Source organism: Coptis chinensis, chromosome 4, assembly GCF_015680905.1.
Source record: "Coptis chinensis isolate HL-2020 chromosome 4, ASM1568090v1, whole genome shotgun sequence".
In the NCBI taxonomy this organism is placed as follows: Eukaryota; Viridiplantae; Streptophyta; class Magnoliopsida; order Ranunculales; family Ranunculaceae; genus Coptis; species Coptis chinensis.
In genome coordinates, this window is record NC_141459.1 from 96706394 (window position 1) to 96778482 (window position 72089).

The 72089-nt window shown below is 37.0% G+C and overlaps 2 protein-coding genes and 1 pseudogene across 3 annotated transcripts; 1 reads left to right on the top strand and 2 right to left on the bottom strand.

Moving 5' to 3' along the window:
* Nucleotides 1–37863: 37863 nt before the first annotated feature.
* LOC147505959 (uncharacterized) lies at nucleotides 37864–39789 on the top strand. Its single transcript, XM_086604198.1, has 3 exons — nucleotides 37864–37974; nucleotides 38088–38184; nucleotides 38322–39789. Exons 1-3 carry the CDS (start codon nucleotides 37888–37890, stop codon nucleotides 39776–39778), a joined length of 1641 nt encoding a protein of 546 aa, XP_086460324.1. The 5' UTR covers nucleotides 37864–37887; the 3' UTR covers nucleotides 39779–39789.
* A 1131-nt stretch (nucleotides 39790–40920) lies between these two features.
* Nucleotides 40921–42479, bottom strand: LOC147505960 (uncharacterized). Its single transcript, XM_086604199.1, has one exon. The coding sequence runs from the start codon at nucleotides 42451–42453 to the stop codon at nucleotides 41071–41073; it is 1383 nt and encodes a 460-aa protein (XP_086460325.1). The 5' UTR covers nucleotides 42454–42479; the 3' UTR covers nucleotides 40921–41070.
* A 5402-nt stretch (nucleotides 42480–47881) lies between these two features.
* On the bottom strand, nucleotides 47882–52195 carry LOC147505961 (disease resistance protein At4g27190-like; annotated as a pseudogene). Its single transcript, XR_015221107.1, has 3 exons — nucleotides 51886–52195; nucleotides 50964–51096; nucleotides 47882–50863 (listed from the first exon to the last, which is right to left on the bottom strand). The product of XR_015221107.1 is annotated as a disease resistance protein At4g27190-like (transcript).
* Between the last annotated feature and the right edge of the window lie 19894 nt (nucleotides 52196–72089).

The following is a 72089-nucleotide window of genomic DNA, read 5'->3' on the forward strand; positions in this document are numbered from 1 at the left end:
TTCCGAGCCGGTCGTTTTGACATAAGGTAGGCCCAATTCCAAGGTCTGGGTCCAAAGATACGGTATTCGAAAGTTCTACTGACTTTGTGCACTGTTTCTGCCCGCGTGGACTTTGACTTTCAGCTTTTAACCGGGCTTTACAAAGGCTTTTTCTCCTTGAATCTCAGTCTTTAATCATAGAACTTCTTAGCAACCAACCCTTGCTCCTTTATCTCGCCAAAGTGGCACAGCTTTTAAATACATAATTGACTTTCTCACCTGAAATCTGACGAAAAAATACGTGAATCGATTAACTCTTATTTATTACTCACATAATTGGTCTAAAAGTATGATTGTTAAGGGGTTAAAATTACAATTTTGGGCTCTTATCAAACCACCCCCAAACAGCATTTTTGCTTGTACTCAAGCAAATATGAGAAATTAGAATAAGTGACCAAAAATGGAGTTCTAACTACTCTCGTTTCGCCGAGTGCGATTGCATTGACCATATGCAACAAGGCCTTAAACCACTAGAAATTCTCTAGTGGACGAGTTATAGCCTCGTGAGAGTTTTTCAGTGAAGGTACTCACAAACTTCATTTATACTACAACGACTAAGAAATAAAGCTATTGTTTCCTTATTTATGCCTCAATTATCTATACATCTCACTAGCAATGAATAAAGAATAATCAAGTCGAAACTTAAACTAATATATGCATAATAATCAATCATCTATGAATAAACATATATACAATGAGTAATACTATGAAATGCAAGAATGTGTTAAGTTTCTGAAAACTTGGAATAGCGTCCTTAAGTAGGTTCTCACATATAAGTGAAGATACAAACACTCTGATTTTTCCGCTCAAGTTTCGCTACTCCAGTGTGCAGTGGGCACACTTTACCTTACAATCTCAATGACACACAAGGAAGTCAGAGTCGATCAAACACATCTGCCACTTACTATCACACTAACCTATTCCTAATTGAACTAGAGGTCTTTATTAGGTGTTGCGGGGATTAGGAGATGGTTTAAAAAGGAAGGAAATGGATATTCAAAAAGGACAAGTATGAGATAATAGAGTCTTTATATTATGTAACTAGAGAAAACCTTGTTATTTACTTTTGCTTCAACACTTTGGTCCCTCCTTAGCCATATTTTTATTTTTCTTTGGCTTTTGACTCCCTTTTATTCTATTTTTGGAGTTTTTATTTATTTCTATTTTTATTTTTATTTTATTTTATTTTTTCCTTTTCTTTGGATGGAAACTTCTTTTCTTTTTCTTTTCTGAAGCAGCTACTAATTTTTGTTTACACAGGTTTTTCTCTTCTTCTTCCTTCACTCATTCTATTCTCAGACTTATTCTAAATTGGGTAGGTTAATTTTTTTTATTTTGTTTTGTTTTGTAATAGGGTAAAGGATTTGTGGTTTAGGAAAGGCTAAAGAAAGGCTCAGAGGGGCGACTAGCGGAAAATAATTTATAGGTTTGAATTTCTGGCTATATCGATCCAAAGAGGGCCTAAATTCTCGCTTTTTAGGATATGGTTTAGTGATCAAGCAAGTGGGCGTGTGATTTCTCTATCCGGATTTTACTTCTCCCTTGTGCCATTTCTCAAATGTTTCACTCATATAAGGCTTTAGACTATATTCTCACAGGGTTTGTAGAATAAATACTCTAGCCTAGATTTCAGAAACTTACTGTCAAACAATCATAGATACTCATGTAATATATTTATAGATAGATGCAAAGATTATTACCTACATATTAACCTAAGTTTCTAAAAACTATTCAAATGCAAAAGCGACGTGCGACTTCTAGATTATTAAGAGCATAGAGAAAGAAAACAATACCAATATTCCTAAGTGTATAGCATAAACTTTTTTATTTATATTTTTGAATTTTTGAAATTTTATTAGAAAACAAGTGCATATTATACATATCTATATCCTAACAGATGTCTTAATTACACGTGTTTCTATGCCCACCCCCAAACAAGAAATATGCTTTGTTCTCAAAGTATTTAAATAGATAGGGTAGGAAAAATACCATGGAAACGCGTGAAATTCTGGAACATCTATAAAACTAGGTTATAACATACTAATATAGAAAAGAAAACTGACGCCACTCTGTAAGAGTTCCACCCATTATGGGGTTAACAAGAATTAAATTGCTTGGGACATAAGGCATTACTAAACCTGTAACTAAAACTTACCTTATCTCCCCGCTTTTATTTATCATTCTCCTCATCCTCTCCTTCTATAAAGAAGTGAGGTTCCTTCGCGTCCTGCCATGCCATGATAACTTGCCAGGCTTCCCGCCATTTATCATCTATTATTGCTAACCTATTAAGCGATACTTGGTCTGACTGGGTGTAGGGTGCAACCTAATGAGATTGTATCCTCCACCCTTGCCAAGTCATTGCACGGAAAGATCGAATAATACTATTTGTGGGTCGCACAGTGTCCACCATAATCCAATCCGTGAAACGTGTACAAAAAATAGGGAAGAAACATAGCATAATACGGGAAATTAGAACAGGCATAAGAAGGTACTTATGCCTCATGCTATGGGATCGTGCTAAACTAGACATCAAGGTTCTGGGAAGGTCATAGAACATACGTCTCGTGGCTAAAGCAAGTTAAGGAAGACGCTGCAAGTGGCATCATTCACAGAAGAAAAATGTCATTCCCCTAAAATGTTTAGCATGATCCAAAACATAACAGTTCCTATGTTCATGGACAGGCTACCAAAGGCGACGTTATATTCCCCTTGGTACTCGATACGGAAAATGTCTGCCCCATAAGCCTCATGCAAAAACTCGTATGTGTAGACATACATATTATCTACCCAATAGCACCATGGGTCTTATATTTCAGCTGGCATATATAGCAAGTCCAAGAACAAATGCTAGCAAAAACCTGGTAATTTCCATTGGTTCATTGTCAATGTTGATGGAGAACACTTGTTCTCCATCCGGTCTCTCAAAGAACATGCAATTATCATAGAAATAATATGCAAGTGTTGGAGAATAAAGTTCATCAGGTCTTACCATTGGCGGTTCCCAGCCTACGTGTGTGATCACCTCGCGAAACCAATCACCATAAGTAGTGCTTTGGAACAAATCTTCGAAAGACTGTTCCGGTATTATCATTGGAGATGTCATCTCCAAACTACGCTCTAGAACAGCTGCAAATGATCCGGGAACAACCCGCAGAAAACTGGAAATTTTTGTGTCTACGGAGGTCGTATGAGTCGCGGCTTCGCTTGAAGTATTGGTTCGGCTGATTTTCGAAGTTACAAGATTCTGCCGCCTCTGGCGCTCTGACTAGAATTTCTGACATTGCTTAAGGCGCAGGTGCGCTCCTCTGGGGGGCAGGTGCGCTCCAAGCTGTTGAGTTGTGAAAATGGTGAAGAACAAATGGGAAACGAGGGAGTGAAAGGTGAGAGATGGATGTGAGTTGTAGTGTGGGTTGTGAGTGTAGAATGAATGAAGTTTTTATAGGTTTTAAATTGTTAAAACGAATTGGGAAGTTGCCAAAAAGCGTTAAGGCAATTTTCCGAAAATAATATAATTTCCAAATTCGAAAACGGAAACAAATCATATTCTTGATTCTAAAACAACCCTAATATCTTTTAGGTTGAATTTAGGATAGAAACTGCCTAACTTCTCTAGATTTCATCCTATCCAATATCTATTCATAGATATGCCCATATCGGCAATATTTTCAACCCCTACTCCAAAACAACTTCTAAACTTGATTATCATATACAAATCATGGTAGAATAAATAATAACCACCCCCAAACAATTTGGAAGGTGGGATCCATAATAACAACCACGCACAATTTGAAAAGAACCATATTATATTAATATTGGCATTCAAACAACTTTTCACTACAAAATTCAAATTTAACTACGGAATTCATAAACTTTACATCAAAAGGAAATAAAAACCATTAAAACTACAAATAAAATATCATCAACCTATACAATCCCTAAACACGTCTGCTGCTTGTAGCGGATGGCTGCACTTCGGAGATGGCTCCCCGAGCTCTCGATGGGTCATTGCCCTTCGCCTTTTCGGCGACGACGCCTGCCTCACCAGTTGTATCCTCGGAAGAACTCCCCGGGGAAGCGCAAGCATATCGGCGAGAATCAAGGCCGAGATTCCAAATCGACCTCGCCTCGTTCTCCCACCGCTCATCCTCGACTGGGTACGACTCTCGAAGTTATGATGCATAGTAGGCTGTCACCCCGAATTTCGGCTGCAATCTGAAAAACATTATTTGTTCCCCGACTCTTCGATCTCCTCGAGGTGTGACGCACTCTCAACTCTCAAAAACCCATAAACAGTTTAAATATGCGGATAATAAAAAAACCAATAAAAATTTTAACTTAAACCAAAGTCCTCTTCATTACAAAAATTTACAATTAAGATTAGGTTACAACTCTCCTTTCAATAACTCTTTAATAAAATTCACAAATGAAAATACAAAAATATTGTCTAGACTGAAATTCTATATCACCTTAAGGGAAAACAAAACAAATCCTGAGATGCAACGCTAACGCAAACCACAAGCAGCAACCACTCTTCTTCAACACTAAACCTGTCAAAACTTATCAACTATGTTCATTGAATGAACACACCCGATAAGCAAACATGCAAATCGGGTCAGCATTATAAACAATGCTTGTGTGAGTAGCCCTAAAATACAAATATACTTATACATATATATACACAATCCACAAGGCAGTTAGTTCCTCCACCGAGGCGCCTTAACTTTCAACGACAAATACAACATCCTTAAGAATAATAATTAAGGTAGGTAGTTCCTCCACTGAGGCGCCTTAACTTCCCACTAACCACATAACAAACTATACACATAATAAATAAGGCATGTAGTTCCTCCATCGAGGCGCCTTAGGTTCAACTAAACAAATAACCAAACAAACGTATTATATATATGCATTCATTTCATGCTCAATCACAGAGAGTGGTCGCCTCGCTTGCCAAGTAATTAGTTTGACCCACCCTTACGCAAAACCATATATAATCATCTATCTACGATACATCATTAACAAACATATTTCCATAATTATATTAATTAAGGCTTTCTTTGTGTGTCCCTAAAATCACGTCAGTATCTATGTCTTACCTAGTTTCCCGGCTACCCTGAATCGCTTGACTCAACGCCAACATGTACATCCACATGCCTCCCTTACATAATGAGCCACTCCGTGAACCACCACTGGCGGGATGCCGCACACCGTAAATCCTCACGGAAGCCAAATCTATGTAAAGACTTTGCCACTATTCGCATAAAATATTGTGCATCATCGTTCTATTTTCGCGAACGGAATAATCAAGCCACTATTCGGCTCGCCAGAGGGCCGCCGAAGGCCATTCAGATTAACCGAAGCGCCGGAAGAAGGGCCGCGAAGGGCCGCCGGCCCATTCGGATTAACTGAAACTCCGAAGGGCCAATCACATGAGTTGTGGTAGTCGTTCTAGGATTTTCGTTATGTAATTTATTCGGTGTCAAATGCGTTAATGACTCATAAACATTCCACTATATCAATGCGGGTCAATTACCTTATTGCACTAAGCCATAATATTTAGAAACATCTCAATTATATCTCATAACCACTTTCATTCTTTCACATGCCAATATATTATTGCACTACACCACACTCGGGGCAAATATTCACCAATACTATATTAGCATCTCACATATAAAATAATGGAGTGTATATACATTTCTCCAAGATATTGCATTAATATAACTATCCCAGCATATTATATCATGTCACAATGCTTCCACGTATCGCATACATCTTTATTATAGCGTATTAGGAATATAATGTCTGCTAACATCTCAATATCGTCACGTGTCAAAAATACACAACCTCAAGGTCAAATCTTTCTTAGATAATGACAACCAAATATATACAAGCTTCCACAGCATTTTATTACTACATATGTCCATATAATATACAACATAAAACGTAGCACAATTAAATAGTCCACAGTCCACAATCAAAGCCCAATATGTATATGCTTTACACACTATTCACGTCAAATCTAAATTAGATAATGACCAACCAAGTTATACAATATCGATAATATTTTATTACTATATATATCCATATAAACAAACATATGAAAAACTGGAAAAGTCAACATTCACAGTCAACGGTCAACAGTCACAGTCAAAGTCAAACTGTCATGGTCAAAGTCAAAGTCAACATATCATAGTCATAGTCAAAGTCAACATGTCATGGTCAAAGGTCAAAGTCAACCGCCATGGTCAAAGTCAAACTGTCGTTTCCGTGTTCTACAGGTTCAGGGTCATAGCCATAGTTCATGGCTAAGGTCAAAGGTGCATGGTTCATGGGCTCATGGCTAAGGTCATGGTTCGGACCCAACTGGCCAAGCCCAAACCTTAGAACCCGAAAGTCTAAACATTGGAAAACCCAAACAGATCTGTTTTAAGTCCAATGGACTGGTCCCAAGCAATATTAGAAACGGCCCAAAACAGTTAAGTGGTTCGGTCCAAAAATTAAACTGAAACCAACCCAATCAAAACAAAACAAACCGGCCCAACCAAACAAAATAGAATCGGGCCCAACAACAAATGAAATCGGCCCATAGACTAACACTAAAACTGGTCCCAAAACTTACTTAAAATCGGGCCCAAACAAAACTAAAAGATTTCGGCCCAATCAAACCAACCAAAATCGGGCCCAACCAAACAAAAATAGAACTGGCCCAAATAACTTAACCCACACTCGGGCCCAACCTAAACAGCTAAGGCCCAAGCCCAATTCGGCTACACCAGGTCGTCTTCTCCAAATTTCTCTCCCTCCAGCCACTTCCAGCCACCAGCCACCACTCACCGGCGCTCCAAACCAAACCGAACTAACTCAGTTTTGTAACCCCCGAAAAACCCCATCTTTTGCTACCCTCAAAACTCGAGTTCTCCTCACCTCCATTGCCAGCAGCCTCTTCCACCACCAACCACCACCGGATTCTCCTCCTCCTCCAATTTAATCACACCGATTTTACTCCTACTGAAAAACCCGACACCTTTCATTAAAACAACAACCAAATTCACTGATCACCAACCCTTCCCCAAAATTGTATCAACATCTCGTCCGCCATTAACAGAGCTTCAACAGCTCCCATCTCGCGACATCCAACACCCCATCAATCAACCAAAAACAGTTCCAAATCACAACTACTAGTCCAGTTCACCAAAAAACAATATAAACATAACGATTTATTGATTTCACTTAAGCCGCCATTAACACTCTGTCGAGCTTTCGACAGATTAAGTTCAGAGTATCACAGTTCAACAGTTTCAAATACAAATCCGAATTTTAACAAAATTTAATAAAACAAATGGCACAAAGTCCAACACAACGGATAATGAACAGTATCAATACACAGAAAACCATAAGTTCGGTGAAATAGCAAAATAGCTACTCACCTGTATGAACAGCTCCTACGAATTTCTCCGAGTCCGAGCCGTCGCGCTCCACCCTCCAGAAATCCAGCTTTCATCTCTGCCTCCATTTTCATTATTCTATTATTTTTAAAACCCTATTTTCTAGAAAAATGTGTTTATATACTTGGGTCCGAAACCCAAGCCCAACACCGACTCGGGCCCAAAAACCAGGCCCACATGTCCCGATCCAATCCGACGAATTTTGAAAATAAATAAATAATTAATTAATTAAATAGATAAAAACGTATTTTAAAAATATGGGCGTTACAGTAGCCTGCCGAGTCCGGAGGTCTTCGCAAATAGTATTGAGAAAACGCATGCCACGATGAATCACAGCCATGCGTTCTGCATCTGACCTACACCTCTCCAAGGCATCGGCATCAAAACATGCCATGTCATCCTCATTCTCCGAGTCATTCTCATTCTCCAAGTCAATCCCTTCGACTACCCTATCCTCAGACAACCTCCAAACTCGTTGGATACATTCCGTATAAATACGTGGATTTCGGTGTTGGTTCAGGCAAATCCTATCAGACATCGGAGTCGCATTGAAGGTCATCATGATCTTTGTTACCAAAATAGGGAGAGGTGCAATACTCTTTCCAACTCCTCTAATCATGTTACCCAAAAACTCCAAAATACATAACTCATAATTCTGCTTCTGGAGTATCCATAGAACGTGGAGGCAGTTCAGACCGATGTCGCTGACTTTCTCCTTCCCTATGACATTCCTACTAATCCATCGAAAGACCGGCCTAAACCGGGTTGGTTCTCGAGGGACGATCGGCGAACACAATGCGAGCTCGCATTGTAGTTCCTTCAAAATAGTCGCGTTCATCAACGGCTCGACCCCATGAAATGGGACTCCCAATGTGGCATCGAGATGGCGTCTAGGCGGAATGCCCAAAATCTCGGCCAACAACTCCGTAGATACTTCTCGCCTCCTCCCATCCACCTGAACAAAAATTCTCCTCCCATTCAACTCTCTCGTGTTGTAAAACTGTCGGACCAATCTTTATGGTAAAAATCATCAGTCGAGTACCACAAACTACTCCAGTCTCTACTAACCATCTCGTCACCGTAAAACGGTGCGAAGTGGTCGGCAGTAAATGTGTGCTCCGGCAAAATTCGACGTCGTTGAGCCATTGGAGTTTTAATCTGATTTGAGGTTTGATAGAAGGTGTAGGAAGCAAAGAGAAACAACCTCACTAGAAAAAACGATGGTGGTGGTGCGGTGGAGGCGCGGCAGCTCCAAATTTTTGAATTTTTAGTGGTTTTCGGTTGTTTAAATTAGTGGGGGTAGGTAGGAGAAGATTTGGGGTGGGTTTGAACTTTGGGCGGTGGGTGAATTTAGGTTTTCTCTTTATTTTTAGTTTTATGTTAGGGTTTAAAGCTTTGTTTTTGTTAATGGAGGTTTGAAGGTGAAGATCGCTAACTGATGGTTTGAAGGTAAGGCGCAGGTGCGCTTTGAGTGCGCGCGAGTTTGGGCCCAAGCCCAATATGATTTTTCAATTTTTGTCGAGTTTTAGCCCAACTTCAAACTAAATTTGCCGCTTCGTTACCGGTCCGATTTTTGCGAATAAAATATGGAAATGATCAGGAGAGAATTTGCAATCCAATGATCCATAAAACACTCTATTCCGACCATGGGTGACATATAAGAAAATAGAAAATACATCGAAGTGCGTGTATGACGTAAGTTATGTGAACTAATGAAATCTAAATTCATAGATTATGTCAACCCAAATCGGAATACAATTAAATGGCCTAAGCAACATAAATGGAAAGTTAAACATTCCAGGATTCTTAAACATTTAACACCCCACCCCCAAACAAATTTTTTACAACAGTTTTAGAAAATTTGTTTTACAGTGGGTCTTTTAACGTCAGATTCCCGAGACTTTCTAGATTATTATGTTTATGATTTAATATATTTTTTTCTCCTTTTATACATACGGATTAATATAAGAAAAAACAATAAGCAATAAAGACATAATTCACACCATAGAGAAACATGACTCAAAAACTGAGAAAACATGTGCGAGCGGAAACCGTGAATTATGTTAAACGTGGACTTAGGATCCGGTAGTTATAGTCACACACTCCATAGGGAGGGCCCGGTTACCTGAATGGTGCACTTACCAATATATGGAAGTGAAAGGAAGTACCCCAAACAATAAAATGAGTCGCTTATAGTCGATTCTCGACTTTATCGAGAACATATGTATGAACATGCAGTTTATCATATATCAACAACCGAAATAGTTGTGGATCATTCCATAAATAAATATCACAGAAAATATATCCAAACATAATGAAGCACTAAGATTTCCTACGACGCAACTTAGTGAAATGAAAGCGAAGTCGAATAGACCTATAACGTAATCGAGCATGCACCTTCTTCTTAATCTTTGAACGAGAGGTTGTCCTAGTGAATGAGTGTGAAAAATTGAATGGTTGTGGAAGATATGGTGGATATAAATAAGTTTTAGAAGGAAAGAGTGGAAAAAATGAGAATGTGGGTTTAGCACAAGACTCATTCATGGTGTAGGTAGGAACTGTCTCAATTCTGAAAATGAAAGTGTCAAGTGCCTTTCCATTGGGGATTATTTCCATTTTAGGAGAATTTAGAAATTCATGAAACACAGGAGAAACAAGAGGGTCCAGTGCAAACTCTAGGTTCCTTTGAAAAGGTAGAGGGTGGGGAATATTGGTGATAGAAGGTGAATGATATGATGTGGGTGAATGGTTCTCGGCTAGAGCTCTCAAGTCCATATCATCAGAAGTCTTGATATATGCAAGACATTCCTCAATAGGTGGGTCAAAAGGATCACTAGGGTAGAGATTAAAAAATTCATCTTCCATCATAGCGTCAAGGGATGAATGGTTGTTGACAGGGGGGGGACTCGCGAAGTGGTAAAGAAGAGGTGCAGAAGAGTTGAAGGAAATCTTCCTCTATTTCCTCTACTACTAGGGAGTCATTGTTAAAGTCAGAATTTCCGAAGGAAAGAATTTTGTGCATTGGATCTTCAGGAAACATGTTTTTGAAATAATCTTGAGCTAAACTCTCGATCATGCTAATCTCTCCATCGACAGTCGTATCTGGAAACTGCTCCGTCGGTTTAAAAACATTTACGTCAACAGAAAGATGGCCAAAAGACATGGACATCGAACCATCGCGGCAGTTTATGAGCCGCCATTGGCGAAGAAGGAAGGGGCGCCCTAAAATGATAGGTACAAAGTCGTTAGTGACTTCTGTGTTGAGGATAACGAAGTCGGCTAGGTAGTAAAAATTTTGGACTTTAACCAGCACGTTTTCAACCACACCCTTAGGATACTTAATAGACCGATCAGCTAATTACAACATCATTTTAGTGGGTTGCATCTCTTGTAGACCTATTTGTTAGTATAGATAATATGGGAGTAATTTAACACTCGCCCCCAGGTCTAATAATGTGGTCGTCGTGTGGGAATCTCCTAAGGTGCATTGTACAGTAGGACGACCAGGGTCCTTGTACTTAACAATTCCATTATGTTCAGATAGAGTTGGGAATTGTTCAGTTAAAAAGGCGTATCTTGGTATATTGGTCTTACGCCTAGTAGTACACAACTCCTTAAGAAACTTAGCATGGTGTGGTAGCTTTTTAATAGCTTCGAGAAAAGGAAGGTTTATCGTCAAATTTTTAAAAACATCCCTAATCTCTTCATAATTTGTATCCTTGGTCAACATAGCTAATCTCTGGGGAAACGGTGGTTTCTCTCTATATTTTGCATATGGATCAACAGGGTGGTTCACCTTGGCTTTCTGTTTCTTTGGTTGTGGTTTAACTGGTACCTCTACCGGGGTAGGATCTTCAGTTACTACTTCGGTATTTAGTAAAATATCTTGTGTAGGGACTACTAGTGGGGTAACTACAGGCATAGTTACTTTGTTATCAACCACTCTACCTGAACGGAGAGTGGTGATGGCATTTAGCTCACCAACGTTTTCATTTTTATTACTAGTATTACCGTTTACCTCAAAGGCTGTGTTTGTTGTTTTAAGATTAGGTATCGCTTGACCTGGAAACACACCTTTGGGTTGGGTTTTATCTTAGGCTAATTGTTAGCTTAAATTAGTAATGGATTGTAAAAGCTGTTCGTTAGATTGAGCCATGGTTTGGAAAAGTTGTTGGCTCACTTGTATGAAGGTGTCAAGACGATCCGGTTGTGTGGGTGTAGTGGTCACGGGTGGTGTGTCTAGAACTATCACACGTTGATTATTAACAGGTGGGTTATGATAGTTATTATTTACCAGAACGATGCCTCTATTAACATTATAATTATTATTGTTATAATTATTATAATAACCTTGTCCTTGTCCTTGTCCTATCTCTGGGGAGCTTGGTTGTAATTAGGCGCTGGCCTAACATTTTGATTATTATACCCTAGAGGTGTGACTTGTTGATTATTTCTCCAACCAAAGTTGGGATTTTGCCTCCAAGGGGCTTTAGGTTCGCTATTAATGGAACAAGCATGTTCATAGGCTAGAGAACAATACGAGTCGGGATGCTCAGAACTCAAACAGAAATTACATGGATTGGAATTGACATTCATGATGGGGGTAGGCTTTTGTTGAACATAAATAGCCTCTACCTTTTTAGTGAGAGATTCGATTAAAGTTTTTAACTCAGGATCGGGTTTCATCTCAAACATACCGGCAGCTTTAACTGTGGAAGACGAACTAGCTGAGCGGGGGATATCATCACTACCCCCAGTTGTTGTTACGCTTTAGTTTGGTCTTCTAAAATTTATAAGCCTCCTCGGGCTCCTTTACTTAGAAAACTACCCCATTCATTATGTCTAGGACTTCTTTATGGTGATGTAAAGTCCTTTGAAAAAGGCACGAACTAACGTGTTTTTCGCAAGATTGTGGTGTGGACACTCTATAAGCAGATCGGTGAAACGATTCCAAGCCTCAGAAAATGATTAATGAGGATTCTGTTGAAAGAAATGAATCTTGGAAAGCATTTCATCTGTCTTCAGGGGTGGGTAAAAATGTTCCATAAATAGTTGAACAAGTTTAGCCCACGAGTCCACAGAATTAGGCGCTTGGGCAGTTAACCAAGACGCTACCTTATCGGCTAAAGTGAAGGGAAATACCCTCAGTTTAATTTGTTCAACGCCCACCGTAGGATGGTGGAATGTTGTAAGGACTTGTTCAATCCTACGCATGTACCATGAAAAACAGACAACAAATTAAATATATTTGGGGGGATTCGGAAATCCCCCACTGGGTCTGCAAGAACGATGCAAGATTTAGGGCTATCGCTCAAGGCTTTATAAAAGTCAGAGAGAGAAGTCTCTCCTTCTTCGCCCATTATTTCAGGTGTTGTGTGTGGTATGCTAGTTAGAGGTGTAGTGAGTGGTATACTAGAGAGGCGTGTCTGTTGACGTTGCCGTTTAATTACGTTAGGCATTTTTCTTCGGCCTGACCGTAATCTCATACAAGGCTAAGACCAATCTTAACGAAACACAACAACACTCCAAACAATCCTAATATGCTAGTATAAACCTCTAACAGAATATACGAGGAATGGAAGAAAAGAGTACCTGAATGCCTCCTTGCTTCGCTTATAAATAGCGTCTTGTTTACGCGTGTTCAGTGTATATAACAAGTTAGAACACTAAAAAACTTGAAGAAATGGAAAGTTTGAAACAAACATGAGGAAATTGGGTAATTTCAGCAGAGGGCGAGTCGCCGGTTTGAACATGTGCGCGCCCGGACAAACTCGAGTTCCAAGCCTTTGGGCGGTGGGCGCTTCGTTTTGAAGCGCGCAATTACTGCGACTCGGCAGATGTCCAAGTTTTGAGTGCAGGTCGCTCTGTTTGGGCGCAAGTGCCCGTGTATTTTCGCGAGGAAAATTTAAGTGCTGAAACGGACAACCACAGTATGAATCAAACAAGGGTGGGTGGGTTTAATGGGACTTAGAAAAGATTAATTATACTACGAAACAATGCTAAAAGGGAACTAAGATGGCAGTGGCACCATTTGATAATGCTCTATAAAACGCTAGTTTTACCAAAGAATAAAGCTCGCGAAAACTCTAAACGCTAGTAAAACTAAAATAAAACTATTTGCTATTTAAGCTTTATCAAAGATTCTACTCTCAATCCTATTGAGATATAGTGGAGTAGATGATTCGTTCCACTCCTAGTCCTTTAGCATGAGATGTTTCATAACCTAATCAATCTTATCTAAAGTCTATGAGAGTGAGAGATTTACGACTTATACTAGGATGCAAATACGCATAACAAGATACTAACTATAATTGATTCAAACTACGGAAATACTACGTTGATTCTATAATAATGAATTAGGGGGGATTGATTCTACCTTAATTCAACTTAATTTACTAACGACGAATCATCGTAATCCGAATTGAACTACTTCGCAGAACAATTAGTTCATCCTAATCCCTAATTATACATGCATTTCTACCAATTCATAACTAGCATGTGAACGATCAAACCCATTCTCATGGTGAACTAACCGTTTCTAGAGTGGAAAGGAATTACGACTACTTTACGTTAATCGAGAATCAAGCTTTCATCAAGGCTTCTCAACCCCCTCTAATGGAGGTTTAGCCGAGAATCATTACGCTATCCTTTCCGTATAAAATTGAATACGACATAATAGAAAAATTCTAACTTTATTCAATTTAACTAAACAATAATCCAACCCAAAATCAATAACTACGAAATGAATAACAAACAATAAATGAAATTAGATCTAACAAATTTAACTGACAAAATCGAATTTGATCAATAATAAACTATTTTATTTATCTAATCAAGCAATAACAATATTCAATACTCTAATTAAAACAAGAAGAACAACTAAGAGTAAATTTAACTTCGATATTGATGCTAAGGGTAAAACTTCGAAATGGCTACTCTAATTAAAACTAGATCCAGAAACTATCCTAATGGCTACTTTTTATCCTAAGCTACCCTATCTCCTCTAAGTTCAGTCCTCTTTGTTGGTATGGAGGAAATCAGATCCAAAATCGTGCATGGACTTGGAGCCATGTTTTGGGCTGGAAAATTGGGCCCAAAACCCAATTTCTTCAATCCAAAAAGGGTTCTTCAGCTGGATTCGGCTTCAAAAGACTTTTAGTCTACTTCTGCTCCTCTGATTGGGCCAAATCTTGGACCATTGGAAAGCTCTTTCCGAGCCGGTCGTTTTGACATAAGGTAGGCCCAATTCCAAGGTCTAAGTCCAAAGATACGGTCTTCGGAAGTTGTATTGACTTTGTGCACTATTTCGGCCCGCGTGGACTTTGACTTTCAGCTTTTGACCAGGCTTTACAAAGGTTTTTTCTCCTGAATCTTGGTCTTTAATCGTAGAACTTCTTAGCAACCAACCCTTGCTCCTTTATCTCGCCAAAGTGGCACAGTTCTGCACATAATTGACTTTACTGCCTGCAATACATAAAAACATGTAATCAGCATTAACTCTTATTTATTACTCACATAATTGGTCTAAAAGTATGATTGTTAATGGGTTAAAACTACAGTTTTGGACTCTTATCAGACACAGAAAGAGTGATATCCAACGGTCACGTCGTTGGTGCTTTTGCGTATATAGTAGTGAGAAATTATGTTGCGGAGGACTATTTGGGGCTCCTGGTGGAGGTTGTAATGGTTTGCGGCATACATGATACGCCAAAAATTTCCTATACCCTGGCAGGGGGGAATGTTGAAGTGGTTACATACTTCGACATCTAGTAGAGACAGCGGTAGCCGCAAGCCAGAGACAATTTAACCAACCGTGGCCACGAGACATCCAGGTCTGGGGGGAACCAAATGGGGGAAGTGAGTCACGTCAGGCACGTGCTCAAGGAGGATGTCGTCAGGTATACCATAGCCAACCCTAATCGCTTCTAGGTTAGGTCAACGGGAGCGTGGGGGAGGCGGTGGAAGTTTGAAAGGCCGCCCAGTGGTGGAGGGGGCCGCAATGGGATCAGATGGAGGAGAAGACGCCTCCGCATATGACCGCGAGGAAGTCGAACCCTCTGATTGGTAATCCGACATGGGGAAAGAGCTAAGGAAGATGAACAGTTCACGAAAAAAAATGCAAAAGAGAAAAGGAAAGATTACCAACCTGATGCGTCAACCCAATAGCAAGAGCAAGCACTTGAGCAAGCAAGGTATATAGAGAGGAAGGGTGAGAAGAAAACTAGAAAGGGGAAAGGGTTGAATGTAAAGAGGAGAGAGAGTAGTGTAGGAAGAAAGTAGGAAGTTCAAAAATGACGTCTGGTGAGAAAGAAGAAGAAGAGTGAGGAATAAATGAGAAGGAGAGAGGGAGCGAGTGGAAGTTGAAGTGTGAAGGGGGTAAAAGGGTAAAAGAAGGGGAGCGGAAACCAAGGAGTCTTCAGTTGAACCAGAGGATGCGTGACATGTGGAGGAGCGGGAAACGAGGCGATCCGAACCAAGCACGCGTGGGACACGTGTGCCAATTATAAGAAAGCGTGAAACAGAAGCCAAGAGAAAAAGCAGGAAAAATGAGTTCTCGAGCCCACCTAACATTCGAGGTTCGCAGACTTCGAGAGGGGGCATTGTAGCGAACCCAATTTATGATGGTCGACGGTCCGGCGGGTGATGGATCCAGAAAGAGGACATCCAGTGGGGTGAGAAGCATTCTATTAGGGCCGCAGACATAGGAGTCAAGTATGAAGGCTGAGAACCGAGGACTGACAGTGTAGAGCCGCGACTTGAAGGGATAGCTGACCTGGAATTGTACCATCAGGACACGTGCCCAGCAGGAGCACGGGAAAAACCCTAGGGTCGTACGGGAACCCTCCACGCGGTAATCAATGGACCGAGAGATGGAGGGACAGGTGGATGGCCCAAGAGAGAGATGAGGGATTATAAATAGAACAGGAGAGGAGGAGAGGAAGATAGGTAACAACATATAGTACCTACCATTCTATGATGTGAGCTTCACTTCTCTAAACAAAATTAGAAAAGAGTATACCGAAGCCTTAATGTGGTTTGAATGCTCTACTCTATGAGGAAATTTATTTGTTTTTATTTTTATTTATTTTAATTCCCTAACCCCCTTGAATATCACCTCATTGCAAATACAAATTAAAATACTTAACTAACATATGCTACCACTGCTTATCTATTAATATACGGGGTTAAACCATTTGTCCAAGTGCAAGTAAGTTTCAGTCAACAACGATGGTCAACTATAGCTTAGTTGGCAATGGCTGTTCTCTACCAAAAAATTTCATCATATGTTTGTTTCGTTCAACATTTTCTTTGAAATTCTAAACAATCAACATTGTGTAGCGAGCTATGAACTCAGTAGGTTGTTATAAACTTAAAATATTATAGTTGTTATACTGTGTTACTAAAATGCTCAATATCGTTGCATGCCCTATCTGGATTCTGAAGAGTTACGTAGGAATATTATTTATTATTGTATTGTATCATAATCACAATCTATTATTTATATTGTGGTTTTTCGTAGCTTCTCTGTTTGAGACCAGGAGAGCCTACTTTATAAGTTCTTATCAGCAGATGTATAGTACATGGGACCTTGAGATTGGGTGTGTTAGAGAAATATATATTAAGTTGGGACTCGAGCCTCCTTATGACAACCATAAGAGATATAGTGGAGCTTCTTGATGATGAAGAACATCGACGCATTCTCAACATCATAATTGCAGGTGGTCCTAGGCCCCAGTAAGACTCATTCCCCATTAATTGTTCTTTTAGTTCCGTTTTGCAAGTGGTTATAGTGAAGAACACTATTTTTGTGATGGCAAAATATTCCTAATATCAGATAAGTATGGGTCTTTCTTATTTTTTCATTGTGTTGCTAATAATACTGTGTAAGATTTACAAGTTTGTGCATGTGTATTGCATTGCATTGGATGTGAGTTTTACTCCAACTTCTTCTTCTTTCTTCAATATGTCCACAGACTTGCATCTTCATCAACTTTGTACTTCTCTATAAGTCTCTCAAATCAGATAAGAGTACTTATAATAAAGCAATGAAAGTTGGTCGTTGCATCTCTTTCAACTCTAATAGTTTAGGCTCTTCTTCATCGAATCAATTGAGGTACGATTACCGTTTCGACTTACTTAAAGTTGGGTTATTTTATTGCATTAGAGTGAGGTCAGAGTGTCAAAGTAGCATCTCTGTTGGGTTATTATATTTATTATCATGTTATAATTTTTCATAATTGTTTTATTTGGAGGTGGCCTTACTTGATGCCCCAATATCAATCAGAACAACTGATTTTTCTTATTATTTATTTATTGATTTATTTTATTTTTTTCCAATAGAAAAAAACTGAATTTATTTAGAACAGCTGAATTTGTAGTTGCGAACAAGTCCACACTATAAACTTAGCTATCACCCCGCCTTTAATACTATATATATGCAAGATTATCGAAACAATTAAGTTTGGGTAAAAGTTATTCAATTCGGATTTTGAAAAATAACAGACAAGAAACATGTAGAAGGCAGAATGTTTCTTTTTCATGTAGAAGGCAGATTTACAAGTTTTCCCCAATTTATTCTACTTCACTAGATGTGCTTTGCAAATTAGGTTCCTATATAGTTATTTACTATGCTAGGTTACATATTGTTGTATGCAGATAAAAGAAAACAATAGAAGACAAGGACGAAATAAATGTAATAAAAGTAGGCGCTGGATTAGGCGTCCCTAAGGAAAGATTTCGCCCCTTCCAATGGTGCGTAAATATAACAATAGCGTCTTCCTCACAGATTCAATGGTTAGCAAAGCACCTGACTTTGCACTAGAAATGTACTACTCTCTATAACAAAGAATATAACTCTCTCTCAAGGCCGGAAGAAGAAAAAATAATAGGGCATGTAATGGTTTTTTTTTTCCTGAGATGTGTTTCTAATCAACTGTATCTTATGGACGACGTACCCCAGATTTATAGAGGTAAGGTGGTCGGTTCCAGATAGGATAAGGACTCACACTTCCACTCTAAGTCGGTTTCAAACTCTAAGAGATAAAAAGTCATCCTCAAACTCTAAAGAGATAAAGACTCATCATCCTCATCCTCAAACTCTAAAGAGATAAAGACTCATCATCCTCATCCTCAAACTCTATTGGTGAAACCGACTAGACACTGAAACTAGTATTTAGAAATACTCCTAGAGATTCCAACAATCCCCCACTATTTCAAAATACTAATAGTCCCCCACTATTTTGGAATAGGATATTACAAAAGAAAATGGTTAACAAAATGCCAGAGAGAATCGAAAAACCAATGCATAAGATACTGGTGCTTTTCGGGCTTGAACCAGTCATAGGGTAACATGTTTTATATACGTGAAAGTGGTAGATTAAAAAATCTTTGAACCAACATTCCCTTGTAGTAAAATAGAGCACATGCACCCACATTGTTCTTTCATTATATGTCTGTTCTGCGGTGTTGCGCTTTTTGGCCCTTGCGCTGCCTATGTTCCATGAATGCTCTAGAGTACTTGCCTGAATACTCATAAGAACTGACCCAGTTCTACATTCATGTAGGTGGATATCCATCAAGTGTACAGAGCAGTTAGAATACACTATCTCATAAAAATAATGGACTATGGATTCCATTAAGAGTGAAATAACTCATCCTTTCTCATTGCAATTCAAGTTATACAAAGTATACAATAATGCTATCTAGTCATAGGGTGGGACGTCTCAAAGAAAGACAATAGCATACCAGAGCGACGAGGTGACTTGTTTTTCCCTTTGAACCTACTTCATGGGATCTCCAATCACATAGGTGGGGTTGCCGTCAGTGTCGCCCTCTATCTAAGGCAAAAGTCCCATCCCCCTCGACGTTTCAACCACTTGTCTCCTGTTAAGCGATTTTGTCAGAGGATCGGCCAAATTTAACTCTGACCTCACATAATCTAGAGCCACAACTCCAGATTCCAGCAGCTACTTTATAGACTGTAGTCTCGCATTTAATATGCCTCGCTTCCCATTATACAATTTTCTCTTTGCCTTTGCTATTGCGCCCCGATCCGCAATGCATAGGTACAAACTGGAGGCGGTTTTGTACCAATAGGAAGATCTGCCAAGAGGTTTCTAAGCCACTCAAATTTCTGTGACTTTATCTAAAGCAATAAGCTCGACTCCATGGTTGAACGAGCTATCAAGGTCTGCTTAGAAGATTTCCTGCGACTGCACCTCCACCTAGGGTGAAAATATAACCACTAGTGGACTTGATATCATGAGAATTAGATATCCAGTTTGCATCACAATAACCCTCTATCACAGGTGGAGTTTGTCTAAACCGTATGCCGTAATTCATTGTTCCTCTCAAGTACTTGGCTAGTCTCTCTAACGCACTCCAATGTTCCTGGCTAGGACAATGAGTGTATATGCTTAACCTGCTAACTGCATAAGCAATGTGAGGTCTAGTGCAATTCATCAAGTACATGAGACTACCAATAATTTGGGCATATCTAGACTGAAGGACACCATGTTGAGCATTTTTCTGAAGTTCACTATTTGCCTCATAAGGTGTCGACACAGGCTTACTATCATAAAAGTTAAACTTCTTCAAAAACTTCTCAACATAATGCTCTTGTGAAAGCGAGATAGCCATCATCAAGCTTTCGATGATTTTGATTCCAAGAATCACATCAACTTCTCCCAAATCCTTCATTTCAAATTGGGAGGATAAAAACATCTTGGTGTTTCTCACAACATCAAGGCTAGGACTCATGATTAACATGTCATCCACATATAGACAGATAATCACATATGTATTCACATCAAAAGATTTAAAGTAAATACATTTATCAGCATCGTTTATGTGATATCCATTAGACATCATGACACTGTCAAACTTTTCATGCCATTGTTTTGGTGCTTGTTTCAACCCATATAAAGACTTAACTAACTTGCATACCTTTTGCTCATTCCCTAGTACTATAGTACTCTCCGGCTGCATCATATATATTTCTTCATTAAGATCACCATTCAAAATTACAGTTTTTACATCCATTTGATGAATAAATAAATTATGAATAGCAGCTAGACCCATTAGAACTCTTATAGACGAAATCCTAGTTACAGGAGCATAAGTATCAAAATAGTCAATGCCTTTTTTTTGGGAGAATCCCTTGACTACTAATCTAGCCTTGTATTTCTCAATGGAACCATCTAGCTTCAGTTTCTTTTTGAAGATCCACTTGTAACGTATAGGTTTTGCCCCAGGAGGTAGATCAACTATCCCCCATGTGTAATTAGCTATAATCGAATCTAGTTCTGAGTTTATAGCATCCTTCCAGAAAGGTGCATCTCGAAAATTGATTGCCTCATTATACGTCACAGGATCATCATCAAGAAGAAACGTGTAAAAGTCATCACCAAAATTGGTGGATTTTCTGTCTCTTTTACTCTTCCAAATTTCTTGTTCAGAAATTTCAGGATCTGTTGATTGTTGTTCACTAGGAGCAACCAACCTCTCAATGCCAATTTTCAAAGGAAACAAATTCTCAAAGAAATCAGCATTTTTACTCTCTATAATAGTGTTAGCATCGACAAGGTTATTATCAGATTTTACTACTAAAAATCTATATGCAGCACTATTATGAGCATAACTAATGAACATACAATCAACAGTTCTAGGTCCCAATTTTCTCTTTTTAGGTTCATTCACAAGAACCTTTGCAAGACACCCCCACATTTTGAAGTATTTCAGGTTAGGTACATGACCTTTCCATAACTCATATGGTGTCTTATTCCCTGTTTTCTTGTTGGGTATCATATTCTGTATATGGCAAGCAGATAGGATTACTTCCCCCCCACAAGTTTAGGGAAGCTCCAGAACTTACAAGCATAGCATTCATCATCTCTTTTAGAGTTCTGTTTTTCCGTTCGGCTATTCCATTAGACTCAGGAGAGTATGGTGGAGTAGTCTCATGAATAATGCCATTCTTGTCACAAAAGTCCTGGAAGGGGTTAGACTCATATTCTCCACCCCTATCAGACCGAAGTCTTTTGATCTTACAGTCAAGCTGGTTTTCAACTTCAGCTTTGTACTTGAGAAACATCTCACCTACCTCATGCTTGTTTCTAAGTAAATATACCATGGTGTACCTAGAGAAGTCATCTATGAATGTAATATAATAAAACTTCCCCCCTCTAGACATGGTACTTCTGAATTCACCCAAATCCGTATGAATAAGAGTTAATAATCCAGTTTTCTCTAGAAATAGTTCTGCATGGTTTCTTTGTGGCTTTAGTCTCAGCACATATCTCACATTTATCATTAGAAAGATCAGAAATATCATACAATAAACCACATGCTTTCATTCTTTTCATATACTGAACATTCACATGTCCTAGTCTACCATGCCATATATTAAAAGAGTCAAGCAAGTAAGCAGAAGCAGATTCATTCTTATTAATAATAATGTTGTCAAGTACATTCGACATGAAAAGACCACTGTTATTACAATAACCTTTACCAACAAAACCCTCATTCTTTGTCAGAACGAACTTGTCACTCTCAAAAGTCACCTTGATGCCAGCTTTTCCCAGTAAGGACACAGAAATCAGATTCTGACGAATCTCAGGAACATGAAGAACATTACTAAGTGAAAGGGGTTTTCCCTGAAGTTAACTTCAGAAGAATCTTGCATGTTCCCTCAAAAAGAACAGACCTAGAGTCACCCATATAGACCTTTTCATCTTTCACTAGTATGTAGTCTGAGAATGCTTCAAAATCACCACAGACGTGGCGGGTGGCACCAGAATCTAGTACCCAGTTCTTCTTCCCAGTGGCCATGAACACTTGTGACACCACAGCAGCAATAATATCATCTCCCTCAACTATATTAGCATTGGGAGGATCATCAGTGTCTTTCTTGTATCTGCACTGAAAAGCCCTATGTCCAGGTTTACCCTGAAACATAACAATTTCCATTGCCGCATACCACTCCTTTTAAAAAAGAAGTGCCTTTGACCTTGAAATTCTTATTTTGTTGTATTCTCGCTTTTAGAGTTTTTGTTGGATTTATCGAGATTACCTTCAACGATATTGGCTTTGGAATGGAATTCCTTAGACAACACGCCATCCCGAAGTCTTGTTCTTTTCCTCTATGTGAATGTGAATGATCACATCCTCAAGAGTCATCTGTTTACGCTTATGCTTCATAATCTTGCTTTTATAGTGTTTCCAAGACTTCGGGGAGTTTCTCAATCAAACATCCAAAGAACAAAGGTTTGAATAAATCAATACCCTCAATTTTCAAATCATTAATCGACATGAAAATCATGGATTTGAGACGTTATATCTCTATCCTCTCTCATCTGGAACTTTAGAAAAGTCACAATTGCATATTTCTGAGTACCAGCATCCTCTATTACGTATTTTTTGTTCAAACTCTCCCATATGTCATGTGCATTCTTATTTGAACAATAAATATCAAATATTTCATTGGACAAGGTACTCAAACTAGCATGACGACATACCTTATTCCCATTGAGCCAAGCAGCGTGATTTCTTTCGAAATCATTAGAACCCTCCACGGGTGTTGTATCAGTGAGATACTTTGCATAGTTGAGTACATCTAGAGCTGTGAACACCCTTTATCTCCATCGCTTGAAGTGTGAACCGTTGAAGGATTCAATCTTTGACACATTGGGTAAGTTGCCGATTCATTCGGAGAGGTGCAAAGATCTCTCATAGTCGAAGTAACTTCCATGACTCCAGAATTGGTTTCTTTGATCGGCGTGGTGTCAATAGGTGTAGACATTTTGTTCTTTCCTTAAGATTGTTGTATGCAAATAAAAGAAAACAATAGAAGACAAGGACAGAATAACATGTAATAACCAAGGCACGGATTAGGCTGTCCTTAAGGAAAGATTTAAGCCCTTCAATGGTGCGAAAGGCAACAAAGATGCGTCTTCTTCATAGGATTCAATGGTTAACAAAGACATTTAACTTTGCACTAGAACAGACTACCCTCTAGAACAGCAATATAACTCTCTCTGGCGGCTGACAGGAAGAAGAGAAGAATAATAGGGCATGTAATTGTTTCTTTTTTTTTCTGAGATGTGTTTCTAATCAATCATGGTTGCATTATGGACGACTTACACCCCGTATTTATAGAGGTAAGGTGGTCGGTTCCAGATAGGATAAGGACTCACACTTCCACTCTAAGTCGGTTTCAAACTCTAAGAGATAAAGACTCATCCTCAAACTCTAAAGAGATAAAGACTCATCATCCTCATCCTCAAACTCTAAAGAGATAAAGACTCATCATCCTCATCCTCAAACTCTATTGGTGAAACCGACTAGACACCGAAACTAGTATTTATAAATACTCCTAGAGATTCCAACACATATTGTGAAATGTGTGAGCCAGATACGTCTTCTCCCGTCCATGGTTGCAGTTCAATCTCATATAGAATTTGATTTCAGGGATCAGTTTTAGTAAAAGAAAAGGGCTTCCCAAGAGACATTCTTTTATTAGCAATGTGTTCTAAGTAACAAGGGATCGTGTTATAATTTATAAATTACTTTCTTTTGATTTTGATTTAAGGGATTTGTTCTAAATGTTGTTTGTAAGTGAAAAATTGCTTATATATAAAGTAGCTACAATAACTATTGTGTTAATATATTTATGACTTTGTTCAAGTTGGATACGCTAGCTTTTGGTAACAATTACCTCATATAGAAATTGTTATATTGAGACAATATTGAGTTTGCACGTACTATTTGTGTTAAATGATAAACCTGTGCTTGGTATGCCACATAGGGATATAATTTGAATTACAAGCCGAATGCATTTTTATGAGTTGTGTCAAGTTTAAGCAGCTTAAGAAATTAGGATGAGGAGAAAACTCAAAGGATAGTGGTCACATTATTAAATAAATTAAGTAGATTATAAACTATTGGAACAAATTGCTTTTAGAGTCAATGGAAAGAGGAGTGTGTGTATACGAGAGTAGACTCAGGAGGAGAATTTTGATGACTTGAACATAGCGGAAAATGTTGACAATTTCCCACCTCTTCCAATTGATCAGAAAGGTATTTAACATCAACGAACTTGGGATCGGGTAATTTGAAAGAATCATCTTGAATAAGTTTTATTATCTGCCAATTAAAAATTAAAAGAGGTTTTAGGAGCAACTTGAAATATATATTAGAAACTTAACTATATAAGCTTCGGCGATCGAAATATGTTTTGAGTAAGCATTAGGCCTAAACCACATTTCCTTTTATACATTTTGTCTCATTCATGATGTTCATAGTTTTGGTTGCAGACTGCTGTTGGGTTCTTAAGGTTGAGACCGTGATCAGGGGACTGCAGGACGAGCACAAATGGAGGTAGAGTATCAAAGTTAGTCGTATATGCGTTTCTTTTACGCAACTTTGATTAATTGTAGTTATGTTATGTGTTACATTTATATTTGTTTGTGAATCCTCTTATGTTTGTTATCTCTATGCACCAAGAAGTTTAGAGGCCTTGGTTGTTAAATTATTGTCAATAGGATTTGTAGCTAATCAAATAGATGCAAATCAAGGTGCCTTGATAAATGCATGCAACACCAAGTATTTGTGTTTTCATCAAAACTTGAACCATTACAATATTCTATAGTTAAAACTTTTTAGTACATAATAATTCAAAAAATATTAAAAAAAAATCAAATCAATTATATGAAAACGGTCCCTATTCGCTAATCCAGCTCTAGGTAAATGTTACTTTTTTGTACGCTCTCAATGTCAGATTTCCGATATCGAGATTCTATTTTTTAGATATATGCTTATTTATTGGTGTCTTATCTAGCTTATTATAATTTTGTTAAGCTACCATTGTATCATGTAGAAAAATGCCAAACGACAATAGAATTTTTTTCATTAGGGTGAGTAATTACTTGAAGCAGGAAGCTTGAGTCATTGTAGTTATGGCATTGGAAAAAATAAGAAAAAGGGTAGATTGCAGACCAATATTTAGAGCAGTGAAGACACCAACATAACCTCTTTTTTTTTATAATTTAGAAACACCTCCATGCATGTGTCTTTACCATTATTATTAGAACCACCATACCTCTTTTTGTTAATTTCGCCTAATTTCTTCTCTTAATTTTGCCAATTTCTTCTCCTTTTTTTTTTTTTTTTTTTTTGGTTGATTTCTAGGGTTTTACAAAATTTCCTTACACGTTTCTTATACTTCTAATTCCAATGAGGATATATTATGGAAATAGGGTGAGAGTCACTGAAAATAATCTAGCTGAATGAGAGGGGATTTCATTGAGTTCTCTCAACACCTTCTTCGGGGGAGTTATAAGGGTTGAGGATTAATAAAGGTTTGCTAAATTTGATTAAGAATTTATTCAGAGATAAGTATATTAAGAACATGATACAACTGTATGTGAGATTAACAAATAACAAATCATATTAAATTGTGACCATATGTGGGTCAACTCAGTACTTTCGGTGGAGGTAGACAAAAACATAAGTTGGGGAAGACAATAAGGATAGAGATGATGGACGGGGGTCAAGATTGCAATGAAGAAACTCAAATGTGTACTAATAGACCATAACTTCCAGAGGGGGGCATGTGGAAGTGGTGACATGGACACATGGTGACCTAACCCATCTAAAGCTAAACTTGGATATGAAGTTTTAGTGGCGAAACAAAACCTTTTCTTTTCAATATGTTGTTTATTTTATTCAGTATTTCTATCTGTTTTTGCTGCTGATATCAAGTTTGTATTGGCAAGAACATCTAGAGGACTATTTAACGCTAGGTGTCTTATAGTCCTGACTCTTGTATCAACTATTTGTTTGAAAAAAATCTTAAGAGATGTCTAAAGATGGGTTTCAATTTTGACTTCGTGACTGTAAAAAGACAAAGTTATTGGGTGAGATTTTCTTTTTCTTTTTAGAAATTCCAGCACCACTTTGTGTAGACAATTAGGTTCTTTAATTGCACAACCAAGTGCTAGCATTCATTTTCTCTTTAATAGATCTTTGAAGAGGAGCCTAGTGGTGGAAGTTTGAGCACAACTGATTTATGCTATAGATTTTAATGTGTCCAGTTCCCCACATACATTTAGTAAGAAAAAATTTCATTCTTCTTAGGATGATCCATAGATAAGATAAAAGAATAGTAAAGTAAAATAAGAACCCATTGGTTGCGTGGAAATCCAGTGTTAGAACCATCACTAATGAGGTTGATGGTCTGTACTTCATAACCAATATCAGACACTCATCATAATGTTGGATGGATATCATTTATAGCCGTCAAGGATACCCACCAGTTTGTTAGAAGCTTAATTTACTGTAGTCTTTGTGTGACCAATATTTCTCAAAAAATAGGATGTATAGTTGGTTGTATGAGGTTTAATAGCTTGAACTAAACTATATATGGAGAGAGACCGAAGTGGAGGAAGTGTGGCTAAAGATGGTTAGTCCAAGTTCTATCACGTTCAACATTCATTTTGTAGTTCAACATTCATTTTGTAGGAGTGTAAATTTACTCAAGTATTTTACGCTAACCTATGTTTTATGTTTCACATTTGGTTTTTAAAATAGTTTGTTGTTTCCTAATATTTCAATGTGTAGCTCAACTTCATTCACTTTCGCAACACTTCAACCTATCTACAAGAAGACTAACCAACCTAGCAAAAAAAAGATACAAGAAGACTAAACCAAAGTATCGTGGACAGCGTATAGTAGCACATCAGACATGATGAAGACACATATACTACGACTAATTAAAGGTTGGCATCCAATTCTTAATAAGTTGTTAGTTTCTCTTCATTCCTTTGGCTTTACTTAATTTCTCTCAAAAGGCATACATGAAATAACAAAGGTTGTAAAAGTAGTCTCGGGAGAGTATTGGGTGTTATATTTATTTAGATTTGGAAGAGATTTATTAATAGAAGAGTTATGTAGAGAAGTTTTTTGATATTGATCTTGACTTATGTGTATGTAGATGTAAGCTTTCTTCATAGTTGTAATGACATTTTGAAGGACAGTCTTTGCCTGAATTGTATTCGTTTGTGCAAGTTCATTGTAGTCGCTAAGGTTGTGGTATCATTAAAGCAACGTTCTGCCTTTATTTGTATTTTAACTTGGTGTATCGGTTTTAGGATTAATAACCTCACAATATCTCAAATCTATTTTCAGGTACAAGCGATTGTTTGTTAAATTAAATCCAACTATTTTCAAAATGTAACACATGATGACTACCTCATACTGAGTTTGGGACAACCTGTTGATTGGGATGGACTGCCAAGTTGATGAATATGAAGGTAGGCGAGGCAGCAACATAGCACATCAGGTACAATTGTTTAATTTTAAATTCATACCAACTTTGGTTTAGGTAGGAGTTGTGAGAATAAATCTTAATGCATTAGTTTGTTTGGTTAAGGTAGGAGTATAAGTTTAAAATTTTAGACTCTACTAAGCTTTCCTTGATGGATGATTACTATTGCTGCATTTCTTCAATTTTGATGATTACCATTGTAAGCACTAGATGAACTTTGTGAGAATGGCCACATGCATTGGCATAAACATATCTCTTATACTCCTTCACTGTTCTCCACTCATTCAAATGAAACAACTCTAATGGAATACTTATATGACTGGCTCAAAAAATAAACAGACTGGTTGTCATTTGTTCTTCATTTTTCTTGCAATTGTTTGTCAGAGTTCGGGTTTTTGTTTCCTACTCCAGGTATGTCTATATCTTAAGTTTCTTATTCAAGAAAAATGACACCTAAGTTGCTTTCACGTGTCTTTGTTTTTATGGAATTCGTTTGTTAATGGATGGTGGGAAGAATATTAATTTGTTATTTACGACTCTGCATTCGCTTTTAGGTTTTCTGTGAAATTATCAAAAAATGGCTAATATCAATGACTTTGTTACCATAGATTATTTGTCAGACTTCATTTCTCCTATGCTCTCATGATAAATAGACTAAACAGTGGTAGAAACACAGCAAGCTCATTTGTTCCATCAGTTTTGACCAAATGTGGCAACATCAACAAACTTAGGACACTAAATAGATTTCAAGGGCGCTCCCACTTATGTATTTATTTAGTTTTATTTAAATTTTGTTTTTTTAACATGTATCTTTTCCCATTTCAGTTGACTGGGCATTGTGTATTTGTACTTTTCAATTGTTGTTTTCAATGATTTAGCATGGCAGGGATTTTGTTGAACTCATTATTATTTCTTGGTCATTTTCATGGTGATTTCCCCTCATTGATAATATGATTATTTGATGCGATTACCATCTGAATCAGCAACGAGGCACACACAAGTAGTAGCAATTAGCAACATAGTAGACTTGAGTCACAAACCACTGATAAACACATCGGGGTCCAAGTGCACTAGGGCAAAAAAGGTTCAGTTTCCCTATGTAAATCAATACATCATATTTATATGCATGATAAAAGCAGTTCCAAGGCTGCTTTGATTTCCTTCTCCAGTTGTTTGATACAATTCACTGTCTAACAATGCTTTGGGGGTTTTGAATTTAGGCCTTCACATTGGCTTGGAAATCAACGTGTGAGTCTACTGGTGATGTGTCTCTTTTGATACCTAAAGGCACATATTCAATCGGACCAATCCAATTTTTGGGGCCCTGCAAGAGTTTGAATTCCCTAACTATTCAAATGCAGGCAAGCTTTAACTCTCACATACAACCCTGCAATATCTTGATTCGTATAAAATGGATGATCTCATCCAATTCCGGTTTGACTAATTTGTTAGGAATCTGTAGGGTTTACTGAAGGCACCAAATGGCTTGAGGAGTTTTGGATCTTTGTCTGATTGGATTGAGTTTGGATGGGTGGAAGGCTTGACCTTGATAGGAGGTGGGACATTTGATGGTCAAGATGGGTCATCTTGGCCCCTCAACAATTGATCAACCAACAAAAATTGCAAACTTATTCCAAGCGTAAGTATGTTGTAAATAAGAATTGATTCTTAAGTTTTTACCTAGAGAGAATTGGGAGAATACCTACTAAGCTACACATGACTATCAGGTAAAATGAGATGTAGTTTGAACATGGTTTTTTATGTGAACAGCCAAGAATCTACTCATAGCTTAAACTTACTGTTAAGCTGGTGGGCTAAAGTAAGAATCAAGCAGACATTAGACTGCTGGCAGCTTGGGTTTAGCTACATATATAATAACTTGGTAGTTGTTCATTTTCAGTTATGAGTTGCCAGTTAGTTAGTCCTCCAGTCTTGGTACTAGCTATAATTTGAAAATTATGTTTTCATCTAGCTATAGATTAGTTTTTGAAATACTTTGTCATGGTTCTAGAATGTGAAGTTTGCATCAATAACAAAAACGAGATTGAGAGGGATAACGTCTATGAACAGCAAGTTCTTCCACATTGTGCTACTAGATTGTAAAGACTTCCATGGAACAGGGATCGAAATCAGTGCTCCAGCCAACAGTCCTAACACATATGGGATTCACATTGAGAGGTCGACAAGTGTTTTAATTTTGAACTCAGTCATCGGCACAGGTGATGACTTTATTTCCATTGGACAAGGCAATTCTCATGTTACCATAAATCTTATTTTGATTGCAAGGTGCAGAAGACTGGGAGAACCGATAATGAAATTAAGAACTTTTGGAACACCCACTTAAAAAAGCGTCTCCTTGGCATGGGCCTTGACCCACACACACTCCATCATCGCCTTGGGTACAAATGTTGTCTCATCTGCATTTCCTTCAACATGTCATATATGGGAGGGTGTCAGGCTTGAGGCAGAGGCCAAGTAATTAAAGGATTCTTTACTATTTGGATATTCTCAATCCAACCTTCTGAAGTTAAGAAACCTGATTGTGACTATTTTTTCTGCATAGGGAACTCAAAAGTTGGAAAATCATTTTGAAGACAAGCTGCACAAGAAACAAGTCATAGCCCCAACTATCAGGCATCATCCTCAACAGAATACGGAGTTGGTTCAGGGGTTAGCGCAGATGTGGAACAAGTCCATGCAGGAGTGTCCACCGAAGTTAGCAATCAACACGAGGACATGGAGTATAAGAGCTGCAACTCAGATAGATACAAGGATGGTACGTGTAGTGGCTTGATCTGATTCCTCAAGCGCCAATTACCTTAATGATTCTACTGATATGTCTTTGTAGTTGTTGCTAGACTTCCCAGGTGGCGATGAGATGAGCTTTTTCCAATTGCATATTAACAATTACTCATCATTGTTTCTAAGCAGCTTGATGATGGAAAGCTATTTAAATTTTTTTTTCTGTATCATACTAAATTTTGGGCGTGGGAAATGTGATTTGTTAAGCTCATTGTTGTCGCTGGGAGTTCCTTACCCTTTTTGTTGGGAATCAAGGATCTTTTGTTCACTCGGGCCTTTTAAAGTGGGATTATGTTTGGGCTAACAAACCAAAATGGAATAAAAAATAGAGAATAATTTATAGTATCAGCATTACTTTATTTGCATTATAAGAAATACATCTGCCATCTCTATCTTAGGTTTCATTTCTTTATCCAGTAACACAGACAGCTCAAACAAAACCACAAGAAAAAGAAATCGAAAAATTAAAAAGATAAATAATAGCCAAATAAATAAATGGACACATTGAATATTTCTATAAATTTGTGTTTTTATCAACATTTGAATCATTACAATATTCTATAGTTAAAACTTTTTGGTACATAATAATTCAAAATTTAAATTTATAAAATATTGAAAAAAAAATCAAATCAATTATATGAAAATGGTCATGCGAAACAGGGGGAGTTTCTTTTAATTTTAAATGCTCGCTTTGATACAACCCTTATATACCCATGCAATAGCCCTATATTCCATGTGGCACTTCTGTTTTGGATCATATATTATAATTGTTTTAGTTTGTCTAAGTTGTTAATAAGATAGATAGTGGTAATCATTGCGATGCAGGTCATGCAGGTCATTAAGTGGAATCACTATATATCTCCTTCTAGAAAAGTTGTCACATATATGATCCATAATTTCTTTTGTATAATTATATGAGTTATGAAAGGATTGGGGTTTTAATCATGATTGATAGTGATTTATGAACGAGTAATCAAGGTTTTGTTTTCTAGGATTTGAACTCTCTTTTGTTACAATTAGGGGTAGTTGCACTTTTCAAATTGTTTTTTAACAAACATTAATTGTTTTTTGTAATTATTAATATTTTTCTACTTTATTTAAATTTTGTGGCATTCATAGTTGCTATGAAGATAAGTGAATAGTGGATTGTGTATGGTGAACAAAGGACGACTGCAGTTATTATATTTCCCAAAAGGTGCGCTTCTTTCTTCCGTACCATATTTCTTTATTGCTTCTCCTGTAGATGCATGGTTTAATTCATAAATTTGTATCTACGAAATTCATGTTAGAATCTAATGGATGGAAAATTATATAAAAATGGGTGTGCGTACCTTCTATAATAAAATCGGATTGAAGTTCAAATGATCAGCATAACTTCCAATTGAACTTCTCAGGCTAATTGGGTGTTGCATGACAAACATCAAAAGCTTTTCATTCACCTCTACATGTCCAATGGTAGCATTACTTCTCGTATTAAAGGTAAAGAGCCATACAAAATTATGTCTCTATTGTATATAATATCCTGAAGTTATTGGTAGATCAATAAGAACACTAAGCTTAATTATTTAGTAGTTACTGCTATATTGCTTATCATTAGCAACTGTTGTAGTGTAGACTCAAGAGCTTCCTCTCTTAAAGCATAAATGTCTTGTATAATTCTTTATTGCTTATCATTTTTTTTTATTGTTTGAAGTCTAGAATGAAATCAAGCAAATAATTGGCACTGAAAACTTTGATCAATTAATTTACTATATGAATTTAAATATAGTTTTGAAGTAAGATTTTTTATACATAATAATAAAATAAAAAATGTATATATTAAAACGGTCCCGTTTGTTGAACGGATCCAATCCAAAAATCTAGTGTCATATATAATACAGTGTATGCAAAGTCATGCCAATTTGTCAATAATCAATTCCTTCACCTAAACTTGTTTCTGAGGTCATATTTTACAAAGCCTCTGTAACCAAACTAACAAACCTAACTTGGAGTTTGGAAATAAACCATGGAAATCTATTATCTAATGCTCTAATTAAGCAGCCCATTCTCCCAGGTACACTCTGCTCAACTTTAATGTGTTAACCCATTTTTTCTATCGATAATCTTTACAGTTTACACAACCCATTGCCCACGCTCATAACTTCATATATTTGTTAGGAAAAAAAGGCACCTCTCCTTTAAGCTGCCTATTGTTTTGGAATTTTGATACTAATAATAGTCTTACAAGTTAATGTCTACCACGAATTGTACAACCTTCTCGATTAAAAAAAAAAGGGTCCTATTATTTGACGACCCCATATTGTGTTGGGCAGACTCTAAAAAAAAACAATTATTACAAGTGTGTCATTGGTCCTAAAAAGTCCAAAAAAAACAAATATTACAAGTGTTGTTGGTCTCAAAAAATTGAATTCGAAAACCCCAAGCTTCAACGACCCTGCTAGGTCGTTCATTATGCAAACCCAACGATGTAGTCACACCGTTTGATCGAAGTCCCTTAACGATGTGGCCACACCGCTTGAGACTTAGTCTCAAACGGTGTGGCCACATTGCCGGACTCAAATTAAACGGTTAACATCGTTTGAGACTCAAATCAAATGGTGTGGCCACATCGGTCAAGAGGCCAAAAACATAACTTTATATTTTTCAAAGTTAAAATCCCAAACAATGTGGCCACACCGTTTAGATTAAGTCTCCAACGATATGGCTACACCGTTTGGACTAAGTCTCAAACGGTGTGGCCACATCGTTGGGGACTTAGTCCAAACGGTGTGGCCATATCGTTGGAGACTTAGTTCAAACGGTGTAGCCATATCGTTGGAGACTTAGTTCAAACGGTGTGGCCACATTGTTTGGGATTTTAACTTTGAAAAAATATAAAGTTATGTTTTTTTGCCTCTTGACCGGTGTAGCCACACCATTTGGACTAAGTCTCAAACGCCAAAAAACAGAACTTTATATTTTTTTCAAAGTTCAAATCTCAAACGGTGTGGCCACATCGTTGGGTTTGCACAATGAACGGCTTTGCCGGGTCATTTAAGCTTGGGGTTTTCGAATTCAATTTTTTGGGACCAATGACACACTTGTAATATTTGTTTTTTTTTTTGGATTTTTTGGGACCAATGGCACACTTGTAATAATTGTTTTTTTTTGTTGGAGTCTGCCCAACACAATATGGGGTCTGTCAATAACAAATACCAAAAAAAATTGTAAAATTTTTTGGAGTCTGCTCTACTCATTGCAAAAAACTAAATTTCGGTTTCGATCAATGTTTTGAGAACCACCGGAAAAGAAAATTTTAAAACACTTTAGTAAAATTTTCAAAAAATATTGAAAAATAAAACAAAACAATTAAATAAATGTTCACTTAAACAAAAAGAGTCATTCTAACGTAACACAACCTAACCTGTTACACTTACAAGTAACACAAGCAAAAGAAAAGGTATTTGTTATTGACAGACCCCATATTGTGTTGGGCAGACTCCAACAAAAAAAACAATTATTACAAGTGTGCCATTGGTCCTAAAAAATCCAAAAATAAATAAATATTACAAGTGTACTATTGGTCCCAAAAAATTGAATTCGAAAACCCCAAGCTTAAACGACACGGCTAAGTCGTTCATTGTGCAAACCCAACGATGTGGCCAAACCGTTTGGACTGCGTCCCCAACGATGTGGCCACACCGTTTGGACTAAGTCTCAAACAGTGTGGCCACATCGTTGGGGACTCAGTCCAAACAGTGTGGCCACATCATTTGGACTAAGTCCCAAACAATTTGGTCACACCGTTTGAGACTTAGTCTAAACGGTGTGGCCACACCGTTTGAGATTTGAACTTTGAAAAAATATAAAGTTCTGTTTTTTTGGCGTTTGAGACTTAGTCCAAACGGTGTGGCCACACCGCCAAGAGACCAAAAACATAACTTTATATTTTTCAAAGTTAAAATCCCAAACGGTGTGCCACACCGTTTGGACTAAGTCTCCAACGATAAGGGCCACACCGTTTGGGATTTGAACTTTGAAAAATATAAAAGTTCTGCTTTTGGCCTTCGACCGTGGCCACACCGCTTGGACTAAGTCTCAATGATGTGGCCAAAACCGTTTGATTTGAGTCCCCAACGATGTGGCCACACCGTTTGGACTAAGGTGTGGCCACATCGTTGGGGACTCAGTCCAAACGGTGTGACCATATCGTTGGGTTTGCACAATAAACAACCTAGCCGGGTCGTTTAAGCTTGGGGTTTTCGAATTCAATTTTTTGAGACCAATAGCACACTTGTAATATTTGTTTTTTTTTTTTTGGACTTTTTAGGACCAATGGCACACTTGTAATAATTGTTTCTTTTTTAGTCTGCCCAAAACAATATGGGGTCCGTCAGTAATAGGACTCAAAGAAAAATATCACCACGTGGATGTGACAACTTGATACCACCCAAACCGGTTTCCAAAGAAAAAAATAATAAATAAATGAACAAAAAATAATAATAATAATATGAGGAGAAGGACCACCGACCACCGCCATGAATGAACTAATGGCCACCATCTCTTTGTCTTGCACCGCCTCCCCAAATTGAATAATTGCGCTAAGAATACAACACCCAAATAAATGAAAATTGTAACAAATGTACTCTACAACCACAGATTTGTTAGAAAAATGGATGTGTAATTGAAAGTTCAAAACATGGAACTTAGATTTGTACAAATCCATTGAGAAATGAATTAGTAATATGTCTCCCAAGTTACCCACTTAAGATGAAATGGGTTTTACTTCAAACAGTACGTAAAGAGATAAATACCTTTCCAAAATAGTGCAACGGTTTGAAATGTTGCATTATTATGAAAAGGTGCGACGAAACAGTGTTTTATGCCTAAATGGTGTGTCCTTTCGAAACATTGACTTTTCAAAGAGGTGCCTAACTTTTTCAAAGAGTCACTGTGCTGTTTCGAAAAGGCAATTCTCACCTATAAATAGTTTATGAATTTGGAGAGAAAAACACACCATATCACACATTTCAGATCTTTCTCTTCTCCCTCTGTTCTTAGTCAAATACTATATTGTGTTTGCTGATTCTGTAAAATTGAAGTGCTAGCTTTTTATAGAAGGAAATCCATTCTATCTTGGGAGACAGTTTCCCATCAACCTTCAAGCACCGTGAGGGGGAAAATTTGTCTTAAGGACATAGTATTTCTATACTAGGCTCGGATTTAACAAAGAAGTATAAGACACTTACAAGACAAAATGTTTGTACTATTTAGTGATTGGTAAAAAGTAAGTACATTTAAGTTGTATATTCCTAACACGATTTAACGTGTATCTAAATTAATATTGGAATCAAAATTGTCATCCGTGGTTTGAGATTATTACCACCAGAACACCATTTTTTATAGTGGTGGTGGATGGGAATAACAGCAATGGTGTTGAGATGAGAGAGGAGGTGATGACCTTTACATAAGCAAAAAAGGAAAGAAAGAGGGAGATGATAGTGGAAAAGGGGAAGAGAGAGAGGAAAATGAAGGTGGCAGAATTGGTTGAACCATCGCCGGTTTCCATGGGAGGAAGAAGATGCTTTTTTAAATGAGTTACCACTTTCTCAGTTTGTTAGGTTGTTTTTTTGTGTGGGATTATTTCATTGGATTGTGTTACACATTAAGTGTGAGTGTGTGACACAATGTATTACACTATCATTTCCCAAACAAAAAGTTTCAATTCACTAAAAATTTTGATAGCCACTGAAAATGAAAATTTCATAAAATTTTGGCTAATTAAGTTTCTTGACTCATTGCCAACTAATTTTGAGTTGAGTTTCCTAATGATTTCACAGCAACCATTTATGAGCTTGGGCCTAATCACTATTGAGTCGTGGACCCTACCATTTACCTAATTACTATTTTTATCTAGAGTTGTCAACGGGCCAGACTTGAACAAGACACACCTAGATCCACGCCAAACCTAAAACATATATGAATTTTCAAGTCCAAGTCCGGTCTAGGTCCTATTGGACAAGTTCGGATTTGGCCTCGGCCTTGACCCAAGCCCGTTAGCAATATATGAAAACTGTTTGTTTGTTTTTTTTTTTTTTTTTTTAAAAAATCAATCAAATTTGTAAGTAGCAAGAGTCAAACTCTCATCTAGTGTGGCAAACACAACACTGACCAACATTGCTTCCAATTTTCTATCTACACTATTAGTAAATATATTACTAATATTAATTATAAAACACACAAATCTACCATAGCTTTCGGGCTAGACCATTATCGACCGGACAAGGGTATGTCCACACCTAGCCCAATATCCTTATCAGACTAAATGTAAAGTCTAAATTTTTGTCTTTATCGGTTTGGATTCAATATGATTTTGGGTTTGTCCCGGCCTATTGGCAACCCTATTTTTGTCCCTGAAAAACAATGTGGCAATCATTTCCATGCATTATCCCATTGAAGTGAAGAGAAATTTAAATGATTTTACTATTTCAAAAATTAGGTCCAACATATTATCCTTTCCAATTTTGCACTGTTACCTCCAAATTATAAACCAAAACCCGTTAAAACTTAGCTAAAAATAGGCCTGCGGAATTCTGAATCTTAAAATAAGGATGAATATTGGTCTTTCTTAGAGGGTTAGGACAACCGGAATCATGGTGGCTAAAACAAACCTTCAACTTATTCTAGATTTTGGGAAATTTGTTCTTCTTCCTCTCTTGATGTTTATTTCTGTAGACAATGAAATTTCCTGTTCGACAATTTTACTTCCATTCTTTTGACAATATCAAATGTTTTTTTTGAAAATATTTTTTTCATAGATTTTCATATTGTACTATGCTGTGTGGAAAAAATGCATTTTGTTAATTATGGCGCAAAACCAATATATAACCTGAATCAAGAATCAGCCTAACATTTTGTACCTGTATCCGTTTTATATTTGAAGATCATAGACATAATATCTTCAACAGCAAGCTACTTAGGTGGTGGGTGCTCTCTGGACCTAAGAGCCTTTTCCCACATCCTAAATGACAATGAAAATGAAGGGCCTTTTAAAAGGTTTACGATACATCACACAAATCTTTGGTAAGTCTTCTTACCCCTATTTATATTTCTTAATTAATAGTGTTACATTTTTCAAATGGTTCTAGCATATTTAATAGATACTAAATACATAGATTGAGGCCATTTACTTGGATGATTTTGTTGTTTGTTTCGGTTGAAAACTCAATTCTGAGGTTTGTTTATGATCATAACAATTTCACAGATCATGATGATAATAAGTATGAGCGTGAAATGCAAATTGGCGTACCTACAGATGTTAAGCATTTGGCCCACATTGGATGGGATGGGCCGTCCGCCATTTCTTCTTCGCCAAGCTGGGTGAGGAATGCATGCTCCTTTATGTTTTTTCTTTCTTTTTTGCTTCTAGTATTATTTTGGGTCACCAACGTTATAATAATTTTATGTGGTTTAATTTGTTCTTTCAAATGCAGATGAATGAATTCCAGTTGAATTCTGAACTTTCATCAGCCCCATTCAGTGTTGCAAAAGAAGCTAATTTGTATCCTAGAACCATGTCAACTTCCAGAGGTTTGATTCCTATGTCAACAACTTACCATCATATCATCATTTACGGACTACAGGCACTTACACTTGATTTCCGAAGTTATATCTATGGTAGATCATTTCTTTCACTTAAATATTTAAATGACACGATTGATATGCAGATGCAGCTCATATTGGTGGAATCCAAATTTCTTCAATTCAAAGCTTGTGCGAATCACCAAAGCCATCAACACCAAGTCACGCACACATGGGCGCACGCCCAACAACTGATGCTTCAACACAAACTCCAGATATACCAGTGCAAATACAAGGCCATGAATCTGCAAGTTTATCCATTAACGTGACTTCTACTCAAGAATCACCGAATCGAACCAAAACAAGTAAGCGGAACAAGAACTCAAATAAGGTTCCAAATGAAGGAACTGTATATGACTCACAATCAGAAAGTTCGCCTTCGGTTTTAAAACAGTCTCGTAAGAAGAAGTCGTCGAAGAAGCATCATAATGGTGGAGGTTCATCAAAAGGTTCTTCAAGTAGTGTATGTTCAAAGTCTAGACGGAAAGCTGATACCAGTACTTCTTCTACTTACATGTCCCCATTTTCACATCCAGGCTTTGACTCTGGGTCCAAGAATGATGGACTGGTTTCTATTTTGGATAGTGTATCCTCAAAGTCTAGAAGAAAAGTTGGGAGAAATGCATCTTCAACTTACACTTCTCCGTATTCGAATCCAGGATCTGAGTCGGGGTCCAAGAATGATGGACTAGGCACTATTTTGGAGAGAGGGTCCAAAAAATCTAGACGAAAAGCTCATGCGTATGACAGCCCCTCTTCAACTTATAGTTCTGCATTTTCAAATCCAGGATCGGAATCTGGGTTTAAGAATGATGGAGTGGGTAGTGAGTTCTCAAACTCTAGAACAAAAACTTATGATAGTACTTCTTCAAGTTACACTTCAGCATTTTCAAATCCAGGATCTGAATCTGGGTCTAAGAATGATGGATTGGGTAGTATTTTGGGTAGTGAGTTCTCAAACTCTAGAAGAAAAGCCTGTGATAGTTCTTCTTCAAGTTACATTTCTGTGTTTTCAAATCCTACATTTTCAAATCCAGGATCCGAATCTGGGGCCAAACATGATGGACTGGGCAGTATTTTAGATAGTGGACCCTGTTCTGCTTTCTCAAATCCAGGATCTGAAGCTGGGCCCAACAATGATGGAATGGGTACTATTTTGGATAGTGCACTCTCAAAATCTAGAAGAAAAGCTGATAATAGTACTTATTCAAGTTACACTTCTCCATTATCAAATCCAGGATCAGAATATGGGTCCAAGAATGATGGACTGGGTACTATTTTTGACAGTGGATCCTCAAAATCTAGACGAAAAGCAAATGATTGTACTTCTTCAACTTACACTTTTCTACTTTCAAATCTGGGCCCCGAATCTGGGCCCAAGAATGGTGAAATTGATAGTGGGTTAACAAAGTCCAGACGGAAAATGGATAGTTATCTGTATCCTGGATACAGTTCCGGATCCCACGCTGATGAAATTGCTCCAATCTCTGCTTTCCAAGCCTTAAAAATAGAAGAAGCCTTGAAAATAGAAGAAATGAGGTGATATGATTTTTTTTGTTCTCATAAAGATTGTAAATTTGCTAATGGAGATTAGCGAAAAAAAAAAAAAAAAATTGCTAATGGAAGCTTTTTAATTATGTCTTTACCATTCCAAATTTTAAGTACCTGCCTTGTTGACGTGATTCTAAGAGCATCTCTAGGTGGACGTATCCGTGGTCGCATTCTTCAAATTTGAAGAAATGCGTCGGAATTTTCCGGAATTCCAACTCTAGGTGGTCGTGATTAATGGGTCGCATAACATTGTTACGCATTCTTGTTCGCAAATCACGGGGTTTGGATCTCGGATCTTGGAGCGGATTAATAGTAATGTCGCCGCGCCGAGTATTAATGTAATCTTCTCCCAAGTTTTTGACTTTGACCAACACCACGCCAAGAAGATGTAATGCTGGCCACGCCCTACTAATGTCGCCTGAAGTTATTTTTTTTACTTTTTTCAATTTGGTGCGGCGGTGGGAATGTCGCGTGAGAGTTTTTGAACTTGGGGCGGCAGTTGTAATGTCGCTACGACAACCGGTGTCTTGCACATACGCAAGCGCCGGTAATAATGTCGCTAGGGTCATCTCCAATGAATTTTTTGCGGCCGAATTTGCGACCGCTTTAGAGTTGGTGAAATTTGCTTATCGATTTTGTGGTAGCATTCTTCAAATTTGAAGAGTATGCTACCACCACCTAGAGATGCTCTAAGGAATTGTTCGTTTCTAATCCTGTTGCAGAATGATGAATATAATAATGTTTAGAGACATGAAAAGTATACCAAGTTACTAATGTTTCAAAAGCACCAGGCTACATTTGTACATGACATTTCCCCGTTGCCGAAAAGATGGTGAAATAGGAGTCTTACTCTATAATAATTATCTTACATACAAACACTTGGTGGGGAGGGACTGCGCATAATGTCCTAAATGCCAGATAGGTGTTTGAACTTCAACGTTTTCCTACTCCTAAAATTAATCGCACTACTGCTATATGCAAAATAAACGTAAAGATTGTTAGACGCCGGAAAGGTGGAAACATAGCACTTGGGCAGTGGAGCGTGCTTCTTTTCTCCGTTGTACATTTGTACTTGAAAATCAAAACTGCACATTCCAGTTCAAACAGGACAAAGTACAAAAACCAACATCAGAATATCAAGAAACACGACAATTTCACCGTTCTATTTAAATAACCTTTCTCTTGTTAGAAAACCCAACTATTAACAAGTTTACCACCAAAACAAAATTCCCATGTATATGACCTGTATCTCTCAATTCTCACCTGTTTTCTCTATCTCTAAACTTAAAAACCAAGGACAAAACAAACACCAAATAAAAACCCAAAAAGTGAAGAAAATTGTGACAATGTAGAACTACTCCCACTAGAAAAAAGGACGGCACTGGGATTAACTGGTTTCTTGCACAATTGCGAGGACCCTTTTGTAATAACCTCATTAACACAGAGCTCATTGTTCCCAGATAATTTCAACTTTCTCCCCATCTTAGCTGAAAAATTAGCAGAAAATGGTAACCTCCCGGTCAAAATATTGTTCTCTAAATTCAATTCTTTCAACACAGATTCCAATAGCCCAAATTCTCTTGGAACTATCCCTTCAAGCCTGTTATTATCAAGTCTTAAATAACTCACATTTCTCAAAAACATCCCCATTGAAGATGGAATTTCCCCAACCAGTCCAACACCAGATAATCCAATCCCTAAAATACCCCCAAGCTTTTCCCAAATTTCTGGTATCTGTCCACCCAAAAAGTTTCCACTCAGATGAACTTCTTTCAAACTCTGCATTTCTCCTAAAAACAGAGGAATCCCAAAGTTTCCAAACTTGTTATAACTCAAATCCAAATACTCTAACCTCTGTAACTTCTTTAAACCATCTGGAATCTTTCCATCAAAATGATTTGAACTCAAATCAAGTTTAAAAAGCTCAGTAATCTCACCAAATGAGTCCGGAACATTTCCTTCAAACCCATTATAGCTTAAATCAATAACTTTCAACTTCTTCAACTTTCCTAAACTTTCTGGAACTTTTCCATAAAACTCATTTCTAGTCAATGTAACTTGTTCAAGTTCACTTAACTCACCAACCCCATAAGGTATTTCACCAGTGACATTACTTCCAACAAAAACCAACCTCTTCAAGTTCTTGAAACTACTGGTTATACCATCAAGAGAACCAAACAAAGCTGGGTTTTCAATGAAAACTAGTTGTTCTAATGAAGTACTCAAGTTTGAAAAGTACCCAGGGAGAGTAACATGTGTAGTTACATCAGTGAAACATTTGTAGAAGAAGAGTTTACGAAGGTAAGTTAACGAAGTTAGTGAAGGTGAAAAGGAAGAAGTGCTAGAACAAGGTGGAAATGAGGAGTAATCTGAAACATAACCAAAGTTGAGTTCAGTAATGTGGAGAGATGTGACACCATTTGTTTCGGTGAAGTAGTCACATGTTACACCGCGTGGACCTGAGTAACAAAGATCGTCTGGGTAGTTTAGTCTCCAGTTGAATGTTGAGTCTATTGATTCAAGGATATGGTAGAGTGATTCTTGTTCAAAGGAACTAAGTGTTGGGGTTTCGAGACTTGTGCTGGAATCTGAGTGAGTTGAGGTTATGAAGAGGAAGAAGATGATGAGGGGTAGAATGGGAATGGGAATGGAAAATAGAGAAGCCATGGAGAGTAGAGTTTGTTTTTCGGAAGTGAAATGAGGAAAGTGAAAAGGTTCAAGTGTTGGATAGTGTTGGGAGTTGAGGTTTTTAAGTCAAGGAAAGTGCGTACAAGGGTATCGATAGTTGGGGTAATTACGTGGATGCCATGTGGTTTGGTGGAATTACAAAAATGGCCTATATATATGATTGTGAAAACCATGGAGTAGTTGGTGAAATGAAAAATTAATGATGGGGTTTGGATTTGATGGTTTGGAAATGAAAAGTGGATGATGATTAGGCGATTAGCATCTTCTCTGGATGAAGTGATGATGAACATATCTTATCCACTTTTTCCAGTGAACAAACGAGGGTTACAATTATTGATCTTTAGTTTTGTAGAGATAAAACTCAGAATTTCTATGAAATGTTAGGTAATTTAGCTTCTAAAAAGTTTTCAGAATGTGTTGAAATGAATGGTAATCAGTGTTGGAATGTAGTGAAATGTTAAAATTTTAATTTTTCGGAAACTATTGTATGTGATCCATACTCCATAGTTAGTGATTCTTGCTCATTTATTAGTTGCATAAACTTATGGCCCAAAAAATGTATGGGCTAATAATACGAAAATACATACCTGAATTAACTGGTTGATCACTTGATCCTAAAACTATTATTCCAAAAACATTTTACCGCCCTAAACTCATAGTTCGTGATTCCGAACGAAACTCTAGAATTTCGTTTGGAATTTCTGTTTTCCAAAAAACCGAAATTTCAAATATAGAGTTGAAATATCTGAAATTTTGAATGAATTTCAAATTTCAAATGTGATAGAGTCGAAATTTAATAGATTTCGATTTTTAGATTTACCGGAATTCTCAGAATTCCGAAATCCCGAACTATGTTTAGACTAAACTAAGAACCAAAACCCTAAACTAAGAACCGAAAATTTAATCAGAATTTTGGTCTACAATATGGAATTGTGGAGTGAATTTAATCGTCAAAAATTCAATTTTAAAGTGAGTCACAGCTTTCAATTTTACAAAGTAGGAAGTTGATCAATATATTATATAGGAGCCCCATGAGGCCATGAGGCCATCCATGCAATGTTGCCCTCGAAAGACTAGTGTTGATTCAAAATCGAATAAAAAGGGAAAACATCACTAAGGGAGAGAAGTTTGGTGGTAAGTAGCTGGACAGGGAAGCGTTTTACATGCTGCACTGCTGCGCAATACACTGAAAAGGAAGGTTCTGCAGTAGCAGTTATTCTCAGTAGGTTGTTCCTTCCTCTTTTACATAATCGCCAAAAATGCCATTCTCTTTTTTCAGTACCAGACAACTAATAAAACACAAGTTGAGGTAAGTAGGTAACTCCTAGGGACAATTCTATCAACACATCTAATTCCAGAACAATGCTAAAGAAGCCCTAGTGTACAACCATCTTCGACAATTGACCAAATGCATATGGTCACCCATTGTTGGAAGGGAGTTTGAAGTTACTGAAATTTCAGTGTCGTTTGGAATTTCCGACAGATTTGATGTAGTCATAGTGTCACCCTGTCCAATTCTTCAAAATTCGAAAATTTTATCCAATACTGCTCAGATAAAAATTAGGAAAAAATAAACGAAAATTCAAGGCTTTGTTTTTAGAAATTGGTATTGTCAGCTCTGAAGGAAATGACTTACACTCTCACATATCTGATTTGTAAATTGCTGTCAAAATCCTCGAATACGCAATGCTGAAAAAATCGAAGTTGCACCATGCAACTCTATAAAATTTTGTTTCTTGCCGGTTCATTTTTGAGAAATAAATGAAGGTTACTGTTACTGCAATCTGTTTTGTACTCAAGCACGAAAACGAGTACTGTTCATGGGACCACTGCAAATGATCAGTAAAACAGCTATTTCGGCCAACAGAGGACGCTAAAGCTCGAACAAGTAACAAAGTAACAGACCACGTGGATTAACAGGAGAGCTGTGAAGTAAAAAGAAGATGGAAGGCGTTCGATGTTTAAAGGAGTGTTGAAAACGTGAACTTACGTGGCAGGAAAAAGAGTTGGTGGAGCCGACAATTATCTGCATAGCCGCCAACCGGGTTTGGTAGCAGACGTGGCAGAAGCATGTCTTCCATCGGTTTGGGGTTCAGATGGGGGGCCCAGTTTACTCGTACAAGAAAATCACATCAGGGCATTATTTGGAGAATCAATTTTGTTTGTACAAAAGATCATGAAGGACGGAGTTAATAGTTAGCGGAGATAATTGCAGAACACTGATGAACATTGCGGACTCAATCCGTTTCTTTTTAATAATGCCCAATAAGCAGTGATAATACCAATATTTTGTTTTTATTTTTAGTAATTAACTAGTGATCACTAATCAGGGAGATTTTGGAAGACGATGGAAGTTAGTAAAATAAATTAAAATACAAGTCCCTCTTTTTCTAAACAATTAGTTATTTAGTAACAGAACTTTTTTCTAATTTTATTGGATGGCAACCTCCCACACCACCTCTCTAGATTCATCTATGCTAGTAATTAATCCTCAACAGAGTAAAAAAGTTACCAACCAAATATGAGTAGTCTGGAAAATGTGAGAATTAGTTGGAAACTTTGAAATTATTGGATTTTGGTGACATCTTACATAGGAGTGGCAATTTTGTACACGACCTGTGCTATCCTGACACAAAATTAGCAGTTCAAATTGGAAAAAAAAAATATTGGGTCATTTAAAAGTTGACCTGCCGAACCCGTCAAATAAATGGATTATGTTATGATTATATATGTTAACCCGAATAACACTTTAGTAGGCCCAATTTGTTCTCGGGTCTAATAGATCGGGTCATCAACTTGTGATATGTATAATTTGTTTTAATACCAATTTCTTTATTTTTTTTAAGATTTTATTTGTCCAACTCCTTCAAATAAACGACTAGAATGATTAATCGTCATATTAGTTCATTCGATAAAAATATGTTTGAGTATTCAATTTTTATAGATATGTAATTGAATTATAGATAGTTTTTGAAAACTAATACATATTTTTTTATATATATTTTTGATAAATAAAATCGTGAAATACTAAATATTTTGTATACATGTTATTTGTGAATCCGATCTGAAACTAATCCGAAATTGATCCGCTGGCTTAGCGAGTCACGCATTATATAGGCGGGTTGGATTTGGGTTAGACAAACTCGACACGATTAGTAATTTGGGTCAGGTTTGGATTTGTTCTCCTAACGTGACCCAAATATGACATAACATAAACCCGATCCCATTGCCATCCCTAATCCTACACTATACTTTTACAGTTTTACCAAGTAATATTTCGGAAAGATTCCATGCATTTTGGAATTTCAAACGTTTTCAACTTTTTGTATAGCCACTACAAAATACTAATGTATAACAAATTTTTGTACAGTTTAAGGGAAATTAGAGCGTCAAGTTCGTCAACAATCCAACAAATGAAATTTGACTATTTTAAACCCAAATCATTTCTGATTTTTGGTTAATATTTTCTCAGGCGTGCCCTGGAGATTTGAAATTTCTATCCTCGTAAAAAGAGATTTGAGATTTTATATTTAATGGAAATTGTGATCTGGATGTTGAGAGGTTACAAATTTTGAAACAAACTAATTGTTTGGTTTGGTGATATTCATGGATTTGGATCTTGCCAGAATGCCAGGTTAGAAATTTTGAAACGAACTGATTGAACCCAATCAACCCATTAGAGTTAACACTTATCAAGCCTAAACACTTACTGTCTAATAAGTGTCTATGCACTGAAGGCCTCGAAGCTCAAGCCATATCCATCAACATCTCTATTTTCATTCCCTTGGATTATTAATTTATTATGCAGAGAAATTAGGCATGCCCAAAATGGAATGACTTATGGTGCACTCAAAAATGTGTTTGACTGTTGGTCACTAGCCTACTGGATTTTAGTAAATGTTAAGTTCGATCAAACGTCTTGATCCTAGCGACTACGATACTGCCATATGAAAGTGAAACATGCTAAAAGCTTAAGAGCAGATTTTTTTTGTCAACTTTATTAATGAAAGTAGGCAACCAAACTACAAGCCTAGTCTAGTGCCACAGGCTTGCTTCTTTTCTAAAAAGTGCAAAATTCGCAGCAGCCAAAAAATACTGATTCGAAGCCAAATATTGTTGTCTGTCGGATAGAAAGAACCGCAAACAGACATTAAAGTTGTGTCTGATAATGCCGATATAAAGCGTAATTAATGGATGAGTATAGTGAGTTGGGTCTAGTGCCCTTCATCAAAGGGGTATGTTCTGCACACTTAATTGCGTTTTGTGCTACGTTGCTGTTTCGCCCATTTTTTGGTAAATATAAATAGGAAAGATTCAGCCTGATTGTTGTCAATAGCTCCATTTTAGAATAAAGTTAATCAACTATCAAGCATCACCTTACTTGCAGAATCACAGAGATAAAGCAAATCCTATGCACCAACAAAAACAAGTGTTAAACAGCTAAAGTCATTTTGACATCTGTTGGGCCAAAACGGCAGTCCAATACATCTGCTATCCTTCATGCCATTTGTGCTTGTGCTATATTACATAAATTATGAAAGATCACAAAATCACTTCCCAAGTTGTCAGTCTTTGTACATGTAAATTTGCATACTGGATTATTTGCCCATGTCTGGATTCATCGTTTGAAGCTTAATGTGAGTTAACTGGGACTTAAAAACTTGCTGTGCCACCAATCTATGTGAAATGATGTAGGTTAATATCTAGAGAAGTTTAATGGACTTGATAAAGATCATAACCACTGGAAACAAGAATTGAAAGTTGGGAACTTCCATTCCTCGAGTTAAGAGAGAATGAGAGAAGTTGTATTAGTGAGTGTAACAAAACCAACAAGTGATTCAGTACTTGACTTCAGATAAAAAATTGTCCGAAAATGATTTGTACATCAGTTAAGAAATAGTCTGAAAATCATTAAACTAGTGATTACAAACCACAGTAATGAATCCCATCCCAAAATTTTAAATCTACGGAACATATCGACTTAAAAAGCTAACATTTCGTTGACTAACAACAGAACCATTTGAGGCAGGGTACCTAGAAAAAAAGGCACTAATCTAACTGCTCAGAAAACATATTCTAAAAACCTAAGATTATAATTCTAACAGTTAGAAAGGTTTTCCACCTTATTTGGCACTTCCTTCTACTTGGGGCAATGGGGAACACCTCCCAGATGACCAGATCTTGCATTCTACTCCCATACGTTACCTGCAAGTGCGATAAAATGTAATTATCAAGACTTAATGCTCTTTAATAATGTAAGAACATACTGCAATTTTGCGAGGTTTAGATTGGTTTAGAGTGAATAGTTGAGAAAGAAAACAAAACGAGCCATATGACAAACTATAACAATGTGTTGTGATATGAGTATAAAGCGACTTACTTGTTGACAAAGAGGGACTCAGGCGACTTAAGAGTTTGGTCTTCCCATTCCAATTTTTTGCATGAGGTCACTATATCCGGACCTGAGTTGTTTTAGATTGGGTGCACTGTTGGGACCCATAGGGAGCTTCTTTAAATTGGCACTCCACATGTAGTTCTTCCAAGGAAGGCCACTTTCGGAATATAAGTTGTGTACTTCATAGAATCCAAAAAGCATTGGTAGCCCAGATAGTGTTAAAATCTTTAATCGAGGGAACAACTTAGCCTGAACTAGAACAGGTTCTGTCTTCTCATCCATCTCTGATATGATGATTATATTCAACATTTCACTGCACCAACAAACACGAAGTTGTTCCAGCTGATTAAGTCTCTGTGCCATGGCTAATGAGAAGAGATATCTCAAATTGTTGCAATCCTGAATATGCATCTCTTTGAGGTTGAGAAAACATCCAAGTGGAACTGGCCCTTTACAAATTTCTTTCATGCCTTCCATACGAAGCATGGACAAGTCAGTTAGCTTACTGAAAGCAACTAGTGGAACGGATTTGTCTGTCACATCCACACTCAAAATGTGCTCTATTTTCGGGCAATCAATGAGTCTGAGGCACTTCAATTTGTTAAATTGCCCTCCTGCATCGAGTTGTCCAACATTCTTTAGATATTCCTGACCATAAGACCATAGTTCCAGATATTCTGTTTTGCCTAATAACTTCGACACCCAGGGGGCGAATTCCTCTGAAGCTCCTAACATATTAAGAAACATGGTCCTTGTTCGATATTCCAGTGCAAACCTGTATACTATGTTGTCGGATGCATTCACAAGTATGCTGAATGTCTGTAGGTTTTGCAAACCAAAGGCAGCATCCTTGGTTAAAAAAGTAGCATTCTGCACTCTTAAGCGCAAACTTATTAAGCAAGTCAAGGATGCCACCTCAGCAAAACTAGCACAACTACTTCCATCTCCAAATTCGTTCACTAGCATGTGCAATTCTTCTAAACCTGAAAAACTTGATATAATGTTTGGTGGAATATTCTCAGTTTCACCTCTGTACAAGTTCAACAGCTTTAGGTTGGCCACTCCCATTATTTCGATCGGCAACTTCAAGGAAAACCCTGTTATTGAAAACTCACATCCAAGTTCAAGTATTTCAAGTTTCTTACATTTTCCAATATACGATACATCACTTAGATTAGCACACTCATTAAGATGCAGAACACGGAGCTTTGCAAGCCAAGAAAGTGACGGTGGCAATGACTGAATGTCAGTATAACTTAGATCTAAAGTCACAAGAGATCGCATGCCTTCAAAAAACCTGTCAGGGATTTTCTGCAGACGCCTGTTACCTCGCAATGACAAGGTCAAAAGTTGGGGACATTCAGATTGCTCTGGGAGCTGAATAATATCGTTCATCATCAATGACATTCGCCTGCAGTTATGTATATTCTCTAAATGCCCCGGCCATAACTTCAATCCAATGCCAGCTCTTACAATAAATCCAGGAGTATCTTCTGATGCTATCACTGTGGCCACATCTCGCACAACATCATGCATCATTATGCCTCCACGATCCAGAATATGTCCATTAACAACTGTACTCCTACGCACTCTTAACATCAGTCCTGAAGCTATAAGGCTGTCGACCACTTTGTGTAATCTAATCTTTGCTTCCATCAAATTGTCTACATTCTTAAGTATGCGTTCGCCAATTGCATATCTTAACAAATCGTCCTCCACAATAATTTTGTGGTCTTCAGGGAAAGTACAACAAAAGAGGAAGGTTTTTTTTCATTCTTCACTTTCTATATAATCATAGCTCAACTTAATTGAATTGAAAACCTTAGCATGCATACCATCAACTTGAGGAAATATCGATTTCCCTAACTGTAGAGCCGCATCCTCCCACACAATTCGATCTCTGCCTTGCAATGCTCTCCCAAGTGTGACGAGTGCTAATGGTAGACCATCGCATTTATTGACAACTTCACTTGCAATTTTGTGTAAACCATCAGAGTACACAATATCAGTTGCATGATATCGAAACAGGTTCCATGAATCAAGTTGGGATAATGTGTGAACTTCAATCTTTGCTTGAGAGTTCATCATACAGCATGCATCCAGACTTCTAGTGGTGAATACCACTTTACAACCACTGTGCTCATTACCATTTGGAATTCCCACTTCTGCTAACTCGAGTCTTGTCCACAAATCATCTACTTATAAGAAGAATTTTCTTCTCGTGCTTCAACCTCTCGCACAATTTTGCTGCTCTCAAAAATGCATTTTCCTTCGGAAGTTGCACTCCAAGTCCTTCCGCAATTTGTTCTTGGATACTTCTCAAGTCAGGGTTTTGTGACACTATTGTCATCACAACCTTATCGAAAAGCTTATCTTTTATGATGTCTTTTGCTACTTGTTTCATCAAGGTGGTCTTCCCCACCCCACCCATACCATACACTGCAACGATGCTAACTCTGTCATCCTTCAAAGCCGCTATGACTTCTTCCATAACCGACTTTGTGGAACCAAAAGCCACGAAGTCAGCAATGGGCAACGATTCAAGACTTGGAGGAGGTGCAAGAAACGATACTGTATTCCCAAAGCTTTTCCCATCCAGATATATTTTGTTGATTGCGTAAATCTTTAAGTTTGCTGCTTTCCCCAGATGATAGCGAGAACGCCACCCTTTGAAAAAACTATTGATCCCCTCAACTTCACACTGAAACCATTTTGCCTCATCTCGAAGTGCATGAAGATCTACACTACTTAACCATGCTTCTACAGCGTATTTGATCAACTCCCCTCTTTCGCGGGCTACTTCCACCATCCGCTCAATATCATTATGTGTGTTTTCCAATTTATCGACCATGGTCTCAAGGTACTGAACGTTTTTCTTGTAATGAACAAGATACCTGATTCGACATTTAAGAGGAACAATTGAACATTTAATAATTTCTACAAGGGGTATAACAGCTATGTCCATTGTCAGTTAATATTCTTTCTTCTCTGTATCTGCATGTGAATCAAATAGCATGAGCTAGAAACGTTTTGGATACAAACAGAGAAACACATACAGATGATAAAAAACGAATTAAGCGAGATATTTACTTACACTTAATTTCTTTAAGGAGAGAGTAGATACATGTGTTCTATGCCACTATTCTGTTATCTCCAATTCTCCATGGACCATCTTTTATTGCATTGTGGTTTAGGTCATGCTGAGCAGGCCGGGCTCATCTCTGAAACTGTAAATATAATATATAACTTTCAGCAAGGATAATCTGAAACCAGACATGGGAAGAAAATGATTTACACCATTAAAACAGTTTGTAGGGTCAATATATGCGAATATTCATCTGGGGTTTAGATGCATTCTAGGGCCTAGAAAGTAGAAGAATAATCGAACCAAAAATTACAAATAAGTGGTGGAAAATTAAAAAGCATGTTCACATTTAGTTTCTCAGACAAAACTTTGAGGCAATTAAAGATGATTCAATTGAATCATATATTACAAGACCTGGAACCAGTGGAGTCTTTTGAAAGATCAGTGCGGCTATATAAAATTGTAGGATGGAAAAGGGAGAATGAAGACAATTAGAGATGATGCAAAATGTCTTCAATTTTAACACTTCCTATATATGTCATCCTTTCCAAATATAAGGAGATTATCCGCATACATGCTGTGGCAAAAGCTAATTTGATAACAGGGATGTCCTACGTCTCTACAGCATGGTACAGGTTCATAGACCTTAGCGCACAGATGAATAGGTATCGGTAAATTAGATCTCCTCAACGACAACCTCTTGTTGGTCTGAAGAAACCATATGCAGTGAAGCATTTCACACCTCAACTGTTACTGCTCACACAAAAGCTGAGCATCACTATGTATCAGCGTAACTAATACACTGAGATAGAGGTAGGTGCAGATTAGACTAGAGGAAATGCTTTGACAGAAAATTTTAATAATGCTCTGACGCAAAATGAAACATACATATGATCATAAACCTATATAATCAAAGTGCAGGCAAGATTACCTCATATTGTTCTATACTTCTATATACGTACAAATTGCAATACTCAAATGGTAGATGATCAGGAATGCAGTGCAGATAGTGTGGGAGAACACGGTACCATTGTCTTGGTGCAAGAAGAGATTATTGGTTTTGGCCGAAACAGAATTAAGTAGCGGTACGTATAGTTGAGGGGAAAGATGAACAATTTGTGCTTCTCTCAGAGAGTTTAAGAGAAAAGGGCGTCCAATAAGTCATTCTGGGTCCCTTTTCACGTTGGAATTTCATTCGATTGAAGCACTTAGTATAATACATCAGTCAAAACTATACCAAGGTGCTTTCAATTGATGAAGTAAGACTTACATATAACAAGGAACAAGACAAAATTACTACAAGACTTCAAGTCACACGAAACCAAATAGTAAAATGAGAACAAAAATCAGTTCAGAGAATTCACCTTGTAATGGAAGAAGTCATTGTCAAAACATGTTGTACGACTACTCCGCTACATAAGCAATTTGTTGTGGTCATGACTCATGATGCACTTGGACCTTCTCAAACGTGAAATAAGAAAGCAATGATCACAATGACTGATTACATATTCATGTAACATTAAAATAGCGGCAAGTTTATAAATTCTAGTATTCTACTCATTTTCCTGTTCATTAGAATGCATACATGAGAAAGCAGTTTACCACTTGTTTGACAAAACTGCAGTTATTGACGAACACATATGAGACTAAGTTTTGTAATGCGAGAAAAATATCGGATTGGGGAGATGTTCACATGTGAGAACAAATCCCACTTTGTTTTGACTAAAGTTAGTTCCTAAATGTCGGATTTCCACCCTCTACTATGACTTTTGATTTATGTATCCGACAAAACAAAAGCTACTTCTTTGATTTTTTCAAACTTACAGCAACACATGTGAGTGTGTGACTAGCTATTGAGTTTATGTGTTTTTCGATTAGTCAAACAATGAATTGACAAGTAAATATTGAAGTCAGTACATCATCCATAGAAGACTCCTGGAATCCGTTTCGGTATCATGCAAGTGACAATGTAGACTTTAATAGTTTGATGCACAGTACAAAATATCCTATATATCGCGATATTTGGAGATATCTATCCAGATTTTAGAGAAAGATATATAAATATCACGATATGTTTAGAGATATATACGACTGTAAATATCTGTAATATTTTGACGATATTTGTAATATTTGAGGATATTTTGTGATATCTGAGGATATTTTGTAATATTTTGTGTATATAACAATTTTATTTAATATTTACCATTGTATTTCAAATAAATATAAATAATTTATCATGATATATCAATAAATATCTACAATATCTACGATATTTGTCGATATTTTTTGTATATCTACGATATTTGCATGTGAAACAATGTCAAATATCCCCAAAAAGAATAATATATCCACGATACATATCCAGAAATTGAATATCGATAAATACCTATATCCTGATATTTTGTACTATGGTTTGATGAGTTACAGAAACTTGCAATGGAAGTTGCCGAAGAATGTGACGGGCCAAGGAAATTAGAGGGGTTGGGCTTTAACCCCATATATGAGCTTGGTTCTTTTTAAGTTCTCAATATGGGCTTTTAGCCCAATATTTATTGTTTTATTTACAAGAAATTCTCTCAAGACCCAATTTCGTTTCAAAACAATTCTAGAGGATAAGTTTTTTTGTATAATCACTCACAAACACAATTTTCACGTTTAAATAACCCACGAACCCAGTTTATACAATTTAATAACCCTCAAGGACAAACTAATTTGGCCTGCTTTTTTTATTATTTTTTAATTCCACTTTTACCCTTTCCTTTGTAAAATAGAACAAATTTATGTGAGTGAGAAAATCCAAAACCCCTTTTTTCTCTAACCCACTCATTCTTTGTCTTTCTCTTTCATTTTCATGAGATTTATTATTGTTGGGTTTGCTATCTTGTTTCTTTTGACAATCGCTTGAAAGTGAAGGTCTACAATCCAAAAATAAGAGAATTACCAAGGGAAAAAACAAAGACGCTTCTATTTTTTTGTTTTGTTTTTTTTTTTCTTTTTTGAAACTTTGTTGAGCTATGAATAGTGAATAATGAGTGTTCATAGTCTATAATGTACTATAAACAATCAATGTTGTTAAATAACCATGCTATGATTATTTGTTAAATGCAATTGAATTTATGAACGATTGTTCTCATAATCATGAACTATGAATATTATTTGTTCATATTACAATTATATGACTATGAATAGTGATTGTTCTTAATTCGGTAGTTATGAACATTAAGAACAAGCCACATCCTGAAAACTCATATTTTGAACCACCATGTTCAAGTTTTTGATAGCAGTTCTTTTTGTGTTGTGCCGCTCCTTTTTTTTTTTGGATTGTGTGTTTTGAGTGTTTTCTAAAGAACAAAATTGATGGTAGGCGGGTTCTTGATTACAGGGGTAAACTTGAACTTTTACTAACTCTGTCCTTGAGAGTGATTCTCTGTCCTTGAGAGCGATTAAAATAAAATGCTGGTTCTAGAGGAACTTTTCCTTCCGGTTAGTCCTTGAGAGTAATTACTCTCCCTATTTATTTAACACCTGCTACACCAGCCAGCTTTTTGAAAAGATTGCGGGTATGGTAACAGTTTTTTATGTTATTTTTTACCCTAAAAGGCAAAACAACTCTGGCGAAGACAACAACTCAATTCCCATTTCCAAAAAAGAAAGCAAATTGATTTGAGAAAATGGCTATGGCAATTCTTTATAGGCGAGTTCTTCCTCCACCTGCAGTTGACTTTGCTTCTGCCGAAGGCAATGTAACTTTTTCTATTATTATCTTTTTATTTTAGTTGTTAAATTTGTTTCTATTTCGGTAAAGTTTCTAATGTCAGTTTGCTGCCAAGAGTAATTATCTTTCGATTTGGGTTTCTAATTCCATTTAGTATTCTATTTCTTCTATTGATCAGTGTTTCCAGTTTCACTTTTCTAACCGAACACACTTTTCAAAATCCCTACAACTTGGTTGTGATCAGTGTTTCCAATATACTTACAACTTGGTTGTCTGTTCGCCTTCTCCGGCATGGTTCTGCTCAGCAGTACGTATCGAAGTGAAAGGTCCGCCATTGATAGAATGTGCCATACTGGGGTCAAAGAGAGATGGATGCAGAGTTTGGGCCTTCTTCCCAAACACAAACACAAAAACAACAACTTCATCAGAAGGAGAACAAGATACCATCGACAAGACCGGCACCTGTATCCGGCTCATGCTATTAGCAGAAATGCTACAAAAACTAGTTGTAAAACGTTGAGTAGGAAGAGGGAGCCTTTTTATGCTATTATAGACAGTGAAAGGGTGCCCGACTGGACTGCGCTTCCAGACTATATTCTAGAGATGATACTTAATAAGCTGAAACGCGTCCATGACCGCGTCGGTTTGGTGTTGTCTGCAATTGGTGGCACCATGTCTCACAACACAATTCTCATCTCCCTGATCGTCAACTTCCCATGCTTATGGTTCCTAATCGTTGGAGGCACACACTTAGTTTTTCAACCCTTTTCCTGGGAGCAGAAGAAGATCGAGAACAAGGATGTATGACTTGGACATGCATATACCAAGTAACAGCCGCTGCATTTGTTCTACAGAGGGATGGCTTATAATCGAGGAGACCAAGGACCACTTAGTTTCAGTTTGTCTGTTGAATCCGTTCTTGTCAGTCCAAAACCAGATCCACCTGCCCCCATACTCACATGACATATCCACTCCTGAAATCCTTAAGCTTGTTTTGTCTGCCGACCCTTGACCTCTGATGATTACGTTATATACTACAAAGATTGGGTGAAGGTCTGGGACTTCTCAACCACCCGTCAACCAGTTGTGACACAATCCTTGCAAGGCCCAAATGTTTACGAGTGTATGTTTAAGAACAAGATATACCTTGTGGAAGCATCGAGGGACTTGTTAATAATTTATAGGCTAATCGAAGGCCTGTCATCATAAAGGAAGCACCAACGATTGGCTTTAAAATCTACAAGTTGGACCCTGATATGCTAGTCTGGAACAGGGTGAAGAGCTTGGGTGGTCACACCTTGTTCTTAGGTAGTATTTCTTACATGTCGTTCCCAGCTTCACAATTCTCTGGTTACTGCAAGCCAAATTATGTATATTTTGGTTATGATGCTCTTCCTTGTTTTACATATATGGAAATCATCTTTTGGCACTGTAATTTTTCAATTTGGGAGATGGAAGCTTTGAACGATTTGTACCTCCGGCTTGCATGCATAGCTCTATTTGGATTGAGCCAAAGGTGCTGACCTGCTAATGTGGAGGCCTATGCATTTTATATTCTCCTGAGTCTACCATTTGGTGGTTGAATTCAGTTTTATGGTCCCTGTTAGTATTTGTTCTTGTTATAGCAAAATATATTGTGCTGAAACTTATGTACCCTGTTTATGGACTGACTTATTCGTAAGTTGACTGAGCTTGAGGTTGAAACTCCCTAATTTATGAATGTACTCAGTTAAAAGAAAGTTGTATGGTCATTTGATGGTTTTCCTAGCACAAGGTTGATTGTGTTCATTGTTGTTTCCATCATCAAAAGTTTTTCGGTTTTGAATTAGGGTCTTTTAGTCAAGTGAGCGATGCGAATGTTCTTGAGTTGACTTTTTTTCGAGAGGTGTAAAATGACTCTCGACTGGCCGTCATCTCTGCCCTCCCCCCCCTACCACCATTGTTGAAAAATCGCCGTCACGAATTGAATCGGTTTCTTCTCTTGAGAAACCCGCTTTCTCATTGAAATCGTTGGTGACCAACCCCATAACTTATCGTTTAATCTTTTCGATCATTCTCATGTCGCATTCGAATTGGTCTCCTTCTCTCATGACGTAGATTCGGAATTGGCCTTCTTCTTGGACAACCCATCGTTTGGTTTCTATTTTCTAGTGCTAAAGGTAATCAGTAACTTTTCAATTGTTTTTTATTTCATTTTTTGGGTTTTCGCCTTTACCCCATTTTTTATTCATTTTCGGTTTGAAGAAGGGTGACTTTTGAATTAAATACTAATTAACTTTGTTAGATTAGTGTTTAGATTGAAAACATGAGCTCAGTTATAAACTTCAAAAAACTTGATTTTTTTGAAAACATGAGCTCAGTTATAAACTTCAAAAAACTTGTTTTTTTTCTTTCATTTGACTCTGCAAGTGGTAAGCTTTTTTTTTAAATGCATAACAGTCGGCCCTCCACCTATAATGGAAGTTATTTGTCAAAACTTTCATGGATATGATTGTAGGAACTGTTATTTCAGAATGAATATTTCTACAAACCGGGAAAACCACGCCTTGTGAATTAATGGTTCTCACGATTTTTAGATAGGAAAACATACCTCAAAATCCGGTTGAGATAACTCTAAGAATCCAATAGCTATGAATCCAATCAACAAATCAACCCCTTGATCTTTCATTTGTATTCCTTTCAATAGATTGGACGTTGTGTGGTAAACGATCTACCAACCCCCTTTTCTCTCACAAAGCTAGATCCATTTTGGATCTATCTTTCCTTTGCCTCTCTTTTCAATCAAGAAAAATGAATGAATGAATGGTTAATTTCAATTTGAGGGAGAGAAGAGATCTATTTATAGGCTACAAGGGGACCATGAGGAGAAATTAGGGTTAGGCGCTTCTAATGGGCTTGGGCTTTCCATGTTAAGCGAGAACACGCGACCTAAGTCCGGCCAACAAATGGCTTGTTCCACTAAAGGCCATTATTGCTACTACCCTAATCCCAAATTACGTCAACGCGTACGGCGTTTATATTATATGCTTATATATGCTTGATCTTCCCGTGTTTAAGATATCGAATGTCCATTGATTAAGTCAAGTTCGGACAACTACATTAATCAACTTCTTATAACTTTGGTTAGTACCACTCAACCCTCAATGTCATGTCGGATCAAATCCACTGCCGGGTTTACATGACAATCTTATGAGAGCTCTTGAGGGGGACATCATCAGCCCGACTTCTTTGCGGGACCGGATTATTCCTCTATAATCAACAACACACCTTACATACAATGTCATTACCCGATCGAAGTTTGTTGATTCACAAATGAATCTCACTCATTGATGATTTAAAGCAATGTACAATGCATAAGTGCCCGTTATCATATTCGGATTAGGAGGACAAACATCCATAATAATGAGTTTGTTCTTCTCTTTATATAGTCGATAAAGAGAAACAACCTCACTTGGTCACCGTTTCAATACACAAAAAGTGTACTTGAGTGTAATCCCATAGTTAAGATAGATTAATACCATATTATACTACAAATCGTACCCGATGGTTTTGTCAAAATCCATCTAGGTTGTGAGCGATTACTTATACTTTATAAGATCGATGATATGATCTTCCTCGTGTGTTCACACCATATCATCAACAACATAAAGTATTAGACACATGCATATAACTAATAACATATATAATATGAATAACATTTGCTTTCATATGATTCTCATTTAAAATATAAATAATTAGAGTTATTACAAAAGTAATGCTTTTTAGTATATAACCCTATCAATGATACCACTTCATTCCTTCAATGCTTGTGACATGAAGTGATGTGGTTGCTTACTTAGGTGACAATAACAAAAGAAAGCCTTCATAGAGCTTAGAAAAGGAACAACTACATTGGTCGGTTTATGCCCACGTCCAAAGTCCCCTTCATTCTAAAAAGCTAGTCTTATTGTATTATATTTCATTTTATGATTGAATGAGATTTATCGATCGAGGTGTGCCCTACGGTTTTACGTTGGCTTACTAGAGTCATGTAATCAGATCGATAATTCTAAGCATTATGCAAGTATTATAACTTTAATCGCTTCAAGATCGCATTTCTTGAATTTGATAAAAAAAAAAAAGACTCCTAACAAGGGCTTCATATAGCAACTCATAGGAATATCATCGTCATTGTGACTTATGGCGTGATCAAAGGTTGGTTCGGAGACCGCTTGCACCATCTCAAACGAACTCTTGTCGTGCATCTCCCAATCCACATATTACGACTTCATTGGTGACCTTGCCTTGGAGGAGAGTGCGCGGAGTCGGGCATATTCAAGTTGAAAGGTCTTAAGGCCCTTATCTTGAGTTTCGTTTGATGTTATTGTAAGAGGGGGCTGGTAAGGGCGAGATTCAAGTTGAGAGACTTAAGTGTAGTTGTGTGTGCCCTTATCTTGTTTGTGTTATTCATATTTTTTCTTGACGATTAGATATGTTGTTTTAGAGCATGTTCATTGTGTACTTACAATAATTTAAGACCTTGCTCTATTTCTACTAGGCTGTATTTAACATTTACTTGTTTGTATATTGTGTTACTACTACACCGAGATAATGTTCATTTCTTTCTACCTCTTTTCTTGTTAGTTTCTTTATCTAAGGTAAAGTACGGACATAAGGATCTAAGTCGGGTTAGCCGATGATCCTTCAAAAAGAAAACTCATCGACGCAAGAGTGATGATCTTTCTTTTCTTCCAACCGATGAGTTTGCTACACCCATATGTCACACACATCCTCTAGAGTTAAATAAAAGTATAAATACTATGGCATTAAATGATAGATGCGCTTTTGTAAATGTAGATCTACTGTGATCTCAGATATCGGGTTTTAGTCGATTGTAGTAGCGTCCTCTATACCATCTTTCCTGTGTTTTAATAATGGGATTAGTGTGAGTCTATGCCATTAGTGATTATCGGCAATGTCATTCGCTAGGTATCCCTTGTGTTTTTAATGGGATGCTATTCTCTTCATGTAGATGTTAGACTTATTAGTGATTGCTAGCATGCATACAATGATCTAAACCTCTAGGTACATTTATAGGATATTGTTTGTAAGCGACCTTGTGGACCTATGAAGAGTTGACTCTAAACCAATTTTCAAGAACATTAGCCACTCAATCCACGTTGTTGCTTGTCGGTAAGGTGGGTTCTTTCTATTTCTAGCTGGAGCTTGAAGAAGATTGGTAGAACAAGCTTTCAATTGAAAGTCCATTTTCTAAGATAAATTCCATTTGATTACGGTGAATGGCCTTCTTTTTTGGGAATCATTGCTATATCTAGCACTTGATTGTATGAAGTGTCGATGATAAGAGCCCAAAACTGTAGTTTAACCCTTAACAATAATACTTTTTATACCAATTATGCGAAGTAATAAATAAGAGTTAATGCGATTCGTGTTTTTATGTATTCTGGCATTGAAAGTCAATTACGTCTGCGAGAAATGTGCCACTTTGGCGAGATAAAGGAGCAAGTGTTGGTTGTTAAAGTTCTGCGATTAAAGGCCAGATTCAAGGAGAAAAGTCTTTGTAAAGCCTTGTCAAAGCTGAAAAGTCAAAGTCGACGCGGGCGTAAACAAGACATGGCAAGTCAGTGAACTTCAAGACAGGTATCTTTGGACTCAAGCATCGGAATTGGGCGTACCTTATGTCAAAACGACCGGCTCGGAAAGAGATTTCCAATGGTCCAAACCTTGACCCAATCAGAGGAGCAAAAGTGGATGAAAAGTCTATTGAAGTCAAAGCCAGCTGAAAAAGGCTCTGTGGACTGAAGAAATTGGGCTTTGGGCTCGATTTTCCGGCCCAAAACATGGCTCCTCAGCCCATGCACGAAAATGTGGATATGGTCTCCTCCATTTCCACACACAAAACTTAACAAAAAAGCACGAATTAGCTTAGGGTAGAAAGTAGCCATTAGAGATTTCTAGATCTAGTTTTGAATTTTATTCCATTAATTAGTTTTTAATTATTGTTTTAGATCTAGTTTTCCCTTTCAATTAATTAGTATTAGAACAAATATATTGTTTTTTAGAATCAAATATTAGTTTATAATAAAGTATTCAATTTCATTCCAATTTAGTTATTGATTTAAGTCTTGTTTAAGTTTAGTATTGTTAAATTCTTAAATTAGTTGTCTTTATTTCATAATTAGTTAATCATAATCTAGTTCAATTATTAAATTCATTAGAATCAATTTCATTTCTTAGTTGTTAATTTAGATTTGAATTATTGATTAGTTAAATTAGTAAAGTTAGAATATTTATATGATGTCTAGTTTAATTTCGATTGGAAATGATAGCATAATGATTCTAGGCTAAACCTCCATTAAAGGGGGTTGAAGAAGTCTTGATGAAGCTTGATTTGTGTTGGCGTAGAGTAGTCATAATTTCCATTCTATTCTAGAAAACAATTAGTTCACCATGAGAATGGGTTTGATTGTTTCACATGCTAGATGTTAGTTGGTAGAGATTATCATGAACAACTAGGAATTAGGAATAACCAATTGTTATATGAAAGCGGTTCAATTCGGATTTTATTCTTAGTTAGTGAATTAAGTCGAGTTAAAAAAAGGTGGAATCAATCCCCTAATTCTTTATCTAGTATCAAATTAGCATTTTGTCATTTTAGATTATTAGGTATCTTGTTTAGTATTTGAATTGACATAATTGTAGTATAATTCCGCCGGTAAAACTCTCATTAACTTTGGATAGACTTATAGTGGTAGAACACTTTGAATGCTAAAGAACTAGGAGTGGAACGAATCTTTTACTCCACTCTATTTAAAATGGGTCGAGAGTAGAAATCTTTGAGAAACAACTTTCTTTATAAAGTTTAGTTTTACTTGCGTTTGAATTTCATCATTTATCGTAGGTAAAACTATTATTCAATTTTATTGTTTTATCAAATGGCGTTTGCCATCTAGTTCCCTTTAGTATTGTTTTATTTAGAATTGTTAGTCTTCCAAAGTCCCAAAACCACCCACTCTTGTTTGATTCTAACGTGGTTTATACGTTTCAAAGACATTAAAATTTTTCCTCAAGAATTACGGAGCGCCACGACCACGCTAAAAGCGAAAATTGGGCGCCACCTGCGATAAACGCTGGAACTATAATTTTTTAGCTTTGGCCGACCGCGCACTTGCGAAGGCAAAACTCGAAAACCTCATGCCCCGGCCCTAGACCTTGAGTTTTCCACTTGCCACGACTGCGCCCTACAAGGCTAAGTTCTAATTCGACCGCTTTTAACGCCTAGAACTCCGGCTTGACCTTGGCGGACCCACGCCCTACCTAGGCCTATTCTCCGAAACCAGCATGACCAGCGCTTCTTTGAAACCGCGATTTCCCGCGGTTTGTTTCAAACTTCCATTTCTTCAAGGTTTTGAGTGTTCTAATTTGTTATATACACCGAAACGGCGTATACAAGGCGTTATCCATAAAAGCGAAGCAAAGGAGGCATTCAAAAACTCTTTTCTTCCATACCTGCGATCTCATGTTAGGGTTCATACTAGCATATCAGAATTTGTTTGGAGTGTTGTTGTGTTCGTTAAGATTGGTCTTTGCCTTGCATAAGATTAAGGTCGGGCCGAAGAAAAAGCGCCTAACGTAATCAACTGCAACGTCAACAAACCGCCCTTTCTAGTATACCACTCCTACACCTCTAGCTAATATACACCGCAGACCATTTGAAATAATAGGCAAAGAAAGAGAGTCTCTCTCTCTGACTTTTACAAAGCCTTGAGCGATAGCCTAAATCTTGCATGGTTCTATCGGACTCGATGGGGGATTTCCGAATCCCCAAATATATTTAATTTGTTACCCATTTTCATGGGTTAGACCATGAAAAGCCTTATTAAAGACATCATTAGGATTGACCAAGTCCTTACTACATTCCCACCATCCTACCTGTGGGTCTTTGAACAAATTAAATCGAAGATATTTCCTTTCACTTTAGCCGATAAAGGCGTCTTGGTTAATCACCCAAGCTCCTAATTCTGTGGACTAAGTGGGCTAAACTTGTTCAACTATTTATGGAACATTTTTTACCTACCATCAAGACCGATTAAATGCTTTTCAAGATTTATTTTTTTTCGGAATTCTCATGAATCATTTTGGAGGCTTGGAATCGTTTTATCGATCTTAGCATAGAGTGTCCACACCATAACCTCGCGAAAGACGCGTTAGTTGAGCCTTTTCAAAGGACTTCTACACCACCATAAAAAAGTCATTGACATAATGAATGGGGTAGTTTCCTAAGTAAAGAGGGAGTCTCGGTTTATAAATTTTTAGAAGGTCAAACTAAAGCGTAATAATATATCGGGGGGTAGTGATGATATCTCCCATTGACTAGTTTTCTACAATGATTAAAAGCGGTAGGTATGTTTGAGATGAAACCACGATCCTGAACTTAAAATTTAATCCGAATCTCTCACTAAAAGGTAAAAGGCTATTTTTTTTCAACAAGCGCGTCCCAGTCATGAATGTCAACTCGATCCATGTAATTTCTGTTTGAGTCATGGCATCCAGGACTCCTATTGTCCTCTAGCCTATGAACAACAACAATCCACAACAAGATAATATTTCTTCCATTAATAGCGAACCCCGCGCGACGAAGACAAAAAACCAACTTTGGTTGGCAAAATAATCAACAACCTCAAGGTTGTTTAACCCCAAATGTTAGGCCAACAAACAATTACAACCAAAGTTCCACCAAGGCAAGGGCGGTCGGGGTAATTATAATTATAACAACCAAGCTCAACCACGACAAAGACAAGGTTATGGGATAATTATAATAATTATAATAATAATAATTATAATACTAATAGAGGTATCATTTTGGTAAATATGCTATCAAAATCAACCCATTAATAATCAGCGTAACATAGTTCCTATCACCTGACCTATAGCTAACACTCCTCCTGAACCGGATCGTTTGGGCCTTTTATGCAAACCTAACAACAGATTTTACAAGCCGTCCAACTTTCCATAGGTTAGCACAAGAGAAAGTACAACCCAAAGTTAGTTTTCAGGGACAAAGCGATACCTAATCTGAAAACACCAAACCACGGCCTTTGAGGTAAAACGGTAATACTAGTAATGAAAATGCAAGCGTGGGTGAGATAAAATTCCATCACCACTCTCCCGTTCGGTGAGTGGTTGATAACTAAAGTAACTATCCCTTATAATTACCCCACCAAGTAGTCCTACACGGATGTCGAACTAGATGCCCCAAGATAACGAAGATCCTACCCCATAGGGTACCGGTTAAACCCACGACCTAAGAAGCCTTGAAAAAAGCAAGGTTAACCATCCACATTTGATCCATATGCTAAATATAGATGGAAACCACCGTTTCCTAAATTAGCTATGTTAAACAAGGATACAAATTTTAGATTTAGATTAGGAAAGTTTTTAAAAATCTAACGATAAACTTACCTTTTCTTGAAGCCGATTAAAAAAGTTACCTAAGCCATGTTAAGTTTAAAAGAGTTTAATGCACTACTTAAAGTAAGACAAAGATTCCTAAAGGCAGCCTTTTTAACTTACTGATTTTCAACTTTAGCGAAACACAATGGAATCGTTAAGTACAAGGGACCCCGGTCATCCCTACCTGATAAAGGTAACCTTAGGGATACTACATTGACCAACGCTTTATTAGACCAAAGGCGATTTAACCCACTCCCTTTATTATTTATATAAACAAATGCACATGTGAAATATGACCTACTGACAATGATGTTGCAATTAGGTGATAGGTCTATCAAGTATCCTAGGGTGTAGTAGGAAAGCGTTACGCTTAAGGTTCAAGATTTCTACTATTCTGCAGATTTTGTTATCCTCCCGATACGGAAATTAAGCTTAAATTTATTCGATCATTTTAGGGCGCTATTTCTTGATAACCGCCAACGCCTTATAAACCTGTCCTTGATGGTTGATGTCCTTGTCTTTTGGCCATCTTTCCGTTGAATCTATGTTTTAAAACAATCAAAGCTTGTTTCACGATATGAATATCCCAATGGAAGGGTTAGCATGAAGGAGAACTTAGCTCATGATTATTTCAAAACCACGTTCAGGGATGACCCGGATGCAATAAATTCCTTTCTTTTCCAAGTTCCAACTTCGACAAGGACTCCTTGGGCGTAGATGAAATTGAGGAAGATTTCCTTCACTCTTTTGCAACTCTTTCTACCACATCGCTGAGTCCCACTACTACCAACATCCATTTATCCCTTTGCCGCATTAGCTATGTGGATAAATTTTTCACCCTCTATCCCGGTGATTCTTTTGACCCACCTATTGAAGAATGTCCGGCATATCTCAGCCCTAATGATCTAGACACAGAGCTCTTAGCTGACAATCATTCATCTTCCCATCACCATATTCCCCACCTTCCACCTTTTCAAAGGAACACGGGAGTTTGCACTTGACCTCTTTGTTTCTCCTGTGTACTTGTTTTCTAAATCCCTCTTAATACAAAACCAATTCCCAAGGGAAAGGCACTTGACACATTCGATTTTCAGGGTGAGACAATTCCACCTACACCATGAATGAGTTTTATGCTAAACCCACATTCTTATTTTTCATTCCTTACTTCTAAAACTTATCCATTTCAGCATATCTTCCCACAAACATCCATTTCTCCGCGATCATTAAACTGACACGCTCTCATTCAAGGATAAGAGAAAGAAGGTGCATGCTGGATTCACGTTAGATTTATCGGACTTCACTTTCATTTTACAAAAGCTGAACTAGTCCCCGAGTGAGTTAAGGACTGCAAGAAAACCCTTAGTTTCTGCGGCCAACATTGCATCCAACTCTTCATGTGAGTAGAGCACACTATTGAAATCTCCAACTACACACCATGGCCTTGTAAAAATTTAGTTAAACCCTTAAGGTCCATAACTCTTCTCTCTAATAAGTCAATATCGGCATATACCATCGTGAAGAAAAAAAATTTCTTCCCTTGTGGATGATAAGTGACGCAGAATGTATAGCTTGCTTGTTTTGACAAGCTTCTAAATATGAATATAATCTTTATCCCAACAAATCCAAACTCTTCCCATAGGATCACTATTATAATTATGGTAGAAGACCACTTATAACAAGAATAATTTCTTTAATGTTATCAAAATTTTCTTGTTTTACTTTTGTTTCGAGAGACCAAATAAGCAAAAAAATTATTTTCAATTCTAATCTTAGCTACTTTTTTAGCTTCTTTAAAAGGATCGTTAATACCTCTAACATTCCAAAATCCCATTGGCTGGTCATCATGATAAAGATTTTTGTTTTTGCTCCTCGATGGCCAGGGTGAGGGTGATTTTGGCCTTGTTTCAACTGTTTAGAGTTCATCTGTACTCTTTTGCTTGATTCTTTTTTCCTCCGCCGTCTTGTGGAGATGGGACCCATGGCTTTAACAGACATAAGACAATAGGAATTTCGAGCTCCTATCTTCATAGGTGCGGATCAGAAAAATAATCCTTTTCACTTGTTGCCAGATTACCGCCATTGCAAGATTGTTGATTTTCCTTTGCATTTAGGAAAGAATGAAGCTTTTCGAGGTTTCATCATGAAACTTAATCATACTTAAGTCTTCGATCCGGTCGAGGATTAAAACATTAGAATTATGTTCATGAATGACCATAGATTTTCCAAGGAGTTGGAACTATCAAACAATTCAATAGTAGGCTTTGGCAATAATTATAGCCCCTTGATAGGTCTTCTTGTGATTCCCCTTTAAGGCATCAGATACCCTTTGCTATTGAAACTAGAATTTGCCATCTTATAAGAGCCGAGATCAATAATAAATTGTCCGTGGTCCGAGGAGAGTCTTCCGGCGTTGGTAAACATCAAGAGCATTTTGATATCGCGTGGAACTATCATTATCCTCCTCGCCAAGATCCGCTTAAAGCGAAAAGGGTTTGAATCTTGAAAGGATTATACCTACAGATTTTAAAGCAACTATTACCCGGGTGGTTGATGCCCCCTCACCGCTTTATCAAGAGAAGTCAAGTTAGTTGATATGGTATGAGAAGAGAGGTTATTCGCGGATTTCAGGTCGCTGTTCCTTTTGCGCGTCTCTCCCCTGCTCATCACGTGTACAACCTGGTTTGACCTTGAAGCATATTTTTGGAACCCATCTAGTAGTAATACTAGTTCTCTAAGTCCTTGGAGGCTTTTGAAGGCAGAGGTCCCGGGTTCTCGTTCCGATTTTTGTTGCTTCGATTATGGTTCAAAACGCCTTAGGGAACATCGGGATTTTTCAAGCATTTATTATCGTAATGACCAAAAGCTTTATTTGGAAGGAACATTTTCCTGGTAATTCCATTCATTTCCATTCATATATCCCAATATTTCCTTCACCAAATTTAACTCGAAAATGTGATGGAAATTTGAATACTAGATTCACTACTATGCACACACGAGCATAATCGATTCTCATTCTATTCGAGGTTCTTCATCCATGCAGAGTGGATCACCTAGAACACTTGTAACCATTTCTTAAAGACCTGTTTTTGTCCACAAGTGTTTTGGCATATCTAGCTTAACCCATAAAGGTAATGGCCTTTGATGCTATTTCAGATTCCTCTAGTTGGTGACCAAGGCGGACAACAAAAAATCCCTTCCACCAAAATAGACCATGATCGATAGTACCGTCGCTTATCTTCATCATTAAAAATTTGAAATAGAATAACTCCTCGACTGCTATCATGGTGAAATCTCCCTTTGAGTTTCCATTGTCTTTTCAACCGCTTTTCCTTCAAAAAGGATAGGATAATCGTTTCTCTATGAAGAACCCCACCACATAATCTTTCCATAGTTCAATACTTTTGCTTCAATGATGTCGGGATGGGATTACAGGAATACCATCGAAAGTGTAGGATATACCTTCGTAAAGAATTGGGTTGATTCGAGTTTTGCTCCTATAAAAAAGAGAGAACTCCAGTGGGTTAGAGGAATTGAACTAACGATCTCAACTTACCCCCAAAAGGAGAAGAGGTAGGTGGATTCGTTTGTTTGTCTCCTCCTCCATGAGTGTTCTGAGTTCCCAATAATCTATGGTCGGTGGTCGGAGACCATCTGACAAGATTGCTTAAAGAGGCAACTTTCCTCCAAGAAAGAACGCGAGCTAAAACCTAACTACAAATGGTTAAAAAGTTGTTAAAGACCTTTCTACCCTTTGGAAATTAGAATCGCCTCAGAAACGCCTTACTCATTGTTAGATATGAAGTTAGAAAAGAATTATATCCTTAGAGAAAGTTCTTTCAATTTTTAGTTGTTTCTCATCAAGGTAAGTAATCTTCTATGCATCAGAGCTTATTCGAGGTTTTCATGTGGTGTGGCGTGTGGCAGTGAAAGCTATTTTGCTATGGATGTTGTACATTCACATTTCAATTAATTGATTTCTTAAATGCTAAGTATAGCTCTACTACTTTAATAATGACTCCCTTCATCTCATTTCCAATCCAATTTAATAAAGTGAAAAACTATTTTTTGGGTTATAGTTATAATGGGATTACCCCAACATTATAACTTGAATTAGTGATTCTCCCAAATTGATGGTCAAATGTTTTTCCAACTAACTTTTCCTCACCAGTCACCAAGGCACATGAAAATGACATTTATACCATTTTTATTTTTCTCATATATATATATATATATTTTTATTTTGTGGATCCTACAAAACTAAAAAAAAAAAACAAACAAATGGGGATTAGTGTTTGTGGGACGCACATTTTTTAAGAGAAATTATTTTTTTATGATGGGGCCCACAGGAAAAAATCAATTTTAAAGAGAAAAACAAAAAAAAAATTATTTTCTTGTGGCCCCACAAAACTAAAAAAATATTTTTTTTCTACTGTGAGCCCTACTTATTTTTAGTTTTCTTGTTTTTTAAAGTGAATAAAAAAATAATAATAAATGAAGTGAGGACTTAGTATTTGTGGGACCCATATTTTTTTAGAGAAGTTATTATTTTTTTATTATATGGGGCCCACAGGAAAAAAAATCAATTTTAAAGAGAAAAATCAAATTTTCTTTTTATTTTCATGTGGCCCCACAAAACTAAAAAAACATTATTTTTCTATTGTAAGCCCCACTTATTTTTAATTTTCTTGTTTTAAAAAAAAAAATTTTGTTTTTATTAACTTATTAAAAACACTGAGAACATTTGTTTTTTATGGGTACCACATAATAATTTAAAAAAATAGGAGTAAAATGATATAAATGTATTTAATTTCACAAAAATGCCCTGACCGGTCAAAAGGACGGAAAAATTAGTCGATCGTTGTGTTTTTATAATTTGGAGGAATCACTAATTCAAGTTATATTTTGGGTGGGGGTGGTAATCCTAATTGCAACTACTAGGGGGTATAACTCTTTTTTTTTTATGTATTTCTAAATCTCTTGGTCACTTTTTTCTCAAAATTGTTTTGCCCCTATTAAAAAAAGTTAAACTCCAACTAGCATTAGTTAATAGATAGATGAGTAAATATCTAATTTTTTTAGGATAAAAATGTAATTATCAAATTTAATCAAACAATAGCGGCTTCACTACCCCACCATTTCTTTTTCTTTCTCATGCATGAGCACGTGCCACATACTAGTGGGTATAAAACCACCAAAATACATTAGTGTCAACCTCCTTTTCCATCATCTTTTTTTTTTTTGTTTTTTTTATAGAGTGTTAAGGCAGACCCACACTAGTTACACTAAAAGACCCTAGTCTGAAGGCTTACATTGCCCGAAGGCTCATCTCCCAAAGGGAACCTAACCCGAAGGCTCTCATTGATGTGTCATTTTGAGTAGACCCAACCGCCTCCACTTTGTCTATGAAAACTTGTTTTCGCTCTTTGGTCCATTTATCGTAACAACACCCTATCTCTATCCCAGAGGCTTACCTAGCCAAAGGCTCGTCACATAATTACACAAGAAGAAATCACAACTAACACTTAGTAGGATTCGAACTTGCAACTTCTCCCATGAGAAGAGAGATACACAACTAATTGAGATAAAAGCTCGCGTGTTTCATCACAAATTCTGTCTTCGGTGCTTGACAAATTATCTTTTATGTGTATAATTATATATAGTTTTGACTAATTATCTCGGATTGTGTATATGAACCACGCTATGCTTCTTCATGATTGGAACAATGAACATTGTTTGAAAGTTTTGAAAAACTGTTACAAAGCATTGCCGCTAAACGGAAAGATATATGATTATTCTCGATTCAATTATCCCTCAGATACCCCTCGGAGACTAATGTCACTCTGCACATATTCAATCTTGATACCACTATGATGGTTCACACTTCCGAGGAGGACAAAGAGAGGACCGAGAAGGAGTTTAAGGATTTGTCACTTGGAGTGGATTTGGTTTGATTATAAAGTTATATGTTCGGCTTTTTGGCATTTCGGTAATAGAATTCTATAAGAAGGCATGAGCTCGAATTTATCGGATCGCAACTTCCTTGGGAATTGTTTTACTCCCGATGATAATGCGTTGCCATGTCGTCCAATTTGCTTTAATAAAAGTATAATAATGTGATTTTTGTAACAAGTTAGAGGGGAGTATGTATAAGCTCCTTCCTTGTTTTTTATATAGGGTCCTGTATTGGATTGAGGGCAACCCCAAAAAAAAATAAATATTATAAGTTTGTCATATTACAAGTTTGCCATCAAAATCCAGGCCCAACAACCAATCCAACCGGTCTCGCCATAATGAAACCCTCGGGTCGTTTGAGTATATACTCAAACGGTCTCGCCATGTCGTTTGAGTGTACACGCAAGTGGTCTGCGCGTGTTGTTTGAGACAAAACTCTTGGTTTTTAGCTAGACAATATGGTGGGGTCGTTTGGGCAGTCTCTAGGACAACATGGCAGGGTTGTTTGGGGACTCTCTTAGGCAACATGGCTGAGTCGTTTAGACTTAAAAAATTCGGTTTGTTTGTCACGATGTTCATTTTAAAAATCAATTTCAACTTAATCAACCCAAACTCAAACTCAAACTCAAAATAACTTCATCATCAAGCTTGGGCAAGCTTGAACTCAAGTTTAATCAACTCAATCTTCCACCCAAACTCTAAAAAAACATCAAGTTTAATCAACCCAATCTTCCACCCAATCAAATTTAATCAACCTAATCAAGTTTAATCAACCCAACCAAGTTTGAATATATACTTAAACGGGACACAACTCGAATTGAGTGAAGTTGCCAACTTCAATTCCCATTGTTGATTCACAACTCAACACTGGTATGGAAAACAAAAAAAGTTTTTTTTTGGGTTGGGCCTGAGAGAGATGATACCGGCTAAAAAGGTTTGAAAAAAATGGTAGCCGGTATGCGTTGAGGTGGGGGGTGTATTGGGCTATTGTTGTTGGACTTAGTTGTCAGGCTTGGGCCGAAAGGCTGCCCAATGCAATTTGATTAGTGCTAGATTAAATCACCTTTATATATAGATAGAAATTACCCGTGATTTTGTCATGATGATAAATTTGGGTTGTGTAACTCATTTTAAATTATTGGGTTAACATCCCCCCTAGATAGGAAATTAGGGTCTCCTTCCAAATACACACAAAAAGTACACAACCAATCCAATTTGATTTTTTTTTTTTTTTTGTATATGGGGTGGTAATTTCCCCCATCCTCGGGGTGGGGATCCGAATTAACTCATCTAGTGGGGGGTAATACTAGTTAGCCCAAAATTATTTAAGCATTGTAAATGTACCATGCCTATTTAAATTGCCATGACTTCTTTCAATTGCTTACATTTATTTATTTATTTATTTATTATTATTTTTTTTGCATTTACATTTGGATGATCGTGGTGTGCTATTTATATTCGAAATAAAATAGTGCTATGTGTTCAAAGTGATTTTTCAAGTTTTAACTTAACTTAATCTCAATTAGTATAGTACACCATAATTAACATGGACATTTAAATTGGACCAGCCTTTTTTCTACTATGAAATACCCTTGATAAAATATTCAAATAAAGTATTCAATGTCTTTAAGAAGGACTACTTCGTCATTTCAAAATTTACTACCATTTATACCTTTAAGATTACATAGTACCTTAAGGACGTATGTGTAAATTCAGGTTGGAAATCCACTACACGCCACTATTCAATTGTTCGCGACTTACCTTTCATTAATTGCCAAATTATTACCTTTTATACCGAAATTAAATCTAAGAAACCAGATGTCTCTTTTCTTCTTCTCTCTCCTAAATCTCCCCTAATTTTCTCTCCCTTATAAAAACTTAAACTGAAAGTCACAAAAAAAAAATAAAAAATAAAATAAAAAATAAAAAATAAAAAACATACCTAATTGTCACTCTGCTGCCGATTATTATTAGAAGTCAAGCGGAAAAAAAAATCTCAGTTTCAAAAGGTAATA

Excerpts from the sequence above, each read along its gene's own strand:
- LOC147505959 (XM_086604198.1), top strand. The coding sequence starts at position 37,888 with ATGCAAATTGGCGTACCTACAGATGTTAAGCATTTGGCCCACATTGGA. Across the intron at positions 37,975-38,087 it reads TTTCTTCTTCGCCAAGCTGG|ATGAATGAATTCCAGTTGAA; the intron begins GTGAGGAATGCA and ends TTTCAAATGCAG. Across the intron at positions 38,185-38,321 it reads AACCATGTCAACTTCCAGAG|ATGCAGCTCATATTGGTGGA; the intron begins GTTTGATTCCTA and ends ATTGATATGCAG.
- LOC147505960 (XM_086604199.1), bottom strand. The coding sequence starts at position 42,453 with ATGGCTTCTCTATTTTCCATTCCCATTCCCATTCTACCCCTCATCATC.